The sequence below is a fragment of the Oncorhynchus kisutch genome, linkage group LG12, assembly GCF_002021735.2.
Source record: "Oncorhynchus kisutch isolate 150728-3 linkage group LG12, Okis_V2, whole genome shotgun sequence".
Taxonomy (NCBI): Eukaryota; Metazoa; Chordata; class Actinopteri; order Salmoniformes; family Salmonidae; genus Oncorhynchus; species Oncorhynchus kisutch.
The window spans coordinates 11,072,300-11,144,388 of NC_034185.2; the positions used below are offsets into that span (position 1 = coordinate 11,072,300).

Sequence of the window (72,089 nt, forward strand, 5' to 3'; positions counted from 1 at the left end):
CTGTAAACAGTCGTTGGAAAAATGACTTGTGTCATGAGCAAAGTAGATGTCCTAACCGACTTGCCAAAACTATAGTTTGTTAACAAGAAATTTGTGGAGTGGTTGAAAAACTAGTTTTAATGACTCCATAAGTGTATGCATTTCCATATGTCTGTGTTAGCTGCATGTGTGACATAACTCCGCCGGTCCTATTTATGATATAATTTACAAAAATATCGGAAAAATAAGGTTTTTATCAAATAGTATATTTTAGATTAACGACAATATTTGTTGTATTATTTGTTCTGTCTTTTCAGGTGGATTAAACTGAAATTGCAAACAACTTTCTAGGGCTTGTTTAAAAAATAACTATATTTTGGAGACAATTTTGTTTTCAAATAACTGAAAGTGAGCAGGTGTAATCTGAATAAAGGGAAAAAGGCCATTCTTGAACATGGGGTGAGACATTCTTAATAATTTACTAGCGAACCATTTTGGATTTAAGTATAACTTAGAAAGTTAGCAAAAATAGAAAAGATCTTGCTACCATTTGTGGAAAAATCACCATGATTAACTCTTTAGTCATATCACAGTTTACCTATTTGCTTAGTGACACCTAGTGACCTGCTTTTTAAATTTTATATAAAAATATAAAATTTGATTTGCAATGGCAAGCCAGACAAAATTAAAAGGGCCTATTTATATAACCAATATGAATATTAAATATTAAAGCATTAGACCTCTCACTAAAGGCATCAGTCATAATCATGGTGATTTTTCCATAAATAGACAGGTATTTTCCTTTCCATGGTAGCAAGATCTTATCTATTTTTGCTAACTTTCTATGAAAATGTATTGGAGTGAGAATTTCTTTCTATTGGGATTTGTACACCGAGTATGTCCACATCCCTGTCAGACCATTTTATTGGTAAATTACACGAGAATGTAAAAGTTTCATTTTTTAGTGATCCAATACGTACTATTGGACCCTTATTGGACACTTATCATAATTTGGTTTTAATCCGGAGAGGATAGCAAAAGTATCTAGATCCTCTATGAGGTCGTGGAGAGATTCTAATTGTGGTTTTAAAAGGAAACATGAATCATCAGTGTACAATGACACCTTAGTTTTTAAGTCACGGATTTTGAATCCATTAATATTATTGTTGGATCTCATTTTAACAGCTAACATTTTGATTGCAATAATAAATAGATATGCCGATAGTGGACAACCTTGTCTTATTTTCTATTTCTGAGATGTAGCCATTATTTACTATTTTACAGCTAGGGTTACTATACATAACTTTAACCCATTTTATAAGAGATTCTCCAAAATTGAAATATTCTAGGCATTTATATATAAACTCCAGTCGTACTTTATCAAAAGCCTTATTCAAAATCAGCTGTGAACACCAGGCCTGGTTTCCTCGATATTTCATAGTATTGTATTGTTTCCAGTACTTGTCTCCAAGTAAAAAAGAAAACCTGTCTAATTAGGATGAATAATATCTGACAATACCTTTTTAATTCTATGCGCCAAGCATTTTTCTAGAATTTTTGCATCACAACACTGAAGTGTACGAGACCTCCAATTTATTTAATGGGCTGTATCTTTATATATAACACTTGGATCCTGTTTCAGTAATAATGATATCAGACCTTCTTGTTGCATGTCCGGTAATCTAGTTTCTATGTAGGAGTGGTTAAAACATGCTAATAATGGTCCTCTGAGTATATCAAAAATGTTTGGTATACTTCCACTGGTATGACATCCAGCCCTGGAGTTTCCCATCCTTAAAGGCTTTAATTGCATCAAGAAGTTCCTCCTCTGTAATTTGGCCTTCACATGAGTCTTTCTGTACAGATGTTCATTTTGCATTATTAATGTGAAAACAATCCATACAATTACTTTCAGTTAGTGGAGATGGAGGAGCCTGAAATGAAAACATATTCTTAAAGTACTTTACTTCCTCTTTCAAAATATAATTTGGTGAATCATGCTTGACTCCATCTTTTGTAACAGGTTTCGATACATTTTTGGAGGGTTTTGGTAGCATTTCTATGTTGAAGATTGAAAAATACTTTTCGGCATTTTTGCCCATATTCCATCCAGTTCGCTTTATTTTTATAATATATTACACTGGATCTTTCTTGAAGAAGTTCCTCAATTTCTTTTTCTTTTCCTCTAACTTATTCTGTGCCTCTATGGTACAGCTTTTATTGCTATCTAACTGTACTGTTAGTCCTTCAATTTCCTTTGTTAATATGGACTCTTTTGATCTAAAGTCCTTTTGTTTTATAGAGTTGCATGACCTCTAATGGCACATTTTAAAGTGTCCGATAGAATAAGGGCATCTGCTGTTCCTATGTTATGTCAGAAAAAGTAGATTAAAAATGATTCTGTCCTAGTTATAAACCAGTTATCATTCAGTAGGCTTTGATTAAATGTCTAATGTCCTTGCCCACGTGGAAATTCTGTAAGAGTAATATATATGCCAATTATGTGATGATCCGACCGCATTCTGTCCCCTATCAACACTTTTAAAACTTTTGGTGCCAGAGAGAATGACATAAGAAAGTAGTCAATGCGACTAGCTTGATTAAGCCTCCCCCATGTATATCTCACTAGGTCAGGGTATTTAAGCCTCCATAAATCCACTAACCTCAATATATCCATGACATTCATGGTTTCCTTAAGTGCCTGAGGGTGATAGTTTGTAGTGTGATTTCCTTTACGGTCCATAGAGGTATTTTAAACCGTAGTCAAATCTCCCACCATAATAATAGAGTCTAGTGTTGCTTGTAGAGTTGATAAATTCTTATACATATGTTTAAAGAAGCTTGGATCATCATTATTCAGACCGTATAGGTTAATAAGCCATATCTGTTTATTGTCCAATAACATATTTAAAATAATCCATCTACATTGGGGGATCTGTTTGGACAATTTGCACATTTGGATATATACAGTGGGGCAAAAAAAGTATTTAGTCAGCCACCAATTGTGCAAGTTCTCCCACTTAAAAAGATGAGAGAGGCCTGTAATTTTCATCATAGGTACACTTTAACTATGACAGACTATGACAGACAAAAACTTACATTGTAGGATTTTTAATGAATTTATTTGCAAATTATGGTGGAAAATAAGTATTTTAATAATGTATTATTCCAGCCTAGGCGCAATCTAGATATTGGCCACTAGATCGCAGCAGTGTATGTGAAAAGTTTTAGTCTTATCCAATGCACCATTGCATTTCTGTTCAAAATATTGTCTTAAGACTGCCCAAATGTGCCTAATTTGTTTTCTTAATGTAATTATATTATTTCACTAGTGAAGTGAAGACTATCCATGTGAACCGATCCTCCTAACTGTACAGTCATATTGAGTTTCTGGGAAGATGCTCTAATATACATATGTTATGGTACTTGTTTATAATTATTAGGTTATTAATTGACCTGGGTCAAATATAGAATTTTGCTCAAGGTATTTCTATATTGAAACCAATAGGCCATTTATTATTTTGAATTGTGAATTAATACTTTTGTATTGATGTGCATACAGTATTTCTTTATTGTTATTTATCTTCGTATTCTTACTAAAGCTGGCTATATTCTATGACATTTATCCCTAGTGTCCTGCTCATTAATTTAACAGCATTTACTCTCGCATGCAATGCGAGCAAGAAAGGAGAAATTGTGAAATGCATAAATGATAAATCTGTTAGCATTTACAGTGCCTTGCGAAAGTATTCGGCCCCCTTGAACTTTGCGACCTTTTGCCACATTTCAGGCTTCAAACATAAAGATATAAAACTGTATTTTTTTGTGAAGAATCAACAACAAGTGGGACACAATCATGAAGTGGAACGACATTTATTGGATATTTCAAACTTTTTTAACAAATCAAAAACTGAAAAATTGGGCGTGCAAAATTATTCAGCCCCCTTAAGTTAATACTTTGTAGCGTCACCTTTTGCTGCGATTACAGCTGTAAGTCGCTTGGGGTATGTCTCTATCAGTTTTGCACATCGAGAGACTGAAATTTTTTCCCATTCCTCCTTGCAAAACAGCTCGAGCTCAGTGAGGTTGGATGGAGAGCATTTGTGAACAGCAGTTTTCAGTTCTTTCCACAGATTCTCGATTGGATTCAGGTCTGGACTTTGACTTGACCATTCTAACACCTGGATATGTTTATTTTTGAACCATTCCATTGTAGATTTTGCTTTATGTTTTGGATCATTGTCTTGTTGGAAGACAAATCTCCGTCCCAGTCTCAGGTCTTTTGCAGACTCCATCAGGTTTTCTTCCAGAATGGTCCTGTATTTGGCTCCATCCATCTTCCCATCAATTTTAACCATCTTCCCTGTCCCTGCTGAAGAAAAGCAGGCCCAAACCATGATGCTGCCACCACCATGTTTGACAGTGGGGATGGTGTGTTCAGGGTGATGAGCTGTGTTGCTTTTACGCCAAACATTACGTTTTGCATTGTTGCCAAAAAGTTCAATTTTGGTTTCATCTGACCAGAGCACCTTCTTCCACATGTTTGGTGTGTCTCCCAGGTGGCTTGTGGCAAACTTTAAACAACACTTTTTATGGATATCTTTAAGAAATGGCTTTCTTCTTGCCACTCTTCCATAAAGGCCAGATTTGTGCAATATACGACTGATTGTTGTCCTATGGACAGAGTCTCCCACCTCAGCTGTAGATCTCTGCAGTTCATCCAGAGTGATCATGGGCCTCTTGGCTGCATCTCTGATCAATCTTCTCCTTGTATGAGCTGAAAGTTTAGAGGGACGGCCAGGTCTTGGTAGATTTGCAGTGGTCTGATACTCCTTCCATTTCAATATTATCGCTTGCACAGTGCTCCTTGGGATGTTTAAAGCTTGGGAAATCTTTTTGTATCCAAATCCGGCTTTAAACTTCTTCACAACAGTATCTCGGACCTGCCTGGTGTGTTCCTTGTTCTTCATGATGCTCTCTGCGCTTTTAACAGACCTCTGAGACTATCACAGTGCAGGTGCATTTGATTTCACACAGGTGGATTGTATTTATCATCATTAGTCATTTAGGTCAACATTGGGTCATTCAGAGATCCTCACTGAACTTCTGGAGAGAGTTTGCTGCACTGAAAGTAAAGGGGCTGAATAATTTTGCACGCCCAATTTTTCAGTTTTTGATTTGTTAAAAAAGTTTGAAATATATAATAAATGTCGTTCCACTTCATGATTGTGTCCCACTTGTTGTTGATTCTTCACAAAAAATTACAGTTTTAATTACAGTTCAAGGGGGCCGAATACTTTCGCAAGGCACTGTATATTGCTTAATTCTAGCTTGGTGCTTTCACATGTTTTGAAATGTGGCTTATTTCAAGGAAATCCAAAGGGCCTCCAAATGTTCTGCAATGACTCACCCAATTGAATGCAAGAACATCAAAAGAATCATTTACTTTCATTTGAGAGAAAAGAGAAGTCAAACCACTGCATTGAATACGGCATTAGAGAGTGGATGCCCACACACATTTCTTTAATACTTTCCTTTATTTTCAACCTGGGAAAAAAAAGGTGTACAGCCATGTACAAACCGTACAAAATACAGCAAAGCGATACAGCCCACTCAACATGTGGCCTTGTACAGATCTGACTCTGGATGATGACCTCATCAAAGGGGAAAGGTCACGGTCAATGCCAATGCCAATAATAACCATGCACACATGAATAGCAATTATACTATACTGCAGGTAAGTACAATACATATTCAATGTCATTATTTATACAGTGTCCACACAATAAGCACTTTTCCACTGAGGCTGGTTTTCACAAACAAAATGGATGTTGTTGATTTGCTTTTTATAATAACACTACTGGCCCTATTCAATCACAACTAATATCAGATATAAATGTATAGAAAAGTCCCCAATTATTTCCCTGGCTATAAATAAGTTTGTCATGTTCTCTAGTACAATGAACCAAGTGGAATACACTTACATGAGTCTCCCTTATAACTGTATGATATTGTTCATATTGATGCAGATAAGGGTACTGCTACTGCAACTACTCTGTTACTCTGTCTCTGCCTGGCCGGTTCCCCTCTCTCCACTGGGATTTTCTGCCTCTAACCCTATTACAGGGTCTGAGTCACTGGCTTACTGGTGCTCTTCCATGCCGTCCCTAGGAGGGGTGCGTCACTTGAGTGGGTTGAATCACTGAAAATGGTCTTCCTGTCTGGGTTGGTGCCTCCCCCCTTGGGTTGTGCCATGGAGGAGATCTTTGTGGGCTATACTCGGCATTGTCTCAGGATGGTAAGTTGGTGGTTGAAGATGTCCCTCTAGTGGTGTGGGGTCTGTGCTTTGGCAAAGTGGGTGGGGTTATATCCTGCCTTCTCACTATCTTTCTTTCTTTCTCTCTCTCTCTCTCTCTCTCTCTCTCTCTCTCTCTCTCGGGGGACCTGAGTCCTAGGACCATGCCTCAGGACTACCTGGCATGATGACTCCTTGTTGTCCCCAGTCCACCTGGTCGTGCTGCTGCTCCGGTTTCAACTGTTCTGCCTGCGGCTATGGAACCTTGACCTGTTCACTGTGATTACTATTATTTGACCATGCTGGTAATTTATGAACATTTGAACATTTTTGGCCATGTTCTGTTATAATCTCCACCCGGCACAGCCAGAAGAGGACTGGCCACCCCTCATAGCCTGGTTCCTCTCTAGGTTTCTTCCTAGGTTTTGGATGTTGAACATTTCAGTGAAGACACTTGCCAGTTGGTCAGTGCATACTATTAAAAAGTATTCGGCCCCCTTGAACTTTGCGACCTTTTGCCACATTTCAGGCTTCAAACATAAAGATATAAAACTGTATTTTTTTGTGAAGAATCAACAACAAGTGGGACACAATCATGAAGTGGAACGACATTTATTGGATATTTCAAACTTTTTTAACAAATCAAAAACTGAAAAATTGGGCGTGCAAAATTATTCAACCCCCTTAAGTTAATACTTTGTAGCGGTGGATTGTATTTATCATCATTAGTCATCATCATTAGTCATTTAGGTCAACATTGGATCATTCAGAGATCCTCACTGAACTTCTGGAGAGAGTTTGCTGCACTGAAAGTAAAGGGGCTGAATAATTTTGCACGCCCAATTTTTCAGTTTTTGAATTGTTAAAAAAGTTTGAAATATATAATAAATGTCGTTCCACTTCATGATTGTGTCCCACTTGTTGTTGATTCTTCACAAAAAATTACAGTTTTAATTACAGTTCAAGGGGGCCGAATACTTTCGCAAGGCACTGTATATTGCTTAATTCTAGCTTGGTGCTTTCACATGTTTTGAAATGTGGCTTATTTCAAGGAAATCCAAAGGGCCTCCAAATGTTCTGCAATGACTCACCCAATTGAATGCAAGAACATCAAAAGAATCATTTACTTTCATTTGAGAGAGAAGAGAAGTCAAACCACTGCATTGAATACGGCATTAGAGAGTGGATGCCCACACACATTTCTTTAATACTTTCCTTTATTTTCAACCTGGGAAAAAAAAGGTGTACAGCCATGTACAAACCGTACAAAATACAGCAAAGCGATACAGCCCACTCAACATGTGGCCTTGTACAGATCTGACTCTGGATGATGACCTCATCAAAGGGGAAAGGTCACGGTCAATGCCAATGCCAATAATAACCATACATTTGAACATTTTTGGCCATGTTCTGTTATAATCTCCACCCGGCACAGCCAGAAGAGGACTGGCCACCCCTCATAGCCTGGTTCCTCTCTAGGTTTCTTCCTAGGTTTTGGATGTTGAACATTTCAGTGAAGACACTTGCCAGTTGGTCAGTGCATACTCTGAGTACACGTCCTGGTAATCCATCTGGCCCAGCGGCCTTGTGAATGTTGACCTGTTTTAAAGGTCTTACTCACATCGGCTGCGGAGAGCATGATCACAGTCATCTGGACCAGCTGATGCTCTCATGCATGTTTCATGCATCTACAACAGAGGTCCAAACCATAGATCTAGAGAGTTACGGGGTGTGCAGGTTCTTGTTCTAGCCGAGCCCTTCAGCTGATCAGGATCTTGAGTAATGGGTTGTCACCACAATGTGTACACATAGCTTTACAGCCTCAGGGGTGGTGATCCAATAGAAGATGTTCTCAAGAAATGAGGATCCACGTAGTCACCCAGCGAGCACATAACGTTCTGAGAACCATATGTTTCTTAGAGAATGGTGAGAGTGTGGTTGTCCTATGGTTATTTTGCATACAACCTTCCCACAACGTTCTGGGAATGGTGCAGGATAGTTGCTTGGCTTGGGAACGTTCTCAGCACATTTAAGGAACTTGACAAAATAATGTTATTTTCTTGGTATTTCATTACTTTAACAGAATGTTTCACAAAAGTTCAAACATGGTTACATTTAATTACATTTTTGGTAATGTTCTAGTAAAGATCTCCAACTGGTTTGACATTAGGAATGTTCTCAAATAGTTCAGAAAGTGTTAAGAAACAATGTTCTTCTGTGATATTCTAAATGCTTCAACATAACGTTTCCTACATGTTTCCTATTTAAAGTAATGTTCTCAGAACGTTCAGAAAATGTTAAGAAACAACGTTCTTCTGAGAGAATTTCAGTACTTCAGAATAATGTTTTCTTCAGGTTTCCTCCTTGATCTATTGAAAGTTATGTTCTCAGAACATTAAGAAAAGTTTCATAAAAACCACAAGTAAACATGAATGTTCAAAGACCATTCTAAGAATGTTATTGAAAAAGATATACATTCTGTTCTCAGTGTCAACAAAACCATCTCCATCCTATCTTGTTAAGTGTGTTCAGGTGTGTTAGCTGCGCCCCCCTGTCTAATTGGCCAACCTGATCTTAATGAGTGCTTCTGTTTGTCCTATCTGTGCTTGGAGTTCCAAACAGTTCATCCAAGCTAACAGTGTTATTAAAAGTCTTGCAACATTTTTAAAGTTGCACTATAGTACACAAATCGCTCTGGCATTTCCTTGTTGCTAAAACTCTAATAGTTAGCCTAATTTCAGTTTGTGACCAAATTAGCTAGTATAGTGTAGAGAATCATTTAACCACCTTAGCTGCTGTGAAATATCTTTTCCATAACCAAAATTATTGTTGTTTAAGCTGTTTAAAGCTGGTGCACGAAACCGAAAGTAAAATATGCAAAAACAAATCTCGAACCACAGTAGGACCCAAAAGTTATCAGTGAGTCCCGACCTACCATTGGGAAAACCCAACCTTTGCGAAACGCTGCATGAGGACATGCAGTCACCAGTTGTTCACACTCTCTCATGTCCATACTGCTGAATACTGTCCAGTAGTGTCCACTCAACTAGGGTCCTTGGTTTACAGCTCGCCATGTATCATTCTCTTTAGGGAAAGTAATTTTATAGCACTGAGTGTGATGATAAACTGTTGGGTGAGGCTGTGATGACACTGGAAGCCTTAGTCGAGTGAGTCATGGATTCTTGGCACCCACTCTACTCTTCTCTATACAAAGAGGGATGAACAAAAACTGACCTTGTGATGTGGGTAACATTTAGACTGTCCCACATACAGTGCCTAGTGGAACGTCTACCTACCCCTGGAACAGTGTTCACATTCTTCTGTCTTGAAATGAAATCTAACAAGGGATTAAATTGAAGATGTATTGATTGTGTATATCTTCACACCCCATATTTAATACTTGATTTAAGTGCCTTTGGCAGCTATTACTGATGTGAAAAATGTTGAATACGATTCTTCCAACCTTGCACCGCTCTTAGGGAAACATACAGTATATCCAAAATGAATTGCTCAAGCTCAGTAAATTTGGTTGGGTATCATTGATGGACAGCAATATTCAAACCTTGTCTTTGATTTTAAAGCAGATTTAAGTCAGGACTGAGACTAGACCATTCAGGAACACCCACCGCCTCTTGGATAGACATTCTGATGTGTCTTTGTCATAAAAATGTGTGCAATTGTCCCGCTGAAAAATAAAATTCTATCCTAGGGCTAGGTTTTCAGAAGACTAAGGAGAGTTCTCCTCTAACTTTTTAGCTGTGCTTTGCTCCTTCCATATTTATTTTGATCCTGACAAACTCTTCAGTCCCTGCCGATGACAAGCATACCCATAACATAATGCTGCCAACCACAATACTTGAAAATAATTATCATTTGTAACATTTTCTATCATTTTCTTTCACTTTGACAATGAGTAGGTTCTGTAGATCTACTTGAATCCATTTTTTTATTCAACTTTAAAAATGCAGTTGGGGATTTTAAGCACAACACTTTCGTAACATATTGTATGAATTGGATTCGTATCATACGAATTGCTCCCCCATACATTTTAGGGTCAGGAAGTAACATCATAATACGAAAGTCAATGATGTAGTACAGAACTGAATGACATACAGTAGTAGTACACTAAAAAACGGGACCTGTTTTGGTTTGTGAGCACCGTTTTCAAAACTACTGGCTGAAATTATACAAAAGTTCCGGAGTGTCACTTTAAGGCAGCAAAATGTGAATACTGTGCAAGGTGTGTGCAGATTTTCACTATCAATCTGCAAAATTGTAATTATTCGCCTACCTCCTCAGGCCTTTTTGCACACAATGTATATAAACTCCCCTTTTTTTCTACTGTGTTATTGACTTGTTAATTGTTTACTCCATGTGTAACTCTGTGTTGTCTGTTCACACTGCTATGCTTTATCTTGGCCAGGTCGCAGTTGCAAATGAGAACTTGTTCTCAACTAGCCTACCTGGTTAAATAAAGGTTAAATAAAAAATAAAAAAATAAAAAATAAAAGGTCACTGTATAATAGTGTCACTGTCCCTAGAGCAGCCATAGTGTAACGGCGTTCTTCGTTTGTTGAAAGAGAGTCGGACCGAAATGCAGCGTGGTGGTTACTCATGACTTTAATGGAAAAGTGACACATGAAATAACTATACAAAAAGACAAAACAACAAACGGAACGTGAAACCTAATTACAGCCTATCTGGTGAACCTACACAGAGACAGGAACAATCACCCACGAAATACAAAGTGAAACTCAGGCTACCTAAATACGGTTCCCAATCCGAGACAACGAGAATCACCTGACTCCGATCGAGAACCGCCTCAGGCAGCCAAGCCTACACTAGACACACCCCTAATCAACCACAATCCCAATGCCTACAAAACCCCCAATACGGCAACACAACAAACCCATGTCACACCCTGGCCTGAACAAATAATTAAAGACAACACAAAATACTAAGACCAAGGCGTGACAGAACCCCCCCCCCCCCAAGGTGCGGACTCCCGGACGCACCTCAAAACCATAGGGAGGGTCCGGGTGGGCGTCTTTCCATGGTGGCGGCTCCGGCTCGGGACGTGGACCCCACTTCATTAATGTCCTAGTTCCTCCCCTTCGCGTCCTGGGATAATCCACCCTCGCCGCCGACCATGGCCTAATAGTCCTCACCCAGAACCTCACAGAACTGAGGAGCAGCTCGTGACTGAGGGGCATCTCGGGACTGAGGGACAGCTCGGGACTGAGGGGCAGCTCGGGACTGAGGGGCAGCTCGGGACTGAGGGGCAGCTCGGGACTGAGGGGCAGCTAGGGACTGAGGGGCAGCCCGGAACTGAGGGGCAGCCCGGAACTGAGGGGCAGCCCGGAACTGAGGGGAAGCCCAGTACTGAGAGGAAGCCCAGTACTGAGAGGAAGCCCAGTACTGAGAGGAAGCCCAGTACTGAGATGAAGCTCAGGTAGGTAGTAGGCTCCAGGAGATCCTGGCTGGCGGATCTGGAAGATTCTGGTTGACTAGCAGATCTGGAAGATTCTGGTTGACTAGCAGATCTGGAAGATTCTGGTTGACAGGCTGATCTGGAAGAATCTGGTTGACTGGCAGATCTAGAAGATCATGGCTGACTGGCGAATCTAGCTGCTCTATGCAGACTGACATCTCTGGCTGCTTCATGCAGACTGACAGCTCTGACTGCTCCATGCAGGCTGACAGCACCCTGCAGACTGGCAGCTCCTTGCAGACTGACAGCTCCTTGCAGACTGACAGCTCCCTGCAGACTGGCAGCTCCTTGCAGACTGACAGCTCTGACTGCTCCATGCAGGCTGACAGCTCCTTGCAGACTGACAGCTCCTTGCAGACTGGCAGCTCTTTGCAGACTGACAGCTCTGGCTGCTTCATGCAGACTGACAGCTCTGACTGCTCCATGCAGGCTGACAGCACCCTGCAGACTGGCAGCTCCTTGCAGACTGACAGCTCCTTGCAGACTGACAGCTCTTTGCAGACTGACAGCTCTGACTGCTCCATGCAGGCTGACAGCTCCCTGCAGACTGACAGCTCCTTGCAGACTGACAGCTCTGACTGCTCCATGCAGGCTGACAGCTCCTTGCAGACTGACAGCTCCTTGCAGACTGGCAGCTCTGGCTGCTTCATGCAGACTGACAGCTCTGACTGCTCCATGCAGGCTGACAGCACCCTGCAGACTGGCAGCTCCTTGCAGACTGACAGCTCCTTGCAGACTGACAGCTCCCTGCAGACTGGCAGCTCCTTGCAGACTGGCAGCTCTGACTGATTCATGCAGACTGACAGCTCTGACTGCTCCTTGCAGACTGACAGCTCCCTGCAGACTGACAGCTCCCTGCAGACTGACAGCTCCCTGCAGACTGGCAGCTCAGGCTGCTTCATGCAGGCAGGAGGCTCCGGCAGCGCTGTAGAGGAGGAAGGCTCTGGAAGCGCTGAACAGGCGGGAGACTCCAACAGCGCAGGAGAGGAGAAAGGCTCTGGCTGCGCTAAACAGGCGGGAGACTCCAGCAGCGCAGGAGAGGAGAAAGGCTCTGGCTGCGCTAAACAGGCGGGAGACTCCAGCAGCGCAGGAGAGGAGGAAAGCGCTGGCTGCGCTGAACAGGCGGGAGACTCCGACAGCGCTAGAGAGAAGGATGGCTCTTGCTGTGATGAACAGACAGGAGACTCCGGTAGCGCAGGAGAGGAGAAAGGCTCCGACAGCGCTGGAGAGGCGAGGTGCACTGTAGGCCTGATGCGTGGTGCTGGCACTGGTGATACTGGAGCGAGGACACGCACAGGAAGCCTGGTGCGGGGAGCTGCTACCGGAGGACTGGTGTGTGGAGGTGGCTCTGGATAGACCGGACCGTGCAGGCGCACTGGAGCTCTTGAGCACCGAGCCTGCCCAAGCTTACCTGGCTCGATGCCCACTCTAGCCCGGCCAATACGAAGGGCTGGTATGAACCGTACCGGGCTATGCACCCGCACTGGAGACACCGTGCGCTCACTAGCATAACACGGTGCCTGCCCGGTCTCTTTAGCCCCCCGGTAAGCACAGGGAGTTTGCGCAGGTCTCCTACCTGGCATAGCCATACTCCCTGTAAGCCCCCCCCCCCCAATACATTTTTGGGGCCGACTCTCAGGCTTCCATCCGCGTCGCCGTGCTGCCTCTTCATACCAGCGCCTCTCCGCTTTAGCCGCCTCTAGTTCTTCCTTGGGACGGCGATATTCTCCAGGCTGAGCCCAGGGTCCTTTTCCGTCCAGTTCCTCCTCCCATGTCCAATTCTCCAAGTGATGCAGCCTCTCCCACTGCAACTGCTCTTCCCGATTAACAGGGAGAGTTGGCTCAGGTCTGACACCTGACTCATCCACTCTCCCTCTGAGCCCCCCCCCCAATACATTTTTGGGGGTGACTTTCGGGTTTTGCTCTGCGCCGCCGTGTCTGTTTCTCCAACTCCATTCGCCCATAGCCCTCTTCGCACTGCTCTAGCGAATCCCAGGCGGGCTCAGGCACTCTCTCTGGGTCGGCCGCCCACCTGTCTATTTCCTCCCACGTCGTATACTCCATGCTTCTGCTGTCCATAACTTCCTCATAACAGCATCTCGTAAGTACCTCCTTTCGCTCCTGCTGTCGCTGCCTGTTACCACGCCGCTCGGTCCGTGTGTGGTGGGTGATTCAGTAACGGCGTTCTTCGTTTGTTGAAAGAGAGTCGGACCGAAATGCAGCGTGGTGGTTACTCATGACTTTAATGGAAAAGTGACACATGAAATAACTATACAAAAAGACAAAACAACAAACGGAACGTGAAACCTAATTACAGCCTATCTGGTGAACCTACACAGAGACAGGAACCCACGAAATACAAAGTGAAACTCAGGCTACCTAAATACGGTTCCCAATCCGAGACAACGAGAATCACCTGACTCCGATCGAGAAGCCCCCAATACGACAACACAATAAACCCATGTCACACCCTGGCCTGAACAAATAATTAAAGAAAACACAAAATACTAAGACCAAGGCGTGACACATAGTCAATATGTGGACCACGGTCTGGATCCAGACCAAGAACAGAGTCAATATGGACCTCGTACTTACTGCTGTTGACATTTGTGATAGTAGAATGCACAAGGTGCAGTTTTTTTAAGCTGGTAGTGCATGGGCAATTTTCCTCTTTATAAACTGTCAGAAATGTCCAGTTGATCTACTACTAGCCCATGTTAGTTAGATAAGTTAGGCTAGTCAGCTATCTACATCTTGTAGTTATAATGGCTATATTGCGTGCCCAGGGGCCTCGACCCCCAGGGGGCCCCCATTGATTTTGTTGAGTCACTAGGGTATCATATGAACATCATCATATGTGTAAAATATTGAAGACTGTAAAAATAAAATACAAATTCACAGAGGAAGTGGGTGTGGTTGGACATGACCCGGTGGCAGTGTAACAGTATAGCTTCCATCCCTCTCCTCTCCTCGAACAAGGGACCCTCTGCACATGAGTGCTTCTGTTTGTCCTATCTGTGCTTGGAGTTCCAAAATATAAGCTTGTTTTTTACTCCAATGTTTGTAAACTGTAAACAAACATTGTGTATCTTTAAAACATGGTTCAAACTATCATTTTGATCTTATGTTGAGCTATGTCAATGAATCTGAGAATGGTAATGTTTCTCCAGCACCAACTGTTTACCAAAAAGTGGCAGGGTGGCTGCTTTCTGGTTGTTTGAATCCCAGATTGCCTCTTTAAGGTATATATTATTTTCCTTTTGGCAAAAGGTGAGGCAATTGCAGTGAGTGGAAAGCCGGGAAGCAAATTTAAGATAAGTAGAAACTGAAGGGGGAAATTACTTCCTCCAGAAAGACCCATGGTATCCCCCTACCATGCGCACAAAGAGAAACGCTCAGATCTGTGGGCAATCAATATAAACAGCGGACACAGTGGAGTTTTTCAGTCTTGAGTAGAGTGTGATATTGAAGAGCTGCTGCAAGCATTGTTCATTCGGCTATTCACAATGAAGTTTTCTGTTCTCCACGTACTGCCCAGAAGACCGAGGAAGACTAAAGGTAAGATAAATACATATAGCATAACACATATAAATAGCCTACAATATACAAAGGTTGTAATGTATTAATTGATATGAATAGCCTTTTGTTGATGCCCACTACTACTACGATATACAGCACATTCTAAATAATAGGATTTCATTTTTAGTGGTTGCAATAAACAGCATGTGATCATTTTACATTTGTCCAGTGATTTTGTAAGAGGTTAACTTTCATCACATTGGAAGATGAGATTGAAGAGTGGAGTGGGAAATGATGAGGGGAATATTAAAGGTGGTCTTTTCAATATTTGATGCAATTTTTGTGGGAGGGACAGTCCGAACAATAATAACAATGTTGTTAGTTTTAATAATGATTTAAATTTTATCTGCAAGTGTCAACATAAGAATGACATTCAAATGTATGTTTTCCTAATGATACATTAAGTTTTGTAAAGTATTGATGATGAATAGCAGTCGTCTGTCAAATGTAGTCTATCTACGCCAATGTCTCCGCCCTCTGGCCAGCAATTGTTTATACCAAAGCCTAGTCTACAGGTCTATCTGTCACTATTAGGTTACGAGTAGGTACCGAATGTTCTGAGAGCATGAAAGGTAGGGACATTTTTATTGGTCTTTGTGCACCTTTTTGGGCACGTTTTTAAATATTAAATAACAAAAAATATGTGTCTGCCTGTGTGGTTTTGTTTTGGCTAAGCAAGCTTCACTCAACTTCCGCTATAAGAGAGAGAACAGCAAAGATATTTTGCGCAAAATGCGCCTGCGGTGAAATAGTTTTAATAGAAACCGTGGGTTCAGTTATGCCTATGTTATAACGCGAACACACTATTGTAGCCTATAACATCGTATCCAGTTTGTTTGCCTGATTTTTACACGTGCCACAATGAAAAGTAAGCTGTGGTTTGATAATAAGTGCTATAAAAAAAATTGTGCAATGCCATGATAGGTTTTATGAAGAGAAAATACGACTGTATAACGTCACATTTTTTTCCACAGAGGAAATGGGTGCGGTCGGACACGACCCGGTGGAAGCGACTGTTCTATCACCTGTAATGGAGGGCAGTGCCAAAACAGTACATGGGAGGTTTAGGCATAAACTGAAGATGCCCCAAATACTAGGCTTTGTGCCAAGACCACGGAGCCCCAAACCCATAGTGGAGAGCAATCCACCTCAAACAGGTATATTTAGCTACAGTATTAAGTGGTCAGAAGTTGTATTCGGCGTTCTCTCTGGTGTTAGAATGTGTGTATAATTTATATAGGCTATATCCTACTTTAAGGTTAATCAATGTTTTGGATGTTTTGGACACACCTACTTATTCAAGGGTTTTTCTTCATTTTTACTATTTTCTACATTGTATAATAATAGTGAAGACATCAAAACTATGTAATAACACATATGGAATCATGTAGTAACCAAAAAAGTGTTAAACAAATCAAAATATAAATAACATCTAAATGTATTTGTCACATACACATGGTTAGCAGATGTTAATGGTCACATACACATGGTTAGCAGATGTTAATGGTCACATACACATGGTTAGCAGATGTTAATGGTCACATACACATGGTTAGCAGATGTTAATGGTCACATACACCTGGTTAGCAGATGTTAATGGTCACATACACATGGTTAGCAGATGTTAATGGTCACATACACATGGTTAGCAGATGTTAATGGTCACATACACCTGGTTAGCAGATGTTAATGGTCACATACACATGGTTAGCAGATGTTAATGGTCACATACACATGGTTAGCAGATGTTAATGGTCACATACACATGGTTAGCAGATGTTAATGGTCACATACACATGGTTAGCAGATGTTAATGGTCACATACACATGGTTAGCAGATGTTAATGGTCACATACACATGGTTAGCTGATGTTAATGGTCACATACACATGGTTAGCAGATGTTAATGGTCACATACACATGGTTAGCAGATGTTAATGGTCACATACACATGGTTAGCAGATGTTAATGGTCACATACACATGGTTAGCAGATGTTAATGGTCACATACACATGGTTAGCAGATGTTAATGGTCACATACACATGGTTAGCTGATGTTAATGGTCACATACACATGGTTAGCAGATGTTAATGGTCACATACACATGGTTAGCTGATGTTAATGGTCACATACACATGGTTAGCAGATGTTAATGGTCACATACACATGGTTAGCAGATGTTAATGGTCACATACACATGGTTAGCAGATGTTAATGGTCACATACACATGGTTAGCTGATGTTAATGGTCACATACACATGGTTAGCAGATGTTAATGGTCACATACACATGGTTAGCAGATGTTAATGGTCACATACACATGGTTAGCAGATGTTAATGGTCACATACACATGGTTAGCAGATGTTAATGGTCACATACACATGGTTAGCAGATGTTAATGGTCACATACACATGGTTAGCAGATGTTAATGGTCACATACACATGGTTAGCAGATGTTAATGGTCACATACACATGGTTAGCAGATGTTAATGCGAGTGTAGCGAAATGATTGTGCTTCTAGTTCCGACAATGCGGTAATAACCAACGAGTAATCTAACCTAACAATTCCACAACTACTACCTTATACACACAAGTGTAAAGGGATAAAGAATATGTACATAAAGATATATGAATGAGTGATGGTACAGAACGGCATAGGGAAGATGCAGTAGATGGTATTGAGTGCAGTATATACATATGAGATGAGTAATGTATGTTATGTAAACAAAGTGGCATAGTTTAAAGTGGCTAGTGATACATGTATTACATAAAGATGCAGTAGATGATATAGAGTACAGTATATACATATACATATGAGATGGGTAATGTAGGGTATGTAAACATTATATTAAGTGACATAGTTTAAAGTGGCTAGTGACACATTTTTTACATCAATTTCCATTATTAAAGTGGCTGGAGTTGAGTCAGTGTGTTGGCAGCAGCCACTCAATGTTAGTGGTGGCTGTTTAACAGTCTGATGGCCTTGAGATAGAAGCTGTTTTTCAGTCTCTCGGTCCCAGCTTTGATGCACCTGTACTGACCTCGCCTTCTGGATGATAGCGGGGTGAACAGGCAGTGGCTCAGGTGGTTGTTGTCCTTGATGATCTTTATGGCCTTCCTGTGACATTGGGTGGTGTAGGTGTCCTGGGGGGCAGGTAGTTTGCCACCTCACTACCCTCTGGAGAGCCTTACGGTTGTGGGCGGAGCAGTTGCCGTACCAGGCTGTGATACAGCCCGACAGGATGCTCTCGATTGTGCATCTGTAGAAGTTTGTGAGTGCGTTTGGTGACAAGCCAAATTTCTTCAGCCTCCTGAGGTTGAAGAGGCGCTGCTGCGCCTTCTTCACAACGCTGTCTGTGTGGGTGGACCAATTCAGTTTGTCCGTGATGTGTACGCCGAGGAACTTAAAACTTACTACCCTCTCCACTACTGTCCCGTCAATGTCGATGTGGATAGGGGGGTGCTCCCTCTGCTGTTTCCTGAAGTCCACAATCATCTTAATGCGTTTGAGACAGTCAGTTGGGACAAGATATGGGTGGTATACAGAAGATAGCTGTTACGGTTTTCTTCCGTTGAAGGAGAGTCGGACCAAAATGCAGCGTGGTTAATTCGATACATCTTTAATGAATGATGAAACGAACAATACAAAAACAACAAACGGAAATGTGAAAACCTATACAGTCTGTCTGGTGACAACTAACACAGAGACAGGAACAACCACCCCCAACCACCCCCAACCACCCCCAAACACCCCCAAACACACAGTGAAACCCAGGCTACCTAAATATGGTTCCCAATCAGAGACAACGAGAATCACCTGACTCTGATTGAGAACCGCCTCAGGCAGCCATAGACTCTGCTAGAAAACCCCACTAAGCCACAATCCCAAAACCTATGAAAAAACCCCATACAACAACACAACACAAAATAACCCCATGTCACACCCTGGCCTGACCAAATACATAAATAAACACAAAATACTAAGACCAGGGCGTGACAATAGCCCTATTTGGTAAAAGACCAAGTCTATATTATGCCAAGAACAGCTTAAATAAGCAAAGAGAAACAACAGTCATTACTTTAAGACATGATGGTCAGTCAATCTGGAAAATGTCAAGAATGCAGTCACAAAAACCATCAAGCGCTATGATGAAACTGGCTCTCATGAGGACCTCCACAGGAATGGAAGACCCAAAGTTACTCTCCTGCAGTGGATAAGTTCATTAGAGCTTCCATGGTCAAATTACTGTAAAGAAACCACTACTAAAGGACATCAATAACAAGACGAGACTGGGCCAAGAAACAAGAGCAATGGACATTAGACTGGTGGAAATGTTTCCTTTGGTCTGATGAGTCCAAATTTTAGATTTTTGTTTCCAACCAGCACGTCTTTGTGAGACACAGTGTAGGTGAACAGATGACCTCTGTATGTGTGGTTCCCACCGTGAAGCACGGAGGAGGAAGTGTGACGTGTGGGGGTGCTTTGCTGTCAGTGATTTATTAAGAATTCAAGGCACACTACAAAAGCATTCTGCAGCGATACGCCATCCCATCTGGTTTGCGCTTAGTGGGACTATCATTTCTTTTTCAACAGGATAATGACCTAACACACCTTCAGGCTGTGTAAGGGCTAATTGACCAAGAAGGAAAGTGATGGAGTGCTGCATCAGATGACCTGGCCTACACAATCACCCGACCTCAACCCAACTGAGATGGTTTGGGATGAGTTGGAACGCAGAGTGAAGGAAAGGCAGTCAACACGTGCTCAGCATATGTGAGAACTCCTTCAAGACTGTTGGAAAGGCATTCCTTATAAAGCTGGTTGAGAGAATGCCAAGAGTGTGCAAAGCTGTCATCAAGGCAAAGGGTGGCTACTTTGAAAAATCTTAAATATATTTTGATTTGCTGAACAATTGTAAAATTTTTGGTAACTACATGATTACATATGTGTTATTTCATAGTTTTGATGTCTTCACTATTCTACAATGTTGAAAATAGTAAAAATAAAGAAAAACCCTTGAATGAGTAGGTGTGTTCAAACTTTAGCCGGATACGATACATGCGCTATGATGTAGACTGTATGAAGTACTAGCCTACTACCTCAATATATTGATTTGCCAGATTTATCATCCTTAAAGGGGAACTCTAAATGAAAGAAATCAGTCATATTATATTTTCCTTCACCATGAGAAATGATTGCCACAATATATTTATGTCACCGTTCATTGTCACGTACAGACTGCACTAAAATAACTATTCAATTACTGTACTTCGTGGTCTGTGATTTGTAGTAACCATTCACCTGAATTCTACTTGTTTCTTTTCAGAGGTGGTTTTGGACTTTATGGAGAACCTGAAGGAAAATCGCTTAGTGGAGGCTTGCCAGCAGTTGCTTTTGCGAGAGGATCAGCTCTTTGGCCAAGAAACCATGACGATAGAGGGGTTGGTTCAGGTTTGCAACGAGGACGATAAAGACACGCTCCAAAAAGATTATGAAACCCTGCTGCTCCACTTATGGATGGCAGTTCACACCACCTTTAGTTCCACACCCTCAGGAGAACACCTAGAGATACTTCGGAGTGCGGTGGAAACCATAAGGCTGCTGGAAGAGAAGGACCAGCAATGGGAAGGGCGGCCCGAGGGCAGCAGCGAGGCCCCCGTGTGGCGGCCACACCAGTGCCGGCACACCCACGACAACCTGCTTGAAAAAATTGTGGATTCTCAAATGAGGAATGCGACAGTGGAGGAGGACAATATTAGCGTTAGCAGTGTGGACAACCTGTCAACGTCCATGAAAAGGGAGGTATGTAGGATGGGCAAGTGTCTGAAGGAGGACGTTCTCAGGGTGGCCAGGGACATAAGGGACTGCTACCCCCCAGACTTTGACGTGTGCAACTTGTATGTGAGACTTTACCATCAGAAGTTCTCAGCAAGGTTAACAGAACTGGCCCGCTCTGGGCTCGATGTGGATGACTGTAACTACCTCCTCTGCTGGGTGAACAATTACTATCCAAAGTAAGTGGGAAATGGGAGGGCAGTTGCCCTGGATTCTTGAAGGGCTTGTTAACAATCAGTGGAAGTGATAGGGGCAATTTTCTTTTTAAAATGTCCAAATCACATTTAAGTGATGTCAAACTGCATATGTAGTTGATTTGAGTTGATTGGGCCATTACATTTAGAAAATTGAACGCTTTCGCCTATCATTTCCAATGATTGTTAGCTAGCAGTGGCTAAAGTTAGCTGAAGTTTGTAGTGGCTGGAACCATCCCACTGGGCAAACACTGGTTGAATCAACGTGGAAAACTATTTGGATTTCCAAAAAGTCTTCAACTTAATGGAATTTTGTTTTCACCCAAATGTATACAAAATCCAATGACAGAGTGACATTTTTGGTTGATTTCACATTGAATTGACGGTAGTTGACAACTCAACCAAATGTAAATCAAAACCAGATGTTGAACTAACGTCTGTGCCCAGTGGGAAGCCACTACAGTTTGTGGCAGATGCTAAGATGCTCACTATTTTCAGGGTGAGGGAACATTTAAATTAAAATCCTGAACATCCTGAAAAAAAGGCTAGTTCACCCTTTAAAAAAAAAATTCTGCAAACTAAAATTCTGCATATTTGGCATAGCTGATTGCTCAAGGTTGCCTACATTATCGTCCTGCCTTGTACAGTCTTTGAGTGTTTCTGAGATGTCTCGTGGTGGTTGGTTTCTATCAATGACTTGATGTCATTTACAACATGTTTATATCTGTTTCAGTGACATCTTAAAACACAAAGACCTTGAGGGGCACATCAACATGGAGTCTTTGGGAACTCTTTTATCTGAGATGGATCTCACAACATTGGAGGAGCAGTATCTACTACAAAAAGAGGTAAACAGGATGCCAGAAACAGCTAAATCTAATGAACAGGCTAAATTCATGTGTATACTTCTAGACCATCCTTTCAGAGTAGCCTGGTCCCAGATCTATTTGTGCTGTCTTGCCAACTGCTATGGTGTGTTAATGACTACAGGGCTTGGCACGATAGCACAAACATATCTGGGACCAGGCTACTTTCAGAGTGCTTTAGAATTGAAAATAATGTATTATTTTATAATGTTGCATGGAATGTCTTTCAGAACCATAGTGTCAAACTTACAGAATTGTGATGATCTGTGCTATGTCGATTTCAGAGTAAAGTCAGGACCTGGTTCTCCAAGGCTCTCAGTAAGGAGGAGGAGGGTTGGCTCAGTGGAAAGAGTCCAGAACTCATTGATGGGTACTGCTTCTGTCCTCTGGCCATTGACATCATACAGGTTGAAACCTATTAGATTACTACTACTTCTTCTAGTACTTTTCTGTGTTCAGCCCTACTCTTTCTTTGACCTGAACATGTTCTTCTTCGTTTTCATACTACAGATATGTAGCTTTTTCTCCCGCATGGTTTTATATAAGCTTCATATTAACATGTCAACCTTGACATAATTCTATTTAAACTGACATTACCCTCCAAAACCAAAGTTTGTCTGATATTTTCAGACCTCAAAACAATGAGCACCATAAATCAGAAATATTTAATAAATGCACTGAATTTCATACGTTTCTACACTGAATTGAGTTGACATGGAATTAATCCCATCCCTGCTCTAAGCTATGTTGACTGTACAGGGTCAGGTTTTATGTGCTAATACTGTATGTTGTTCTGTTTACTAGGCTGTTGATGGGGCCATGAGAGAGGCCAGGACTATTCTGGGCAGTGAGGCTAAAGCCCAAAGAATCCTTTGTCAGCTGGACAGCTTCTTGATGAGGTAGTATACATAGTATATTCACAGCCACACAGACAAATTGCATAATTGTACACTGCCTTTTTCCTGGGAAAAGTTGATAATTCAACATTGGTGTTCTATCTACACTGTCTTGTTTCAGACTGACTTTGACCTTGTTTAGTATGCTACAATTAAGTGATAATGTCAGAGAATATGGAACGCCGTTTTGGGTCTTTGCATGTCAAAAAAGATACACGTCAAATAACAGTATTTGACGTGTCAAATAAGTTTGTTGACCAATCAGGACCTGAATATGACTGCACATCACATAATAATTTAACATGTTCATACATTTCTTTACGTAGTTATTACACATTGATTACACTATCACTCGTATTTCATATGTCATAACGATTCACCTGGTATAGTTTTGTCTCGCACACCCGCCACTGCTGCACGAGCGCAGACACACTTCCCCAAACTCTGGACAGTGCTGGTCATAAATAGAGCAGCTAGCTGATGGATACCAACAAAGTTCTTCCCCAAAAACATAGCAAAACTACATAATCTGTTTCAGTAGCTGTAGTTAGCAGACTAACTGTCTAATTCAAATCAAATCCAATCAAATTTGTCACATACACATGGTTAGCAGATTCTAGTGCGAGTGTAGCGAAATGCTTGTGCTTCTAGTTCCGACAATGCAGTAATAACCAACAAGTAATCTAGCTAACAATTCCAAAACTACTACCTTATAGACACAAGTGTAAGGGGATAAAGAATATGTACATAAAGATATATGAATGAGTGATGGTACAGAGCGGCATAGGCAAGATACAGTAGATGGTATTGAGTGCAGTATATACATATGAGATGAGTATGTAAACAAAGTGGCATAGTTAAAGTGGCTAGTGATACATGTATTACATAAGGATGCAGTAGATGATATAGAGTACAGTATATACATATACATATGAGATGAATAATGAAGGGTATGTAAACATTATATTAGGTAGCATTGTTTAAAGTGGCTAGTGATATATTTTACATCATTTCCCATCAATTCCCATTATTAAAGTGGCTGGAGTTGAGTCAGTGTGTTGGCAGCAGCCACTCAATGTTAGTGGTGGCTGTTTAACAGTCTGATGGCCTTGAGATAGAAGCTGTTTTTCAGTCTCTCGGTCCCAGCTTTGATGCACCTGTACTGACCTCGCCTTCTGGATGATAGTGGGGTGAACAGGCAGTGGCTCGGGTGGTTGTTGTCCTTGATGATCTTTATGGCCTTCCTGTGACATCGGGTGGTGTAGGTGTCCTGGAGGGCAGGTAGTTTGCCCCCGGTGATGCGTTGTGCAGACCTCACTACCCTCTGGAGAGCCTTACGGTTGTGGGCGGAGCAGTTGCCGTACCAGGCGGTGATACAGCCCGACAGGATGCTCTCGATTGTGCATCTGTAGAAGTTTGTGAGTGCTTTTGGTGACAAGCCGAATTTCTTCAGCCTCCTGAGGTTGAAGAGGCGCTGCTGCGCCTTCTTCACAATGCTGTCTGTGTGGGTGGACCTATTCAGTTTGTCTGTGATGTGTACGCCGAGGAACTTAAAACTTACTACCCTCTCCACTACTGTTCCATCGATGTGGATAGGGGGGTGTTCCCTCTGCTGTTTCCTGAAGTCCACAATCATCTCCTTAGTTTTGTTGACGTTGAGTGTGAGGTTATTTTCCTGACACCACACTCCGGGGGCCCTCACCTCCTCCCTGTAGGCCGTCTCGTCGTTGTTGGTAATCAAGCCTACCACTGTTGTGTCGTCCGCAAACTTGATGATTGAGTTGGAGGCGTGCGTCGCCACGCAGTTATGGGTGAACAGGGAGTACAGGAGAGGGCTCAGAACGCACCCTTGTGGGGCCCCAGTGTTGAGGATCAGCGGGGTGGAGATGTTGTTGCCTACCCTCACCACCTGGGGGCGGCCCGTCAGGAAGTCCAGTACCCAGTTGCACAGGGCAGGGTCAAGACCCAGGGTCTCAAGCTTGATGACGAGCTTGGAGGGCACTATGGTGTTAAATGCCGAGCTGTAGTCGATGAACAGCATTCTCACATAGGTATTCCTCTTGTCCAGATGGGTTAGGGCAGTGTGCAGTGTGCAGTGTGGTTGAGATTGCATCGTCTGTGGACCTATTTGGGCGGTAAGCAAATTGGAGTGGGTCTAGGGTGTCAGGTAGGGTGGTGGTGATATTGTCCTTGACTAGTCTCTCAAAGCACTTCATGATGACGGATGTGAGTGCTACGGGGCGGTAGTCGTTTAGCTCAGTTACCTTAGCTTTCTTGGGAACAGGAACAATGGTGGCCCTCTTGAAGCTTGTGGGCACAGCAGACTCGGATAGGGATTGATTGAATATGTCTGTAAACACACCAGCCAGCTGGTCTGCGCATGCTCTGAGGGTGCGGCTGGGGATGCCGTCTGGGCCTGCAGCCTCGCGAGGGTTGACACGTTTAAATGTTTTCCTCACGTCGGCTGCAGTGAAGGAGAGTCCGCATGTTTTAGTTGCGGGCAGTGTCAGTGGCACTGTATTGTCCTCAAAGCAGGCAAAAAAGTTATTTAGTCTGCCTGGGAGCAAGACATCCTGGTCCGTGACGGTGCTGGTTTTCTTTTTGTAATCCGTGATTGACTGTAGACCCTGCCACATACCTCTTGTGTCTGAGCCGTTGAATTGAGATTCTACTTTGTCTCTATACTGACGCTTAGCTTGTTTGATTGCCTTGCGGAGGGAATAGTTACACTGTTTGTATTCGGTCATGTTTCCAGTCACCTTGCCCTGATTAAAAGCAGTGGTTCGCGCTTTCAGTTTCACGCGAATGCTGCCATCAATCCACGGTTTCTGGTTTGGGAATGTTTTAATCGTTGCTATGGGAACGACATCTTCAACGCACGTTCTAATGAACTTGCACACCGAATCAGCGTATTCGTCAATGTTGTCGTCTGACGCAATACGGAACATATCCCAGTCCACGTGATGGAAGCAGTCTTGGAGTGTGGTATCAGATTGGTCGGACCAGCGTTGAACAGACCTCAGCGCGGGAGCTTCTTGTTTTAGTTTCTGTCTGTAGGCAGGGATCAACAAAATAGAGTCGTGGTCAGCTTTTCCGAAAGGAGGTCGGGGCAGGACCTTATATGCGTCGCGGAAGTTGGAATAGCAATGATCCAAGGTTTTTCCAGCCCTGGTTGCGCAATCGATATGCTGATAAAATTTAGGGAGTCTTGTTTTCAGATTAGCCTTGTTAAAATCCCCAGCTACAATGAATGCAGCCTCCGGATATATGGATTCCAGTTTGCAAAGAGTCAAATAAAGTTCGTTCAGAGACATCGATGTGTCTGCTTGGGGGGGAATATATACGGCTGTGATTATAATCGAAGAGAATTCCCTTGGTAGATAATGCGGTCTACATTCGATTGTGAGGAATAGTAAATCAGGTGAACAGAAGGACTTGAGTTCCTGTATGTTGTTGTGGCCACACCACGTCACGTTAACCATAAAGCATACGCCCCCGCCCCTCTTCTTACCAGAAAGATGTTTGTTTCTGTCGGCGCGATGCGTGGAGAAACCAGCTGGCTGCACCGTCTCCGATAGCGTCTCTCCAGTGAGCCATGTTTCCGTGAAGCAAAGAACGTTACAGTCTCTGATGTCCCTCTGGAATGCTACCCTTGCTCGGATTTCATCAACCTTGTTGTCAAGAGACTGGACATTGGCGAGGAGAATGCTAGGGAGTGGTGCACGATGTGCCCGTCTCCGGAGTCTGACCAGAAGACCGCTTCGTTTTCCCCTTTTTCAAAGTCGTTTTTTGGGGTCGCCGGCTGGGATCCATTCCGTTGTCCTGGGTGAAAGGCAGAACGCAGGATCCGCTTTGCGAAAATCATATTCTTGGTCGTACTGATGGTGAGTTGACGCTGCTCTTATGTTCAGTAGTTCTTCTCGACTGTATGTAATGAAACTTAAGATGACCTGGGGTACCAATGTAAGAAATAACACGTAAAAAAAACAAAAAACTGCATAGTTTCCTAGGAACGCGAAGCGAGGCGGCCATCTCTGTCGGCGCCGGTAGGTTTCATCATCTAAAATACCCCTAATTTATAATTTTGGTATTTTATTAGGATCCCCATTAGCTGTTGCAAAATATATATTTTATATATTATTTGATCAATGGTGGTCGGACCCACCGATATGAAGCTAGCCACAATAAGGATTAGCCACAATAGTGGAATTAGCAGTTCGCTAGTCTGTCATTGACAGTGATGCAAATGAATACAGATAGTAGAATTATTCCATAATTGAATAAACCATGCTAAACAAGGTTTTAATGTTGTTATATGAATTCAAAAAAATACAATAATTTGTTAATTTGACAAATCTGTTGAAATCACACTGGATGTATTATACTTTAGAATTGCATTGGGGGCATACTTATTTCACTGTACAGCCTTACCGGTGCATTGTGGATCAATGACATGGGGTATCAGACTACTCAGTGACATCCAGAGAACATTAGCATCGTAGCTCTTATTGCGGGACTCTGAAACCACTGAATTGAGCCACATTCATTGTACCAGTCAAGCTAGCTACCACTGAAGTTGCTAATAACGTCTGTATCAAAGATATTAGCAAAATCAGTTTGATCCTGATCAATTTGATCCTGATAGTATTTCAAATGCTCACACAGACGTTTTCCCCATTCGGTTGAAAAAATAATGCCTTATTACCAACACGGTATTGTAAACTCATCGTACTTGGCAGGTATGTCACTCTGTGTGCTTGTTTGCAGACTTATTTTTTGTACAGCTTTGACAGTGCTACTGATCGTAGTGGTGGAGCTTGGCTTGCACGTGAAAGTTCAGCACACACAACATTCTATAATAGATTGTGTTATTTGACGTGTATTGTTTTTGACACGCAAAGACCCAAACGGCGTTCCATATGAGAATCCAGTGTTTGGAGGGTATATTGACAAGGGTGTTGTTAGGCCTGAGATGTCGGCTTCGAAGGCATTATCACTTTTATACAACGGGTTACCAACATATTCAAATAACTTTATTTTTAATAATTTATTCATACTATTTCATCCTTCCACAAGATATAGTCCCAAAACAAATCTAGGGTTGCTACCCAAGCTGGCCAGTTGTTCATTCTATCGGTTTGGTTGCCAGAGACCCAGTTGTTCAGTCTTTTTGTTCTGTATCTATGGACGCGACCCAGTTGCTCAGTCTTTTTGTTCTGTATCTATGGACGCGACCCAGTTGCTCATTCTAAATTTTCCACTGCCATACTGGCTGGCAACGTTCTTATCCCTTGCTTGCTAGCTAGTCAACTACGGCTAACTTACAGGCACATCAAAAAGCCAGAATAACAGCAAAGTATCTATATTTGCATTTGTTTAAGCTGTTTTCTAGTGACATTTATTTGGATACATCCATAGCAATGAGCTAATGAGGCGCGATTTCACCTGGTATGGAAAATGTGTTCACTTGTCAGGACACAGTTGTTCAGAGGAGCTAGCCAACAACACAGCTAACACAATCACTGTTGTTCAGAGGAGCTAGCCAACAACACAGCTAACACAATCACTGTTGTTCAGAGGAGCTAGCCAACAACACAGCTAACACAATCACTGTTGTTCAGAGGAGCTAGCCAACAACACAGCTACAGTAACACAATCACTGTTGTTCAGAGGAGCTAGCCAACAACACAGCTAACACAATCACTGTTGTTCAGAGGAGCTAGCAAACAACACAGCTACAGTAACACAATCACTGTTGTTCAGAGGAGCTAGCCAACAACACAGCTAACACAATCACTGTTGTTCAGAGGAGCTAGCCAACAACACAGCTACAGTAACACAATCACTGTTGTTCAGAGGAGCTAGCCAACAACACAGCTACAGTAACACAATCACTTCAAACTGAAGCTGGAAAGACAGCAAACTAGCTGCACTTCGTTTCATTTGACCTTTTTTTCAATTGACATGATTTTCGACTGGCTATGAAACGTTGCCTGCCTGTCTGTCTCGTTCTGACTCGTTCATTACTATGGGACAGCTGAAGATCGAATTTGAATATTGAAACAATATTGCACATGTCAGCGAGACAGACAGCAAGGTTTATACAAATCTCTGCTGTTGAAAACGAAATGTTAGTCTAAAAGAAATGTGACATAATGTTTCCTTTTTATAGTTGCTTAGCTGGGCTGATGAGACAGTGGATTGCACAGTCAGATGGAACAGAGTAAATAGGAATTTTAACGTCATAGATTTCGCCGGTGGTAACTTGTGGAATAGACACCGGCTTGAATGCAGTTTTAACCAATCAGCATTCAGGATTAGACCCACCCGTTGCATAAATGAGGAATATGAACTGCAGTGTTACTATTCAAAATTTTACTGACATAATGAAAAAGAACCTGGAGAAACATGATGACATTTTGTACAATGTATATTTGCAGCTCTAAGAGATCTCTTGAAGAATTTGTGAAGACAAGACGGGAGAACACTCAGGCAGTCGTGAAAGCTAACTTGGTTAACATTGAACAATTCAGGTAGGCCAAAAACTGTTGTTCATTTCACCAAGTCATTTGTTTCATAAAATCACATTTTCTGTGTTAATTTGCTTGGTATTTGAAGGGTAGCTAGCTACACACGAGCTTCATAGCACATGTATAATCCTTACATAAAGCATTCATAAGCACTAAATAAGCATTTTATAAATGCTTTTTGTTTCTACTAATCCCCAATCTCATGAAACAGTCTTGATCTATATGCATGCCGTCTCTTAATCTGAAGTTGTATCATTTGTTCTACTTATCTAGCTACTTTTAGACACTCCAGGAAAGGGAAAGGTCAGTTGTAACTGAATGCATTCAACTGAAAATGTGTCTTCCGCATTTAACCCAACCCCTCTGAATCAGAGAGCTGCGAGGGGCTGCCTTAATCAAAATCCACGTCATTGGCACCCGGGGGAACAGTTCTGCCTTGCTCAGGGGCAGAATAACAGATTTTGTCAGCTCGATGATTGAAAGTACCTTTGAACTGCCATTGTCATTCTATCCCTCCAATCCTCCCAAGCTCTTATTTGACTTCATAAATCCAACATTGATGTAATGACATTGGATCCTCCTTTACAGAGACTTCATAGTGAGAAGAGAGGAGTCAATCCCAGAAGAGATCAGGACAAGCTGTATGTCCACATTGGCAGACCTGAGAGACTGTGGCTACGGATACTTCACCGGCCCCATACATGAGGAGCTCAGGGTAGGCTACATGTGACAGCAGAGACACCAAGCATAATAGTCTAGAAATACTCCAATGTACAATGAGAGAGGCGCATGACCAGAAAAGTAGCGTCAGTTTGTTTTCTTTTTGTATTGAACACAGATCATCGCGTCTTCAATTTGATCGATTATTAACGTTTAAAAAATACCTAAAGTTGTATTACAAAAGTAGTTTGAAAGGTTTTGGCAAAGTTTATAGGTTATTTTTTAGATATTTTGTAGTGACGTTGCAAAAAGTTGGAAGCTGTGTTTTTCTGTATCAAACGCGGCAAATAAATGGACATTTTGGATATATATTGACGGAATTAAACGAACAAAGGACCATTTGTGATGTTTATGGGACATATTGGAGTGCCAAAAAAATAAGTTTGTCAAAGGTAAGGCATGAATTATATTTGTATTTCTGCATTTTGTGTCGTGCCTGCAGGGTTGAAATATGCTACTCTTTTTGTTTACCGTTCTGCTATCATCAGATAATAGCATCTTATGCTTTCGCCGAAAAACCTTTTTGAAATCTGACATGTTGGATGGATTCACAATGAGTGTAGCTTTAATTTGGTATCTTACATGTGTGATTTAATGAAAGATTGATTTTTATAGTATTTTATTTGAATTTGGCGATTGAATTTGACGATTGCGTCCCACCTATCCCAGAGAGGTTTTAACTAGCCTCTCAAAGCACTTCCTGATGACAGAAGTGAGTGCTACAGGGCAATAGTCATTTAGTTCAGTTACCTTGACTTTCTTGGGTACAAGTGGGGACAGCAGACTGGGATAGGAAGAGATTGAATAAAGACTGTAAACACTCCAGCCAGGTGGTCTGCGCATGCTCGGAGGATGCGGCTTGGGATACCGTCTGGGCTGGCAGCCTTGCGAGGGTTAACATGCTCAAATGTCTTATTCACGTCGGCCACGGAGAAGGAGAGCCCACAGTCCTTGGTAGCGGGTCGTGTCGGTGGCACTGTGTTGTCCCCAAAGCAGGCGAGGAAGGTGTTTTGCTTGTCCCGAAGCAAGACATCAGTGTCCCCGATGTGATTGGTTTTCCCTTTTTAGTCCGTGATTGTCTGTAGTCTGAGCCGTTGAATTGCGACCACTTTGTCTCTGTTCTGGTGTTTTGCCTGTTTGTTTGCCTTACGGAGGGAATAACTACACTGTTTGTTTTCGGCCATATTCCCAGTCACCCTGCCATGGTTAAATGCGGTGGTTTGCGCTTTCAGTTTTGCACGAAGGCTGCTATCTATCCACGGTTTCAGGTTTGGGCAGATTTTAATAGTCACAGTGGGTACAACAGCTCCTATACACTTCCTGATGAACTCACTCACCGTATACGTGTATTCATCGATGTTATTCTCAGAGGCTACCTGGAACATATCCCAGTCCGTGTGATCAAAACAATTTTGAAGCATGGATTTCAATTGGTCAGACCAGCGTTGAATTGACCTTCACGGGTACTTCCTATTTGACTTTCTGCTTATAGGATGGGAGGAGCCAAATAGAGTCGTGATCAGATTTGTAGGCCTTGTAGGCATTTCCAAAAGTTGAATAGCAGTGGTCCAATGTTTTTTCAGAGCGAGTACTACAGTCAATGTGTTGGTAGAACTTCAGTAGCGTTTTCCTCAAATTTGCTTTGTTATCATTCCCAGCGACAATAAATGTGACCTCGGGGTGTGGTTTCCAGTTTGCATAAAGTCCAGTGTTGTTCTTTGAGGGCCGTAATGGTATCGGCTTGAGGGGGGAATATACACGGCTGTGACTATAACAGAAGAGAATTCTCTTGGGAGTTGATACGGTTGGCATTTGATTGTGAGGTATTCTAGGTCGGGTGAAGAAAAGGACTTAAGTTTCTGTATTTTATCACATTTACACCATGAGTAGTTAATCATGAAACATACATCTTCTTCCTTGAGAGTTCTTTATTCCTGTCTGCGCAATGTACTGAGAACCCAGCTGGCTGTATGGATGGGGATAGAATACCGTGAGAGAGCCATGTCTCCGTGAAACAGAGTATGTTACAATCCCTGATGTCTCTCTGGAAGGAGATCCTCGCCCTGAGCTCATCTACTTTATTAGCCAGAAACTGAACATTAGCGAGTAATATACTCGGAAGCGGTGGATGGTGTGCACACTTCCTGAGTCTGACTGACTACCTTTTCTCTGCCGTTGGTGTTTCGGAGCTGCCTCTGGAATAAGTTAAATTGCCCTGGAGGGTACGGCTGCAACACAAAAACAATTCAGGGCTAATAATGTAATAAATATCACACAAAAAAAAAGCTAGAAGCAGAGCTGCCATATCTGTCGGCGCCATCCAATCAAATTGTAGATACATCTCAAGCATGATCAATGGGAACACGATGCAACTGAGCTCAATTTCGAATCTCCTAGCAAAAGGTCTCAATACTTATGTAAATAAGGTATTTCAGTTTTAAATTTTTTATACATTTGCAAAAATGTTTTCATTTTCATTTTGTCATTGTGGGGTATTGTGTGTAGATTGATTAGGGTTTTTCTTTATGAATTTATTTTAGAATAAGAAGAAGTATGTCATATGCCTTGTTAGGGCTAGGCAGAATACTGCCCCCTTTGGATGAATTGCGTGCCCATAGTAAACTGAACAAAAATCTGTCCAAAATTGCTGATATATGCATATAATAATTATTATTGGATAGAAAACACTCTAAAGCTTCTAAACCCGTTTGAATTTTGTCTGTAAGTATAGCAGAACTCACAGGGCAGGCAATCTCCCAAACTATTTTTTGGGAGCCTGAAACTTGGGGCAACTTTGACGTCATCGCCCCCACCCTTCCCAACCAGCTATGGATCTGGAGACACTTTCTATGTCTTCCACTAGATGTCCTCATTGAGAGGGACGCCTCGCTTTAACTGGTTTTAACATAAAGTTGCGTTTAAATGAGGTGTTATTGAATGTGCAGAATTGTAGCACAGATTTACTTTATACATATATTTTTTAAAGGACATATTATAATACCAACAGCTTGCCAAAAAAACAACAACATTGAAATCAAATGGAAGAAAATAGAATTTGCCTTTATAACAGCTAGTTTTCTGTTTCAGAAGAGGAAAACAACAAAACAGGTATTTCGAGTCTGATCACTGGAATGTTTCCACTACCTTTGATTGGTTTGATTTTGACTCATTAGGGTCCCTATTAACCGACGCCAACGTCGACAGCTAGTATTACTGGGGTCCGACATATGATGAAAAATACATTGTAGACTAAATACTTTACAATTTAAATGCACACACTACATGTTCATGTTTTTAAATGTATCTATCAGTTACAGGTACAGTGAAATGTGAAAGTATCCAGAGCTCTTGTCATTTTCTACATTTTGTTACGTTACAGCCTTATTCTAAAATTGATTCAATTACATTTTCCCTCATCAATCTACACACAATTCCCCTTTGTGAAAAAGTGAAAAGAGGTTTTTAGAAATGTGTGCAAACTTGTAAAAACAGAAATACCTTATTGACATACGTTTTCAGAACCTTTGCTCTGAGACTCGAGATTGAGCTCAGGTGCATCCTGTTTTCATTGATCATCCTTGAGATGTTTCAACAACTTGATTGGAGTCCACCTGTGGTAAATTAAATTGATTGGACATCATTTGGGAAGGCACACAAATGTCTACAACTACATGAGTTGACAATCCAAAAACCAAGCCACGAGGTCCAAGGAATTATCTGTAGAGCTCTGAGACAGGATTGTGTCAAGGCACAGATCTGGGGAAGGGTACCAGTACATTTCTGCAGCATTGAAGGTCCCCAAGAACACATTGGCCTCCATAATTCTTAAATGGAAGAAGTTTAGAACCACAAAGAATATTCCTAGAGCTGGCTGCCTGGCCAAACTGAGCAATCGGGGGAGAAGGGCATTGGTCAGGGAGATGACCAAAGTCAGAATGGTCACTCTGACAGAGCTCCAGAGTTCCTCTGTGGATATGGGAGAATCTTCCAGAAGGATAACCATCTCTGCAGCACTCCACCAATCAGGCATTTATGGTAGTGGCCAGACGGTAGCCACTCCTCAGTAAAAGGCAAAAGGCAGCCCTCTTGGAGTTGCCAAAAGGCACCTAAAGACTCAACATTTTCACCTAAAGACTAAACAAGATTCTCTGGTCTGATGAAACCAAGATTGAGCTCTTTGGCCTGAATGCCAAGCGTCACGTCTGGAGGAAACCTGGCACCATCCCTACGCTGAAGCATGGTGGTGGCAGCAACATGTTGTGGGGATGTTTTTCCAGTGGCAGGGACTGGGAGACTAGTCAGGATCGAGGGAAAGATGAACGGTGCAAAGTACATTGAGCTCCTTGATGAAAACCTGCTCCAGAGCGCTCAGGGCCTCAAACTGGGGTGAAGATTCAGGAGCCAACAGGACAACGACCCTAAGCACACAGCCAAGACAATGCAGGAGTGGTTTCGGGACAATTCTCTGAATGTCCTTGAGTGTCCCAGCCACAGCCCGGACTTGAACCCGATCGAACATCTCTGGAAAGACCTGAAAATATCTCTGCAGCGACGCTTGAAAGGATCTGCAAAGAAAAATGTGAGAAACTCCCCAAATACAGGTGTGCCAAGCTTGTAGCATCATACCCAAGAATGCTTGAGCCTGTAATCGCCAAATGTGTTTCAACAAAGTGCTGAGTAAAGGGCCTGAATACTTACGTAAATGTGATATTTCAATTTTTTTTAAAGCAGTTTTTGCTTTGTCATTATGGGTAATTGTGTGTAGATTGATGAGGGGAAAATGATTGAATCCATTTTAGAATAAGGCTGTAACGTAACAAAATGTGGAAAAAGTCATGGGCTCTGAATACTTTCTGAATGCACTGTACATGTCCGTACATACACACAACAAGTAGGTCACATAGGGGACGAGGCATTGAGCTGGAGGTGGTTTATTTTTATTTTTTCTGTGAACCTTTGTTCTTTTTATCTAACCTAATGGTAGGAAGGAAGTAGAATACATATAAGCCTTCAGGAGAATTCCCTCCTAAATGGTTTCCAACCAACATTATCAAGGTCACAATGTTTGAAGTGCACAGTGTGACTGTAGGTTACAATGGTACAATGTGGTCATTCAAGTGACCACTCAAATCACATGGCCTTGGACCATCTTTGTGGGTTACAGATTGTCCATGTTATTCTCCATAATGTTTTTACTTTTGCAGTTGTGATGAAACAGTTGATGCATATTAGTAATAAAACACATTTTTTTAATTATAATTATTTATAAATTAGTGGAATAGAGAGGGAATTGATTTTAACTTGAACTATGAAGTTGTTATGGCAGTACAACTGCAACGTTTTCGCATCCGGGTCACCGACCATGTTCTGACCCACTGGTGTCCACTTCTTCAAGGTCAGATATTGACCTCTGCATGACTTCCTGTCTCCTCAGGTGCAGTACCATAGGCTGTGGACGCAGGCCTGGTTTACTGGGGGTCATATGGTACTGGATGAAGTTCTGGGGACACTGGACAGACACATGCAGCAATTCACAGACCTCAAACCCATCTGTGTGGAGGTAAGTTTACACTCACACACACACCAACAGATGTGTGAAAACAAAGACACGTGTACACACAAACACACACACACACACACACAGTGATATTTGTGTGTATGTGTGTGTGTAGGAGCTGCTGGGCCGGCTGCACATGGAGATGATGGTGGAGTATGTGAAGAGGATGATGAAGAGGAAGATGAGGCTGAAGGACAAGGAGCAGCAGGAGGCAGCAGCCAAGTTACTGGCTGAAGACAGCAGCAAACTGAGTACCTACTTTACTGAAGCAGTAAGCACTGAAGACGCACACACACACACACACCTCATATTGCAGTTAATATAGCTTGAGCGTGTGTGTACACAAACACATGAAAGTAATAGCATTATACACACAAAACCAACTCAAAACACACACTGCAAAACATTTATCCTAAGAATTGTTTTATTTCAAATGTTTATGATGTATAAAGAATAACAAAGAAATAAAGAATTTAAACAACAAATTAACCCCCTTCGAGTAACATAATCAAAAAAATCCACATCAAAATGTCAATTTAAGCTAGAGATGTACAATACCAGTCAAGAGTTTGGATACACCTACTCATTCCAGGGTTTGTCAACCTTTGAATGAGTAGGTGTGTCCAAACCTTTGACTGGTACTTTATACATAGTGTTCTTTTGGTTGTTAAGTTGTTCTCCCAAGTTAGACTAAGCCCACTGGAATGCATGAGAGCCTTTTCTGTAGCCAATCATGGAAAGATGTTGAAAACCACCACCACCTGGGTCATGTTATGACTTGGCAGACTCCAGGCCGAGCCCATGTATCATAAACTGCAGCTGTGGTCTGATTCCCCTAAACTTCTATTTATTTAGACACTCAATAGATATTAGTATCAAATTAAATCCAACTTTATTTAAAGTGAATGTAAACATCTCGATAGAGTAAAGTAGCCCTAACACAGTAAATGGAAAACATTAAATACTGTACATGAAAGTATGCATGATTTGACCTATCCACTGTCCACAGGGGTCCAAAATAAGCTGGCTGAGTGAGGTCCTCCCTAAAATGGCGGAGGTGGTCAGACTGCAGGACCCAGGAAGCATCCAGCTGGAGATCGTCACCCTGGCTAGGGACTTCCCAGACCTTAGGTGAGACAGACAGACAGACAGACAGATCCTCCACACAAGGCTAACGACATAGATGGAGAGTTTGCCTACAGTACATTCACATAATCACTTAACCTAGTACTACATTTACAGTATCCCAGTGACATAACCTGGTACTACTTTCACAGTACCTCAGTCACATGACGCAGGACTAACATAAAATGGGTCCTCAGATTAAATGTGGGGTTGGCCAGGTGTAAAAGGCATGTCTGCCTGTATATCTTTCATATTTCACATAAGCAGCGACGCCATTATAAAAGTTGTGTGGTCAAAGATCAACTTGGCCTTAATCCTGCTGAACAGCTGTTTGGGACACATTTGATCTCAACATCTCTGCTTGCACTTTCTTTGTCTAAACTCGTCCTTGCATGATGTTGTTCACACTCAAAAGAACACATAGGATTTAAATAGAACACAGAGAATGAACATAGAATGAAACTAGAACACAGAGAATGAAAATAGAATGAAACTAGAACACAGAGAATGAAAATAGAACACAGAATGAAATAAGAACACAGAGAATAAAAGTAGAAGACAGAAAATGGAAATAGAAGGCAGAGAAGGGAAATAGAAGACAGAATGGAAATAGAAGACAGAATGGAAATAGAAGACAGAATGGAAATAGAAGACAGAGAATGGAAATAGAAGACAGAGAATGGAAATAGAAGACAGAGAATGGAAATAGAAGACAGAGAATGGAAATAGAAGACAGAGAATTGAAATAGAAGACAGATAATGACTCCCTGGTAGCTGAGCCACACCTTTATAATTGTGAATATAAGCCAAATTGAAACAAAGGCTTTTTGATTTCTATTTGACAATGAATGCCTTGCTGATTTATAAATACAAGCCATAGCTGATCCTTAGTTATTTTGAGTCCCTTGAATTCAATTATCTCCTTATCTTCCCTCTAATCCTCTCACAATATCTTAAAATGAAACCCTATTGGGGGGGGGGGTTGTTGCAGTGAGGTAACTCTGGGCAAGTCAGGTATCACCGGGCGGTAACCTAGGTAACAAGGGCCTTCACTGCGGATCTCAGGTGTCTGGCTGACTACACAATATGAGGCATCTCTTCTGTCATGTACTAGTACAGAGATGGAGGGAGGGAGGGAGGGAGGGAGGGCGGGTGGGTGGGAGGGAGGGAGATACACAGAGAAGGGGTGTAATATGACTCCTGTCTGATGTCTAGAACCGGCCAGCGATCCCTGCTATCCCCAACAGGCCAGGGCTAGAGCATCCCAAATGGCACCCTATTCCCATTATAGTGCAACATTAGTGCACGATGTAGAGAATAGGGTGCCGTTTGAGACTATTCTACCCCTTTTTGGTTCCAGGTAGAACCAAAATGGTTCCACATGGAACCAAAATGTTTCTACATGGAACCAAAAAGGGTTCTACCTGGAACCAAAAAGGGTTATCCTATGGGGACAGCTGAAGAACCATTTTAGGCTCTAGATAGCACCTTCTTTTGTAATAGTGCATAGAGGCAGAGATGCCAGACACACCCAAGCAGTACTATTACTAAATGTTGCTACAACAGCTGCTATAGTGCTTTGCTATTTGTATTACTTCTTCCTCTATCACTATTACTGAACTAACACAACTACTGCCACTGATGGTACCGTTACTATTGCTACCGTTACTACTACTGCTGTAGTACTAACACAACTGCTGCCACTGATGGTACGGTTACTATTGCTACCGTTACTACTACTGCTGTAGTACTAACACAACTGCTGCCACTGATGGTACGGTTACTATTGCTACCGTTACTACTACTGCTGTAGTACTAACACAACTACTGCCACTGATGGTACTGTTACTATTGCTACCGTTACTACTACTGCTGTAGTACTAACACAACTACTGCCACTGATGGTACCGTTACTATTGCTACCGTTACTACTACTGCTGTAGTACTAACACAACTACTGCCACTGATGGTACCGTTACTATTGCTACCGTTACTACTACTGCTGTAGTACTAACACAACTACTGCCACTGATGGTACCGTTACTATTGCTACCGTTACTACTACTGCTGTAGTACTAACACAACTACTGCCACTGATGGTACTGTTACTATTGCTACCGTTACTACTACTGCTGTAGTACTAACACAACTACTGCCACTGATGGTACCGTTACTATTGCTACCGTTACTACTACTGCTGTAGTACTAACACAACTACTGCCACTGATGGTACCGTTACTATTGCTACCGTTACTACTACTGCTGTAGTACTAACACAACTACTGCCACTGATGGTACCGTTACCATTGCTACCGTTACTACTACTGCTGTAGTACTAACACAACTACTGCCACTGATGGTACGGTTACTATTGCTACCGTTACTACTACTGCTGTAGTACTGTCCTACTACAGTCAACAGTAATATTACCTCTGCTAGTGGGCTAGTCCAGTAGCCTTGCTACTTTTTCTACCACATTCTGCTCCTTTTTTTTAAACGAAAATGTCCTTCTGTTTATACTGTAAATTTGGTACATTCTGTTTATACACCCTGACCATAGTTTGCTTTGTATGTTCTATGTTTGGTTTGGTCAGGGTGTGATCTGAGTGGGCATTCTATGTTGGATGTCTTGTTTGTCTGTTTCTGTGTTTGGGCCTGATATGGTTCTCAATCAGAGGCAGGTGTTCGTCATTGTCTCTGATTGGGAGCCATATTTAGGTAGCCTGTTTTGTGTTGGGTTTTGTGGGTGATTGTTCCTGTCTTTGTGTTTGTTACACCAGATAAGGCTGTTTTTGGTTTTTCATGTTTCTTGTTTTTGTAGATTGGTCTATTTTCATCTTTATTAAAGATGTATCAAAAATAACCACGCTGCGTTTTGGTCCACCTCTCCTTCAACAGAAGAAAGCCGTGACACTGGCTTTTCTCTCAAGCTTAGCATGACTTAATGTAGACATTTGGAACTGTTTATTTTAATTTGGATTGTAAAACTGGCATAGTCAAAACATGTTGATGCAACATTATACATTTTGTATTATATTTAACCTTTATTTAACTAGGCAAATCAGTTAAGAACAAATTTTTATTTACAATGAAGGCCTACCCCAGACCAAACCCGGACGATGCTGGGCTAATTGTGCACCGCCCTATGGGACTCCCAATCACGGCCGGTTATGATACAGCCTGGAAACAAACCAGGGTCTGTAGTGACGTCTCTAGCACTGACATCCAGTGCCTTAGACCGCTGTGCCACTTCGGAGCCCAGTTGATTAATATAATGGACAAAAAATGACAGTTTTGAACTTTGTTGATGAACTTTTATTTTTTGCTCTTCCACCTTTCTCAGTTGGAGACATATTTCGGCTCTGCTTTCCCTCAAAGCCAACCTATCCACTGCTGATGTCCGCAGCATCAAAGAGAGCCTGGAAGTGAACCGTCCTTCAGTCACCTCCTCCAATACCAACCCACCATTCTTTTCCAAGGTTCCAGCAGGCAAATTTTGGCACATGCCATCTTAATTGTGTTATTTTCTTGTTGTAAACTGTTTTTCTGGTTGAGAAGACGTCATATATCCAGATTACAACTAACTGGTCTCTGTTATCAAATCAAATGTATTGGTCACACACATATTTAGCAGATGTTATTGCAGGTGTAGTGAAGACTAAAATACAGTAGAATAGAATACAGTATATATATATATATATATATATATATATATATATATATATATATATGAGATGAGTAAAGCATGTAAACATTATTAAAGTGACTATTGATTCGCAGTCTGTAGGGCAGTAAGTAGCCTCTTAGGTCCAGGGTTAAGTAGCCAGATGGTAGCCGGCTAGTGATGGCTATTTAACAGTCTGATGTCCTTTTTTTGGTTATGTTGGTTGTTATCTTATCATCTAACCAGATTATAAAGATGTCCTTTGCTTTTCTTAAAAGATGTTGTATTTAAAATGGTTTAAGAAAATGGTGTTTCACCTTAAAGGGAATGGGTCATGACATTTATAAAGCATGTGACAAATAACGTTTGATTTGAAATGCATTGGTCCAATACTTTTTTTATTTGTGATTATGCTGCTTTCCAATGCTTCATAAATTGATGTGCTCAGCAAATGTGGGAACTCCTTCAAGACTGTTAGAAAAGCATTCCTCATGAATCTGGTTGATGGAATGCCAAGAGTGTGCAAAGCTGTCATCAAGGCAATAGGGGGCTACTTTGAAGAATTTAAAATGTAAAATATGTTGATTTGTTTAACATATTTTTGGTTACTACATGATTGCATATGTGTTATTTCATAGTTTTGATGTCTTCACTATTATTCGATAATGTAGAAAATAGTACAAATACAGGGCCTTGCAAAAGTATTCACCCCCTTGATATTTTTTTTGCATTCCAACCTGTAATTTAAATGGATTTTTATTTGGATTTCATGTAATGGACATACACAAAATAGTCCAAATTGGTGAAGTGGAATGAAAAAAATTACTTGTTTCAACAACAAAATATTTTTAAAAAACAACAACAGAAAAGTGGTGCGTGCATGTGTATTGACCCCCTTTGATTTGAAGCCCCTAAATAAGACCTGGTGCAACCAATTACCTTCAGAAGTCACATAATTAGTTAGATTGCACAGGTGGACTTTATTTAAGTGTCACATGATCTATCACATGATCTCAGTATATTTTCACCTGTTCTGAAAGGCCCCAGGGTCTGCAACACCACTAAGCAAGGGGCACCACCAAGCAAGCGGCACCATGAAGACCAAGGAGCTCTCCAAACAGGTCAGAGAAGTACAGATTAGGGTTGGGTTATAAAGAAATATCAGAAACTTTGAACATCCCACGGGGCACCAATAAATCCATCATAAAATAATTGAAAGAATATGGCACCACAACAAACCTGCCAAGAGAGGGCCACCCACCAAAACTCACGGACCAGGCAAGGAAGGCATAAATCAGAGGCAAAAAAGAGACCCAAGATGACCCTGAAGGAGCTGCAAAGCTCCACAGCCGAAATTGGAGTATCTGTCCATAGGACCACTTTAAGCCGAACATTCCACAGAGCTGGGCTTTACGGAAGAGTGGCCAGAAAAAAGCAATTTCTTAAAGAAAAAATTTGCAAACACGTTTGGTGTTCACCGAAAGGCAGCTGGGAGACTCCCCAAACATTGAAGAAGATACTCTGGTCAGATGAGACTAAAATTGATATTTTTGGCCATCAAGGAAAACCCGATGTCTGGGGCGAACCAACCACCTATCATCACTCAGAGAACACAATCTCGACAGTGATGAATGGTGGTGGCAGCATCATGCTGTGGGGATGTTTTTCATCGGCAAGGACTGGGAAACTGGTCAGAATGGAAGGAATGATGGATGGCTCTAAATATGAGGAAATTCTTGAGGGAAAGCTGTTTCAGTCTTCCATAGATTTTAGACTGGGACAGAGGTTCACCTAACAGCAGGACAATGACCCTAAGCATACTGCTAAAGCAACACTTGAGTGGTTTAAGGGGAAACATTTAAACGTCTTGGAATGGCTTAGTCAAAGCCCAGACCTCAATCCAAAAGAAAATTTGTGGTATGACATAAAGATTTCTGTATACCAGTGGAACCCATCCAACTTGAAGGAGCTGGAGCAGTTTGGCCTTGAAGAATGGGCAAAAATCCCAGTGGCTAGATGTGCCAAGCTTATAGAGACATACCCCAAGAGACTGGTGGCTCTACCAAAGTATTGACTTTGGGGTGGGGGGGGGTGAACAGTTATGCACGCAAAATTTTTCTGTTTTTTTGTCTTATTTCTTGTTTGTTTCACAATAAAACATATTTTGCATTTTCAGAGTGGTAGGCATATTGTGTAAATCAAATGATACAAACCCCCCCAAAAATCTATTTTAATTCCAGGTAGTAAGGCAACAAAATAGGAAAAATGCCAAGAGGGGGTGAATACTTTCACAAGCCACTGTAAGTACAAGCCCTGGAATGAGTAGGCGTTTGCAAACTTTTGACTGGTACTGTATATCACATGTGGAATAAATTAAATTGTTTGAATGGATGACTCAGTCTGTCTCAGTTTGACTCATAACTCACATGTTTTCTAGTACAACAAAAACCCTGATGACATCATCTTAATTTAGAGTGTCAGCCCCTGGACATGTAAAATGAGAGGGTCCATTGTCATAGTACGTATGTGTGAATGCATTGCACCCTGTCCACAACACTTTCTCAAAATGACCTTATTGTTGTTTGAAGCAACAAGTAACTCCTCACACAACCCTCACATTAATCGATGCCTCAGCCAATCAACAGCGACTATGTCACCAGGGCACTGACAATAGCTACTCCCCCATGCTTCTTTATTACTCTAAATCTGCATCCCAAAATGGCACCCTATTCCCTACATAGTGCACTACTTGTGACCCTTTGAGCCCTGGTCAAATGTAGTGCACTAAATAGATAATAGTGGGCCGTTTGAGATGCAACCCATGTGATTTCCTCCCATACTCCCTTACAAAAGGCACTTTGTTAATGGACTCCCATGTTACACAACCACTCTCTGTCCTCCTCTCAGTTCTGTAAGTGACGTGGTAAATATCCCTCAAGTGTGAATTCATGAAAGGGAAAAACACATGTTGGGTGGGGGAGGGGTACAAGGAGAGGGGGTGGTGGCTGTGGGATTTTGAAGAGGTTAGGGGGTTTCAGATGTTTTCAGAAGTTGGACGGGGACTCTGTCCTAGCTTCAGGGGGAAGCTGGTTCCTCCATTTGGGTGCCAGGACAGAGAAGAGTTTTGACTGGGCTGAGAGGAACTGTCCTCCCGTAGGGGTGGGAGAGCCAAGAGACCTGAGTTGGGATACCAGAGTACTTGGTGTGTAGGGTTTGAGCATAGCCTGAAGATTGGGAGGGACTGTTCCTGTTGCTGCCCTGTAGGCAAGTACCATGGTCTTGTAGTGGATGCGAGCTACGACTGGAAGCCAGTGGAGTGTGCGGAGGAGAGGGGTGACATGGGAGAACTTTGGAAGTTTGAACGCCAAGCGGGCTGCGCTGTTCTGGATACGTTGCAGTGGTTTGATGGCAGAAGTGGGGAGCCCAGCCAACAGCGAGTGGTTGGGTGTCATCCACATACCAATGATATGATAGATTTTTATGTTACTCAATCTGGAAGAGTAGCAAAGGAATCCGAGTAGGTTGCTTGGAATGTTCTGCTACAGAAATGAGTGGATTCCTGGACTGGTATCTTGCAGATGTCTGAAATATGTGTGTGTGTGTGTGTGTGTGTTTGCAGGATATATTGTACAAGTGAGCTATTTTTTTGCTGAAGAAGATTGTCAAACAAAACTACACCCGTTGCCCCTGAGAACATTGAGATCCAGATAAACATTTTGCTGAAAAATTCAGAGAAGCATGAAACTGATTTACATCAAACTGAAGTGAGAAAATGTATGTTTACGTCATGCATTCAACACTCTTGTCCAGATCGAATGCATGCACTTTCATACTAGTTCCCAGTGGGAATCAAACCCATAACCCCACAAACGCCATGCTCTACCAATTGAGCCACAGGAAAAATGTTTCCACTGGAATTCATAAAATTGATTAACAGATTCATCCCAAAACATTTTTTATTCTAGTTTCTATCGTAGAATTGTTGTCTATTCTCCTGAATGTTGTCTCTGACTAAAATAGTTTCATATGAATTTAATCTTTTATGAGCAATAGCAGCTGGTCTCTCTGAGTCACATGTTGCAAATCCAACGAGGCAATTTTGTTCCGCATAAATTACTGTGTCATTTGGTTTTGAGCCTGGTCATGTCTGCCTGCTAAACTCACGCCTATTTGATGTATTGGTTTATGTACAAATTCAGTGAAAATGCACCTTATTGTCACTACTAGCCATTGTGCAGAGTGGAAAATGTGACATCACCCACATTCCATTGTACAGGCTTTAACTGCTAAGCTGTGGATTTGAACCCTGTCCCTGTCTGGATCCAAAGAACAAGAGAAGCACGTGCTCTCACAACAACAGTTTTGATATTCCACTGACTATGGGAGCATCAGTCCTACCTGCCACAAACAACCCAACCATGCTGGTGTAAGGGGTAACAGCCACTACTGTCTCCTGGGATATTGTGTATCACAGGAAATACGATGACAGTAGCGTTCTATGGTACAGGAGTGCTGAGACAAATGTTGCTTTGAGATAACTAGCCTGTAGTAATTAGCCTGTAGTAGCTAGCCTGTAGTAACTAGCCTGTAGTAACTAGCCTGTAGTAATTAGCCTGTAGTAACTAGCCTGTAGTAGCTAGCCTGTAGTAGCTAGCATGTAGTATGTAGTAACTAGCCTGTAGTATCAGTAGTAACTAACTAGCCTGTAGTATCAGTAGTAACTAGCTAGCCTGTAGTAACTAGCCTGTAGTATCAGTAGTAACTAGCCTGCAGTATCAGTAGTAACTAGCCTGTAGTATCAGTAGGAACTAGCCTGTAGTATCAGTAGTAACTAGCTAGCCTGTAGTAACTAGCCTGTAGTATCAGTAGTAACTAGCCTGTAGTATCAGTAGTAACTAGCCTGTAGTATCAGTAGTAACTAGCCTGCAGTATCAGTAGTAACTAGCCTGTAGTATCAGTAGGAACTAGCCTGTAGTAACTAGCCTGCAGTATCAGTAGTAACTAGCCTGTAGTATCAGTAGTAACTAGCCTGTAGTAACTAGCCTGTACTATCAGTAGTAACTAGCCTGTAGTATCAGTAGGAACTAGCCTGTAGTAACTAGCCTGTAGTATCAGTAGTAACTAGCCTGTAGTATCAGACAAAGGCAATCTGATAGTGCTGGAGACTTGTTGACACCAAGACACAACTAACATCTTCAATGCTCCAGCTGTGATCCTTTGAGATTTTTATGACCACAATCCTCCTTAATGTGCCTTGGGGGGACACGTCCTCTTCCATGTTGATTTTTAACATCTCCAGTTGTTTTAAAATTCTTAATTATTGCCCTGATCGTGGAAATGGAAATTTTCAACCGTTGAGATATTTTCTTGTAGCCATTTCCTGATTTGTGAAGCTCAACAACCTTCTGTTGTACATCATTACTGTATTCTCGGGTCTTTCCCATAGTGATGGATGACTAAGGAAACTTGGCCTGTGTGCCTCCTCATATTTATACCCCAGTGAAACAGGAAGTCATGGCTTACCACTTAAGTGTTGCTAATCACTTGGGTGAACTTAAAACATTAAATATGAATGAGAATATACTTCAGCTAGATTTTACTCATAAGAATTTCTAGGGGAGCCAATAATTGTGGCACACAAGTTTCAGAGAAAAATATTTCATAATTTTTATTAAAAGGCTCGATTTATGTGAATATTTTTGAATGAAGGACCAAGAGGATAAACAGCAAATAAAAAAATTCACAGCCTGTTTTGCTCGTATTTACCGAAGGTGTGAATATTAGTTGGAGGGCAATGTGCACTAGAAAACATGTTTAATGGAGAATGTCCTTTTAGAATGATTTTTAGTTCAGGACTAGAATTAATGTGTGTGAAACCAGCCCAAAATATTTATGTCTGTATTCTTACTTAACACATTTGAATTCTTTCCAGAAATGGCCAAAAGAGGTTTTCAAGCAGACAAAGCTGTGACGAAATTGAAAACAAGTGTTGAAAGTACATTCCATAAACCTTTGGCACTCATCATACTTACATCTCCCTCCAGCGTGAGTGATTACCATTATATAATAATCTAACTATGACGGCACAAGGCGAGACCCAGATGCAGACACGGGAGGCAGATGGTTTGAGTCTTTGATATTTAATACATCCAAAAAGGGTTAGGCAAGAGAATGGTTGTGGACAGGCAAAAGGTCAAAACCAGATCAGAGTCCAGGAGGTACAGAGTGGCAGACAGGCTCGAGGTCAGGGCAGGCAGAATGTTTAGGCAGGGTCAAGGTGTTACAGTTTTCTAGGTGTGAAGGAGAGTCGGACCAAAATGCAGCGTGTAGATTACGATTCATGTTTAATGACAAACACACTAAACACAAACACTACAAAAACAATAAATGTAACGAAAACAGCCTATACTTGTGAAAACTAACACAGAACAAGGACATCAGGACACTAAGGACAATCACCCACGACAAACTCAAAGAATATGGCTGCCTAAATATGGTTCCCAATCAGAGACAACGATAAACACCTGCCTCTGATTGAGAACCACTCCAGACAGCCATAGACTTTGCTAGATAACCCCAAGACAAAACACACCACAATACAAAAACCCCATGCCACACCCTGGCCTGACCTAATACATGAAGAAAAACACAAAATACTTAGACCAGGGCGTGACAGAACCTCCCCCCTAAGGTGCGGACTCCTGAACGCACCTCAAAACAATAGGGAGGGTCCGGGTGGGCGTCTGTCCATGGTGGCGGCTCCGGCGCGGGACGTGGAACCCACTCAGTCAATGTCTTAGTCCCCTCTCCTCGCGTCCCTGGATAGTCCACCCTCGCCGCCGACCATGGCCTAGTAGTCCTCACCCAGAACCCCACTGGACTGAGGAGCAGATCGGGAGTGAGGGGAAGCTCGGGAGTGAGAGAAAGCTCGGGAGTGAGAGAAAGCTCGGGAGTGAGAGAAAGCTCGGGCAGGTAGGTAGATCTACCATATCCTGGCTGGCTGGTGGTTTCAGCAGATCCTGGCTGACTGGCAGATCCTGGCTGACTGGCAGATCCTGGCGGATCTGGCGGATCCTGGCCGACTGGCGGATCCTGGCCGACTGGCAGTTCTGGCAGATCCCGGCTGACTGGCGGATCTGGCAGATCCCGGCTGACTGGCGGATCTGGAAGAGTCTGGCAGATCTGGAAGAGTCTGGCAGATCTGGAAGAGTCTGGCTGACTCATGCTGACTGGCGGCTCTGGCTGCTCCATGCTGACTGGCGGCTCTGGCTGCTCCATGTAGGCTGACAGCTCTGGCGGCTTCTTACAGACTGGCAGCTCCTTGCAGACTGGCAGCTCCTTGCAGACTGACAGCTCCTTGCAGACTGACAGCTCTGGCTGCTCCATGCAGACTGACATCTCTGGCTGCTCCATGCAGACAGACAGCTCTGGCGGCTTCTTGTAGACTGACAGCTCTTTGCAGACTGGCAGCTCTGGCTGCTCCATGCAGACTGACAGCTCTGGCTGCTCCATGCAGGCTGACAGCTCTGGCTGCTCCATGCAGGCTGACAGCTCTGGCTGCTCCATGCAGGCAGGCAGCTCTGGCTGCTCCGAACAGGCAGGCAGCTCTGGCTGCTCCGAACAGGCAGGCAGCTCTGGCTGCTCCGAACAGGCAGGCAGCTCTGGCTGCTCCGAACAGGCAGGCAGCTCTGGCTGCTCCGAACAGGCAGGAGACTCCAGCAGCGCTGTAGAGGAAGAAGGCTCTAGCTACGCTGAACAGGCGGGAGACTCCGGCAGCGCAGGAGAGGAGGAAGGCTCCGACAGCGCTGGAGAGGCGGGAGACTCCGACAGCGCAGGAGAGGCGAGGCGCACTGTAGGCCTGGTGCGTGGTGCTGGTACTGGTGGTACTGGACCGAGGACACGCACAGGAAGCCTGGTGCGGGGAGCTGCTACCGGAGGGCTGGGGTGTGGAGGTGGTACTGGATAGACCGGACCGTGCAGGCGCACTGGAGCTCTTGAGCACCGAGCCTGCCCAACCTTACCTGGCTCGATGCCCACTCTAGCCCGGCCAATAGGAGAAGCTGGAATATACCGCACCGGGCTATGCACCCGCACTGGGCGCACCGTGTGCCCGGTCTCTCTAGCCCCCCGGTAAGCACAGGGAGTTTGCGCAGGTCTCCTACCTGGCGTGGCCATACTCCCTGTGAGCCCCCCCCCAATAAATTTTGGGGCTGACTCCCGGGCTTCCTTGCCAACCGTGTTCCCTCGTATCGCCGGCTCCTCTCTCCGGCTGCCTCTGCTCTCCTAAGTGCCTCCACCTGTTCCCATGGTAGGCGATCCCTTCCCGCCAGGATCTCCTCCCATGTGTAGCAACCCTTGCCATCCAATATATCGTCCCATGTCCAATCTCCATTGCGCCGCTGTTGCTGCCTTTGTTGCCTCTCCTGTGGCTCCTGCCTGTTGACACGCTGCTTGGTCCGTTGGTGGTGGGTGATTCTGTTACGGTTTTCTAGGTGTGAAGGAGAGTCGGACCAAAATGCAGCGTGTAGATTACGATTCATGTTTAATGACAAACACACTAAACACAAACACTACAAAAACGTAATGAAAACCGAAACAGCCTATACTTGTGAAAACTAACACAGACCAAGGACATCAGGACACTAAGGACAATCACCCACGACAAACTCAAAGAATATGGCTGCCTAAATATGGTTCCCAATCAGAGACAACGATAAACACCTGCCTCTGATTGAGAACCACTCCAGACAGCCATAGACTTTGCTAGATAACCCCACTAGCTACAATCCCAATACATACACACCAAAACCCCAAGACAAAACACATCACAATACAAAAACCCCATGCCACACCCTGGCCTGACCTAATACATGAAGAAAAACACAAAATACTTAGACCAGGGCGTGACACAGGGCAGGCAGAGTGGTCAGGCAGGGTCAAGGTCAGGGCAGGCAGAGTGGTCAGGCAGGGTCAAGGTCAGGGCAGGCAGAGTGGTCAGGCAGGGTCAAGAACAGGGCAGGCAGAATGGTCAGGCAGGGTCAAAGTCAGGGCAGGCAGGGTCAAGGTCAGGGCAGGCAGAATGGTCAGGCAGGGTCAAGGTCAGGGCAGGCAGAATGGTCAGGCAGGGTCAAGGTCAGGGCAGGCAGGCAGGTACAGAGTCCAGAAAACAGGCAAGGGTCCAAACCGGGAGGACTAGTAAAAGATAATCGAAAACGCAGGCGCATGGGAAAACCCAGCTGGTTGACTTGGAACGTACAAGACGCACTGGCACAGAGAGACATGAAACACAGGGATATATACACCAGGGATAACAAGCGACACCTGGGGGGGGGGGGGTGGAGACAGTAACAAGGACAGGGGAAACTGATAAGGGTGTGACACTAACATTAGATTGAGACCACAGGTCTCTAAACATAGGTGCCAATGATCTGTTCTCACTGTGTCACACCTCAGGAAGAGGGTGGTGGTGTTTTGTGGTCAAGTCAAAATGCCATAGTGACTTTGTATCACAATATTTCAATACAATACATACCATTATAATAATGGGAAACACAGTACAGACCAATAGAAGAAATCTCCTTCCTCTGTGAAGTTGTTGGTCAATTCTGGGGATAAAAAGTATGTCTACTTATTTGATTTAATCAAAACTAGGAAATAGAAATGACAATAGGCCTATAAAAGAGAACTCACTCAACAGAATGGTTTCTCAGATGAGACTCTGGGGGGGAAATTAACATATTGTGAAAAAGGAAATGTGTTCTTGTAGTTGATGATGTTGAGGGAAATCCGTTCTTATGACTGTGCTGATTGCTTATAGAGGAGAAAGGACTGGCAGAATTATTTTCCTGATTTTGTAGAACAATGCTGACATTTCCATTACCTCAGCTCAAGCATTTCCAGACCAACCCTAATGAATAACATGTCAAGTTAGTATTTCGCTAAATGTTCATTAAAGGCTTTTGCTTGATAGATGGATTTAGCAACAGCAGATGATGGATTGTGACAGATATGTATAGAAAATGACTATATGAAAAAAAAAAGTCAAATTATAAGTTTAATTTACATTGCCTGGTTCCAGTGTGTCCTTGGTGAGCAGACCATTCCTAGACACATTCAAAAATGTAATATTTGAAACTATTTTATTTATTTTTATTTATTTATTTTACCTTTATTTAACCAGGTAGGCAAGTTGAGAACAAGTTCTCATTTACAATTGCGACCTGGCCAAGATAAAGCAAAGCAGTTCGACAGATAAAACGACACAGAGTTACACATGGAGTAAAAACAAACATACAGTCAATAATGCAGTATAAACAAGTCTATATACAATGTGAGCAAATGAGGTGAGAAGGGAGGTAAAGGCAAAAAAGGCCATGATGGCAAAGTAAATACAATATAGCAAGTAAAATACATACTATGCTGCCCCCTAGTGGATATTACTTGAAAAGGAGTAAGATTATATATATTTAATGTAATCATTTTACATTTCTTGTACAATTATACTACAAATAGCCTTCAATTCTATTGTGAACATGTCATGTATTTTTTGTTGTTCTTTTGGAATTTATTGGAACTATGATAAAAATGTCTATCTATTTATTATAATGATATAACATCCGAATGTCATCAAATTGTTTTGAGGGGCATTTATGAATCGATATAGACAGTGTTGCCCTGTCATCGGTCTTTGTGTTCCACTCTGCAGCTAAGCCACTGTATGTTGTCAACATGTTGTTTAGTCATCAGTCATTTTAGCAGACAGTCTTATTCAGAGTGACTTACAGTGCACTGGGTGAGACAACCACATATCAAGTGCATTTTGCCTCAATAGAGTAGTTATCAGCAAATGTGTGAAGTTCACTACATTTTTGTTCAGACCTACAGTACGAAATAGCTAAAAAATAAACGCTCACACTCCTGGTGTGTCACAGAGCTGGACTGTATACAGTCCTCTGTGGCTCACCACAGTGAAGGCTCTGCTTTCACACCCAGAACTTAACACGGATTGTAACAGCACAATTCCTTTGATTACGTCCCCTCTCTGTATTCTACTACCACAGCTTCATTGTGTATAGGGTCTGTCTCCTTCAGAGGACCAGGGTTTGGGGTGTCCCTGAAGACTTGAAGATCCATCGTATTGCAAACACTATTGCAGCCCAATGGAATAAGTTGCCAAAACAATCATTCTCTCCCTTGAAAACCACAATATAACACAGATACTTACCCTGACTAAATCAAACTGGATTTTCAACATTGTTTTGGGTATTACAATGCAGAGACAAAGATAATAGAGAAATAATAGAAGAATAAAAACACAGAATAATGAAAGTGATACATGATTAACCATAACTTGGCTACATAGACAGGGTATCAGTACCAAGTCGATATGCAGGGTACGAGGTGATTGAGGTAGGAATGTACAAATAACTAGAAATAAAGTGACTTGGCAACAGGATAGATAATAAACAGTTGCAGCAGCATTTGTGATGAGTCAAAAAAAGTGCAATGGTACCGCTTGCCGTGCGGTAGCAGAGAGAAGAGTCTATGACTTAGGTGACTTTAGACAATTTATAAGGCCTTCCTCTGACACCGCCTGGTATAGAGGTCCTGGATGGCAGGGAGCACGGCCCCAGTGATGCACTGGGACGTCGGCAGTACCCTCTATATGGGCCTTGAGGTCGGATGCCAAGCTGTGATGCAGCCAGTCAAGATGTTCTCAATGATGTAGCTGTAGAACGTTGTGAGGATCTGAGGGCCCATGCCAAATCTTTTCAGCCTACTGAGGGGGAAGAGGCAATGTCGTGCCCGTTGTTAGATTCTGGGTTAAACTTGGAACATTGTTATACTCAGAAGTATAGTATCTGAGGAGTTATAAAGACAGTTTTTTATTTTATTTTGTAAAAAAAAAATTGGGCCATTTTTTCTCCCCAATTTCGTGGTATCCAATTGTTTTAGTAGCTACTATCTTGTCTCATCGCTACAACTCCCGTACTATGTCAGATGTTACTATGGAATACTGAAGTATAATTACAAGCATTTCATAAGTGTCAAAGGCTTTTATTGACAATTGCATGAAGTTGATGCAAAGAGTCAATATTTGCAGTGTTGACCCTTCTTTTTCAAGACCTCTGCAATCCGCCCTGGCATGCTGTCAATTAACTTCTGGGCCACATCCTGACTGATGGCAGCCCATTCTTGCATGATCAATGCTTGGAGTTTGTGGGTTTTTGTTTGTCCACCTGCCTCTTGAGGATTGACCACAAGTTCTCAATGGGATTAGGGTCTGGGGAGTTTCCTGGCCATGGACCCAAAATATCGATGTTTTGTTCCCGGAGCCACTTAGTTATCACATTTGCCTTATGGCAAGGTGCTGTGAAGCCCTTTTTGTGCAAAGCAATGATGACAGCACGTGTTTCCTTGCAGGTGACCATGATTGACAGAGGAAGAACAATGATTCCAAGAACCACTCTCCTTTTGAAGCTTCCAGTCTGTTATTCAAACTCAATCAACATGACAGAATGATCTCCAGCCTTGTCCTCGTCAACACTCACATCTGTGTTAACGAGATAATCACTGACATGATGGCAGCTGGTCCTTTTGTGTCAGGGCTGAAATGCAGTGGAAATGTTTTTTGGGGATTCAGTTCATTTGCATGGCAAAGAGGGACTTTGCAATTATTTGCAGTTCATCATGATCACTCTTCATAACATTCTGGAGTATATGCAAATTGCCATCATACAAACTGAGGCAGCAGACTTTGTGAAAATTAATATTTGTGTCATTCTCAAAACTTTTGGCCACGACTGTACACCTCCTATTCCACCAAGTACACATAGGTGCCGTAAATTGTCCTCAGTTATTAAAGTCCATAAACTCTGTTCGATTTCATCCAACAACGTTTCCTCTCTCAACTCATATTGTCCTACTCACGTGGCAACAACGTCAAAGCAGGCAATGGAGAAAAAAAATCTGTCTGCTGGTTTGCCCGTTAACATTAACTAGCTAGCTACTCTCCCAGTGTCTCTTGTCTGTTCAAGGAATATGGGCCGGTGCTCACATCGAAATAAATCTCAGCGGAGCCACCACATTTTTAAAACCGTTTCTATGAGCTTATAATACACACTCCAAAGCGAAAGTTACTGTTTACTTGACTTTTTAATCATGTCAACATGATGTAACAGCAATTTACAGCATTTTTGTTCTTTTTTTCCCCCTCCCTCTAACAGACTTATTTCCCATGGACTTCACCCGAGTGCCCCCTATGGCTAGAATACCACTGTATTAAGTCCCTTACACCCACACAAACTTCCCTTAACTATATGACTTATGTGTTTGGCTCCATGATCACCTCTTTCAACAACAATTCTGAGGACTCTGTAGGTTCACAATTCCCAGGAACCACCAAGTCTGACAACAAGGAAAGCTCTGGTCCTTCCCAGCTCAAAGGTGTGCTTACTGCACCCTGTGTTGCGTGGCCACGTCTCCTCGAAGTTGTAGTATATCAGTGGTGGCACTTCAGCATACAATGACATTCTAATTGATTCTGTGTGTCCAACTTTGTGGCAACAGTTTGGGGAAGGCCGTTTCCTGTTTCAGCATGCACCGTGCAGAGTCCATACAGAAATGGTTTGTTGAGATCGGTGTGGAAGAACTTGACTGGCTTGCACAGAGCCCTGACCTCAACCCCATCAATCACCTTTGGGATGAATTGGAACACCGACTGCCAGGCCTAACATCGGTGCCTGACCTCAACAATGCTCTTGTGGCTGAATGAAAGGCCCCGCAGCAACATCTAGTGGAAAGCCTTCCCAGAAGAAGGCCTTGCCATTATAGCAGCAAAGGGGGGACTGCTATAAATGTGGAGGCCTCCACATTTATAGCAGCAAAGGGGGGACCGACTCCACATTAATGCCGATGATTTTGGAATGAGATATTCGACGAGTCCACATATGGGGTCAGTCCTGGATGACAGTGTGGAGGAAGACCTGACCCAGGAGGAGGCAGAGAAGAAGGAGATGGAGTAAGTAGTCTCTGCCACCCTAGTCTGCTGTAGTAGTCTGTATCTCATTTGTCACAACCCCAGCTGAAGTAACACTAATCTAGGATATAGGACTCTTGCAGTATCCACACTACAAAAACCATCTTTCACATTTTCTAGATTCATAACTTATGAATCATTGATTATTTGTAGCAATGTGATATAGCGTGAGATGCCTATACTTTTACCTCAGTAGTCACTATGTAAACATTTTCTGCAATTGACCTATGGCAAAAGGCTACAGTCAAAATAATACTAGGTGATCCAATACTATTGGGGAACAAGCCATATGGTCAGTTCCATATGTTGCACTTTTCTCAGACATAGCAGGGAGAGCCTACAATCTATCGCCCCTATCAAACACCCTCTCTCCCTCTAAAACACACAGGCCTACTCATGTTTCATAGTCATAAAAACCTGTGTTTACAACTTCTCAGCATAAAACATGCCCATCCCATTTTTCATGGTCTCAAATGGATAAACAAATGCATCACTTTCAGCATCTGACATTTCCCAGCACTACCCGGCCACCATTGGTTAGTTTAGACATACCCCCTAGGCTCTCTCCTGATTTTTGGTAATATGTTGAGATGGAACCAACTTATCTGTTTCTGTCTTCATTTTATTTTATTTTTATTTATTTTATTTTACCCCCTTCTTCTACCCAATTTCGTAGTATCCATTCTAGCAGTTGTCTCATCGCTACAACTCCCGTACGGACTCGGGAGAGACGAAGGTCGAAAGCCATGAGTCCTCCGAAACACAACCCAACCAAGCCGCACTTCTTCTTAACACAGCGCGCATCCAACCTGGAAGCCAGCCGCACCAATGTGTCAGAGAAAACACAGTGCACCTGGCGACCTTGGTTAGCGTGCACTGTGCCCGGCACGCCACAGGAGTCGCTGGTGCGCGATGAGACACTGTGCCCGGCCAAACACTCCCTAACCCGGACGACGCTAGTTGGCCTAGCCCCACAGACCTCCCAGTCGCGGCTGGCTGCGACAGAGCCTGGGCGCAAACCCAGAGTCTCTGGTGGCACAGCTAGCCTTGCGATGCAGTGCCCTAGACCATTGCGCCACCTGGGAGGCCTGTCGTCATTACATTTTAAATAGGATAGATGGCCTATATGGGTTGAATGAGATAGTCTGCGTATAACCAGCCTGAATAGGCCTGTAACGCCATTAGGTTGAATGTGATAGTCTGACTATAACCAGCCTGAGTAGGCCTATCACTCCATTAGGTTGAATATAATAGTCTGCCTATAACCAGCATGAGTAGGCCTATAACTCCGTTAGGTTGAATGTGATTGTCTGACTATAACCAGCCTGAGTAGGCCTATCACTCCATTCCTATTCTATTCAGAGTTTAGAGAAACTAATCTAATTGGAAATTAGCTGTTATCAGGCTGGTTAATGTGTATTTGGGATGCTGAATTTGGGAAAATCCACCCACGCTCAGCCCCGCCCCTCCTACTCAGCCTGACAGAAGCTGCTACTGTTTTGTAGTTGTGGCATACTACATACTTTTTACTAAACGTTACGTGCTTAATAGTATGTGACGATGAGTATATAGTATGCAGTTGTAGTACGCTAGTATGGGTATTCGGACATGACCCATGGTTCTCAGAACATTATGTGCTAGCTGGATTCCTTCTTCTCGAGTCTGAATAGAAAGTTGGACCAGGAAATGGCAATGATTTATCTGCTGTGACAGGGTAGTACTATGAAAGGCTCCAGCTATAACCAACCCTAGGTTTCCAGAATATTCCTTGTATTGGCTAAAATAGCATTTTCCGAACATTTATTTCGTCCAGTTTTGAGGAAATTCTGAATATGTTACATGCGACTTCTGCTATCAGCCTACGAAGATGGCATTGAAAAGACAGGAGATGCCTGACCACCTCAGAAGGTAGTCAGGGATGCATTGTGTGCGCATTTCTCCTCAGTCTGGATGCAATCAGGCTACCGAAAGTGCATACAGTGGGCGACATCATCAGCACTAATCCCACATGTCTCCAGAAAACCTGTGTTTTGAGACCTGTAGGCACATTTTCATTATAATGTTGAAGGAAATATGTTCCTAGCATGTGATAAACGTGTTTGCTGGCTTCATAAATGCTAGCAAGCTAGCTAATATTTAGAAAAACATTTTTTTTGTTTGGCTAGAGTTATGCTAACCCATTTGCAATTCCTTTACCATTGCTTTGCGAGGTTAGCTGGCTAGTTAGCTACTGGCATCAGTTGTTGTTGTGTTACTATCATATTTGGCCTATTCCACCATTTGTAGAATGCATACTGACATTTGAATATAGCACTGGAAAATATCATTCAGACACACTGTGGATATGGTAGACGCATCTAAATGTCGGTGTAGATGCATGATGCGTTCGGAATACCATGATCAGAATCCTAAAGCTGCATGAACTGTCAAGCCTAGACATAGCCCGTTAGAGCGGAAACAGGCAGCATATTACACTGCCTGCTGTGTGTAAAACAGGACTGTGGTGATAAGGACTGAATAGAGGAGGCGTGTGTGCTGCAAGGGACAGTCAGGCTAGGGAGGTGAACACATCACGGATTAGCAGACAACACTATAGTAACCTGTATAATTTGGGAATAGAGTGTGTATTGTCAAGGACACAGGAATAGGAAGGAGGGTGTGTGTATGTACCCCCCCCCTTCACACACACATACTCGCTTCCACCTCCAATTAATAATTCAGAGGCCTGCAGCGGAAAGTGCACAGTCACCGATGGGGCCACTCACCTCACACAACCCCTCCCCCACCGCCCACATAATAACCCAGCACTTAATCTCTACTGAGAAATACACATCTAATCTGAATTGAGAAACATGCAAACAATCATATACAGTCACCCAGAAATACACATGAATACAAATTCACAAATGCTCTCCATCCAACCTCACTGAGCTCGAGCTGTTTTGCAAGGAGGAATGGGAAAAAAATTCAGTCTCTCGATGTGCAAAACTGATAGAGACATACCCCAAGCGACTTGCAGCTGTAATCGCAGCAAAAGGTGGCGCTACAAAGTATTAACTTAAGGGGGCTGAATAATTTTGCACGCCCAATTTTTCAGTTTTTGATTTGTTAAAAAAGTTTGAAATATCCAATAAATGTCGTTCCACTTCATGATTGTGTCCCACTTGTTGTTGATTCTTCACAAAAAAATACAGTTTTATATCTTTATGTTTGAAGCCTGAAATGTGGCAAAAGGTCGCAAAGTTCAAGGGGGCCGAATACTTTCGCAAGGCACTGTACATACAGTCACACACACTTAAATACAGAAACACAAGCAAAGACATACAAACAAGAATACTGGGTAGTTGATATATGAAAAGCTCTCTCAGCTCTCTGATGGCTGCGGCTGTGTCACGCCTTGGTCTTAGTATTTTGTGTTTTCTTTAATTATTTGGACAGGCCAGGGTGTGACATGGGTTATTGTGGTGTGTTTTTGTCTTAGGGGTTTTGTGGGGTGTCTACGTAGTCTATGGCTGCCTGAGGCGGTTCTCAATCAGAGTCAGGTGATTATCGTTGTCTCTGATTGGGAACCATATTTAGGCAGCCATATTCTGTGAGTGTTTTTGTGGGTGATTGTTCCTGTCTTTGTGTTTGCACCAGATAGGGCTGTTTCGGTTTTCGTTATTTCATTTAGTTATTTTTGTAGTTTCTGCTTGTATAGGGTTTTCCTTCATTTAAATAAATCATGAATCATCATCACGCTGCATTTTGGTCCGATCCTTGTTCTACCTCTTCGTCAGAGGAGGAGATAGAAGGGAGCCGTTACAGGCTGCAAAAACAAGACCCAATCAGTGAGCATCTTAGAATCTGACAAACAGTAGTGGCTTATGTGTACAGGCTTCAACAACAACAGCAGCACCAACCAAGAGATTAGGAGAGATCAAATAAGGCCTTTTCTAATTATACTGAACAAACAAAACAAAGCCATGAGTCCTCCGAAACACAACCCAACCAAGCCGCACTTCTTCTTAACACAGCGCGCATCCAACCTGGAAGCCAGCCGCACCAATGTGTCAGAGAAAACACAGTGCACCTGGCGACCTTGGTTAGCGTGCACTGTGCCCGGCACGCCACAGGAGTCGCTGGTGCGCGATGAGACACTGTGCCCGGCCAAACACTCCCTAACCCGGACGACGCTAGTTGGCCTAGCCCCACAGACCTCCCAGTCGCGGCTGGCTGCGACAGAGCCTGGGCGCAAACCCAGAGTCTCTGGTGGCACAGCTAGCCATGCGATGCAGTGCCCTAGACCATTGCGCCACCTGGGAGGCCTGTCGTCATTACATTTTAAATAGGATAGATGGCCTATATGGGTTGAATGAGATAGTCTGCGTATAACCAGCCTGAATAGGCCTGTAACGCCATTAGGTTGAATGTGATAGTCTGACTATAACCAGCCTGAGTAGGCCTATCACTCCATTAGGTTGAATATAATAGTCTGCCTATAACCAGCATGAGTAGGCCTATAACTCCGTTAGGTTGAATGTGATTGTCTGACTATAACCAGCCTGAGTAGGCCTATCACTCCATTCCTATTCTATTCAGAGTTTAGAGAAACTAATCTAATTGGAAATTAGCTGTTATCAGGCTGGTTAATGTGTATTTGGGATGCTGAATTTGGGAAAATCCACCCACGCTCAGCCCCGCCCCTCCTACTCAGCCTGACAGAAGCTGCTACTGTTTTGTAGTTGTGGCATACTACATACTTTTTACTAAACGTTACGTGCTTAATAGTATGTGACGATGAGTATATAGTATGCAGTTGTAGTACGCTAGTATGGGTATTCGGACATGACCCATGGTTCTCAGAACATTATGTGCTAGCTGGATTCCTTCTTCTCGAGTCTGAATAGAAAGTTGGACCAGGAAATGGCAATGATTTATCTGCTGTGACAGGGTAGTACTATGAAAGGCTCCAGCTATAACCAACCCTAGGTTTCCAGAATATTCCTTGTATTGGCTAAAATAGCATTTTCCGAACATTTATTTCGTCCAGTTTTGAGGAAATTCTGAATATGTTACATGCGACTTCTGCTATCAGCCTACGAAGATGGCATTGAAAAGACAGGAGATGCCTGACCACCTCAGAAGGTAGTCAGGGATGCATTGTGTGCGCATTTCTCCTCAGTCTGGATGCAATCAGGCTACCGAAAGTGCATACAGTGGGCGACATCATCAGCACTAATCCCACATGTCTCCAGAAAACCTGTGTTTTGAGACCTGTAGGCACATTTTCATTATAATGTTGAAGGAAATATGTTCCTAGCATGTGATAAACGTGTTTGCTGGCTTCATAAATGCTAGCAAGCTAGCTAATATTTAGAAAAACATTTTTTTTGTTTGGCTAGAGTTATGCTAACCCATTTGCAATTCCTTTACCATTGCTTTGCGAGGTTAGCTGGCTAGTTAGCTACTGGCATCAGTTGTTGTTGTGTTACTATCATATTTGGCCTATTCCACCATTTGTAGAATGCATACTGACATTTGAATATAGCACTGGAAAATATCATTCAGACACACTGTGGATATGGTAGACGCATCTAAATGTCGGTGTAGATGCATGATGCGTTCGGAATACCATGATCAGAATCCTAAAGCTGCATGAACTGTCAAGCCTAGACATAGCCCGTTAGAGCGGAAACAGGCAGCATATTACACTGCCTGCTGTGTGTAAAACAGGACTGTGGTGATAAGGACTGAATAGAGGAGGCGTGTGTGCTGCAAGGGACAGTCAGGCTAGGGAGGTGAACACATCACGGATTAGCAGACAACACTATAGTAACCTGTATAATTTGGGAATAGAGTGTGTATTGTCAAGGACACAGGAATAGGAAGGAGGGTGTGTGTATGTACCCCCCCCCTTCACACACACATACTCGCTTCCACCTCCAATTAATAATTCAGAGGCCTGCAGCGGAAAGTGCACAGTCACCGATGGGGCCACTCACCTCACACAACCCCTCCCCCACCGCCCACATAATAACCCAGCACTTAATCTCTACTGAGAAATACACATCTAATCTGAATTGAGAAACATGCAAACAATCATATACAGTCACCCAGAAATACACATGAATACAAATTCACAAATGCTCTCCATCCAACCTCACTGAGCTCGAGCTGTTTTGCAAGGAGGAATGGGAAAAAAATTCGGTCTCTCGATGTGCAAAACTGATAGAGACATACCCCAAGCGACTTGCAGCTGTAATCGCAGCAAAAGGTGGCGCTACAAAGTATTAACTTAAGGGGGCTGAATAATTTTGCACGCCCAATTTTTCAGTTTTTGATTTGTTAAAAAAGTTTGAAATATCCAATAAATGTCTTTCCACTTCATGATTGTGTCCCACTTGTTGTTGATTCTTCACAAAAAAATACAGTTTTATATCTTTATGTTTGAAGCCTGAAATGTGGCAAAAGGTCGCAAAGTTCAAGGGGGCCGAATACTTTCGCAAGGCACTGTACATACAGTCACACACACTTAAATACAGAAACACAAGCAAAGACATACAAACAAGAATACTGGGTAGTTGATATATGAAAAGCTCTCTCAGCTCTCTGATGGCTGCGGCTGTGTCACGCCTTGGTCTTAGTATTTTGTGTTTTCTTTAATTATTTGGACAGGCCAGGGTGTGACATGGGTTATTGTGGTGTGTTTTTGTCTTAGGGGTTTTGTGGGGTGTCTACGTAGTCTATGGCTGCCTGAGGCGGTTCTCAATCAGAGTCAGGTGATTATCGTTGTCTCTGATTGGGAACCATATTTAGGCAGCCATATTCTGTGAGTGTTTTTGTGGGTGATTGTTCCTGTCTTTGTGTTTGCACCAGATAGGGCTGTTTCGGTTTTCGTTATTTCATTTAGTTATTTTTGTAGTTTCTGCTTGTATAGGGTTTTCCTTCATTTAAATAAATCATGAATCATCATCACGCTGCATTTTGGTCCGATCCTTGTTCTACCTCTTCGTCAGAGGAGGAGATAGAAGGGAGCCGTTACAGGCTGCAAAAACAAGACCCAATCAGTGAGCATCTTAGAATCTGACAAACAGTAGTGGCTTATGTGTACAGGCTTCAACAACAACAGCAGCACCAACCAAGAGATTAGGAGAGATCAAATAAGGCCTTTTCTAATTATACTGAACAAATATATAAAACACAAACATGCAACAATTTCAACGATTTTACTGAGTTAGAATTCATATAAGGAAATCTGTCAATTGAAATAAATTCATTAGGCCCTAATCTATGGATTTCACATGACTGGGAAGTGGCGTAGCCATGGGTGGGCCTGGGGGGGGGGCATAGGCCCACCCAGCTGGGAGCAAGGTCCACCCACTGGGGAGCCAGGCACCACCAATCAGAATGAGTTTTTCCTCACAAAAGGGCTTTATTACAGACAGAAATACTCCTCAGTTTCATCTGCAGGTGAAGTGGTCCTGGGATGGCGTGGTTGGCGTGGTTACTCGTTTCATAGTCATAAAAACCTGTGTTTACAACTTCTCAGCATAAAACATGCCCATCCCATTTTTCATGGTCTCAAATGGATAAACAAATGCATCACTTTCAGCATCTGACATTTCCCAGCACTACCCGGCCACCATTGGTTAGTTTAGACATACCCCCTAGGCTCTCTCCTGATTTTTGGTAATATGTTGAGATGGAACCAACTTATCTGTTTCTGTCTTCATTTTATTTTATTTTTATTTATTTTATTTTACCCCCTTCTTCTACCCAATTTCGTAGTATCCATTCTAGCAGTTGTCTCATCGCTACAACTCCCGTACGGACTCGGGAGAGACGAAGGTCGAAAGCCATGAGTCCTCCGAAACACAACCCAACCAAGCCGCACTTCTTCTTAACACAGCGCGCATCCAACCTGGAAGCCAGCCGCACCAATGTGTCAGAGAAAACACAGTGCACCTGGCGACCTTGGTTAGCGTGCACTGTGCCCGGCACGCCACAGGAGTCGCTGGTGCGCGATGAGACACTGTGCCCGGCCAAACACTCCCTAACCCGGACGACGCTAGTTGGCCTAGCCCCACAGACCTCCCAGTCGCGGCTGGCTGCGACAGAGCCTGGGCGCAAACCCAGAGTCTCTGGTGGCACAGCTAGCCATGCGATGCAGTGCCCTAGACCATTGCGCCACCTGGGAGGCCTGTCGTCATTACATTTTAAATAGGATAGATGGCCTATATGGGTTGAATGAGATAGTCTGCGTATAACCAGCCTGAATAGGCCTGTAACGCCATTAGGTTGAATGTGATAGTCTGACTATAACCAGCCTGAGTAGGCCTATCACTCCATTAGGTTGAATATAATAGTCTGCCTATAACCAGCATGAGTAGGCCTATAACTCCGTTAGGTTGAATGTGATTGTCTGACTATAACCAGCCTGAGTAGGCCTATCACTCCATTCCTATTCTATTCAGAGTTTAGAGAAACTAATCTAATTGGAAATTAGCTGTTATCAGGCTGGTTAATGTGTATTTGGGATGCTGAATTTGGGAAAATCCACCCACGCTCAGCCCCGCCCCTCCTACTCAGCCTGACAGAAGCTGCTACTGTTTTGTAGTTGTGGCATACTACATACTTTTTACTAAACGTTACGTGCTTAATAGTATGTGACGATGAGTATATAGTATGCAGTTGTAGTACGCTAGTATGGGTATTCGGACATGACCCATGGTTCTCAGAACATTATGTGCTAGCTGGATTCCTTCTTCTCGAGTCTGAATAGAAAGTTGGACCAGGAAATGGCAATGATTTATCTGCTGTGACAGGGTAGTACTATGAAAGGCTCCAGCTATAACCAACCCTAGGTTTCCAGAATATTCCTTGTATTGGCTAAAATAGCATTTTCCGAACATTTATTTCGTCCAGTTTTGAGGAAATTCTGAATATGTTACATGCGACTTCTGCTATCAGCCTACGAAGATGGCATTGAAAAGACAGGAGATGCCTGACCACCTCAGAAGGTAGTCAGGGATGCATTGTGTGCGCATTTCTCCTCAGTCTGGATGCAATCAGGCTACCGAAAGTGCATACAGTGGGCGACATCATCAGCACTAATCCCACATGTCTCCAGAAAACCTGTGTTTTGAGACCTGTAGGCACATTTTCATTATAATGTTGAAGGAAATATGTTCCTAGCATGTGATAAACGTGTTTGCTGGCTTCATAAATGCTAGCAAGCTAGCTAATATTTAGAAAAACATTTTTTTTGTTTGGCTAGAGTTATGCTAACCCATTTGCAATTCCTTTACCATTGCTTTGCGAGGTTAGCTGGCTAGTTAGCTACTGGCATCAGTTGTTGTTGTGTTACTATCATATTTGGCCTATTCCACCATTTGTAGAATGCATACTGACATTTGAATATAGCACTGGAAAATATCATTCAGACACACTGTGGATATGGTAGACGCATCTAAATGTCGGTGTAGATGCATGATGCGTTCGGAATACCATGATCAGAATCCTAAAGCTGCATGAACTGTCAAGCCTAGACATGGCCCGTTAGAGCGGAAACAGGCAGCATATTACACTGCCTGCTGTGTGTAAAACAGGACTGTGGTGATAAGGACTGAATAGAGGAGGCGTGTGTGCTGCAAGGGACAGTCAGGCTAGGGAGGTGAACACATCACGGATTAGCAGACAACACTATAGTAACCTGTATAATTTGGGAATAGAGTGTGTATTGTCAAGGACACAGGAATAGGAAGGAGGGTGTGTGTATGTACCCCCCCCCTTCACACACACATACTCGCTTCCACCTCCAATTAATAATTCAGAGGCCTGCAGCGGAAAGTGCACAGTCACCGATGGGGCCACTCACCTCACACAACCCCTCCCCCACCGCCCACATAATAACCCAGCACTTAATCTCTACTGAGAAATACACATCTAATCTGAATTGAGAAACATGCAAACAATCATATACAGTCACCCAGAAATACACATGAATACAAATTCACAAATGCTCTCCATCCAACCTCACTGAGCTCGAGCTGTTTTGCAAGGAGGAATGGGAAAAAAATTCAGTCTCTCGATGTGCAAAACTGATAGAGACATACCCCAAGCGACTTGCAGCTGTAATCGCAGCAAAAGGTGGCGCTACAAAGTATTAACTTAAGGGGGCTGAATAATTTTGCACGCCCAATTTTTCAGTTTTTGATTTGTTAAAAAAGTTTGAAATATCCAATAAATGTCTTTCCACTTCATGATTGTGTCCCACTTGTTGTTGATTCTTCACAAAAAAATACAGTTTTATATCTTTATGTTTGAAGCCTGAAATGTGGCAAAAGGTCGCAAAGTTCAAGGGGGCCGAATACTTTCGCAAGGCACTGTACATACAGTCACACACACTTAAATACAGAAACACAAGCAAAGACATACAAACAAGAATACTGGGTAGTTGATATATGAAAAGCTCTCTCAGCTCTCTGATGGCTGCGGCTGTGTCACGCCTTGGTCTTAGTATTTTGTGTTTTCTTTAATTATTTGGACAGGCCAGGGTGTGACATGGGTTATTGTGGTGTGTTTTTGTCTTAGGGGTTTTGTGGGGTGTCTACGTAGTCTATGGCTGCCTGAGGCGGTTCTCAATCAGAGTCAGGTGATTATCGTTGTCTCTGATTGGGAACCATATTTAGGCAGCCATATTCTGTGAGTGTTTTTGTGGGTGATTGTTCCTGTCTTTGTGTTTGCACCAGATAGGGCTGTTTCGGTTTTCGTTATTTCATTTAGTTATTTTTGTAGTTTCTGCTTGTATAGGGTTTTCCTTCATTTAAATAAATCATGAATCATCATCACGCTGCATTTTGGTCCGATCCTTGTTCTACCTCTTCGTCAGAGGAGGAGATAGAAGGGAGCCGTTACAGGCTGCAAAAACAAGACCCAATCAGTGAGCATCTTAGAATCTGACAAACAGTAGTGGCTTATGTGTACAGGCTTCAACAACAACAGCAGCACCAACCAAGAGATTAGGAGAGATCAAATAAGGCCTTTTCTAATTATACTCAACAAATATATAAAACACAAACATGCAACAATTTCAACGATTTTACTGAGTTAGAATTCATATAAGGAAATCTGTCAATTGAAATAAATTCATTAGGCCCTAATCTATGGATTTCACATGACTGGGAAGTGGCGTAGCCATGGGTGGGCCTGGGGGGGGGGGCATAGGCCCACCCAGCTGGGAGCAAGGTCCACCCACTGGGGAGCCAGGCACCACCAATCAGAATGAGTTTTTCCTCACAAAAGGGCTTTATTACAGACAGAAATACTCCTCAGTTTCATCTGCAGGTGAAGTGGTCCTGGGATGGCGTGGTTGGCGTGGTTACTCGTGGCCTGTGGTTGTGACTGCCAAATTCTCTAAAATGGCATTGGAGGCAGTTTATGGTAGAGAAATCAACATCAATTCTCTGGCAACAGCTCTGGTGCACCTGTGTAATGATCATGGAGTTTTATCAGCTTCTGTCAGGTGGGTGGATTATCTTGGCAAAGGAGAAATGCTCACTAACAGGGATGTAAACAAATGTGTGCCCAACATTTTAGAGAAATAAGCTTTCTCTGCATATAGGATATTTTATTTCACCTCGTAAAACCTGGGACCAACACTTTACATGCTGCGTTTATATTGTTGTCCATTATATATCAATAGGGCATCCTCCATTCCGTTAGCTTTGTTTAAGCTGACAGGTAAACACAGATGTGCTTACGTCAGCATTATAGTATTGTAGTCAGTTGAATGATGCAAAACAACAACCATTATGGAACTACTGATGTGTATACACTGTATTCTACTGTATTTCAGTCATTATCACTCCTACATTGCTTGTCCTAACATTTACATATTTTTTAATTCCATTCCTTTAAATTTACGTGTATTTTTTTACCTTTACTTAACCAGACAAGTCAGTTAAGAACAAATTCTTATTTTCAATGACGGTGGGTTTAACTGCCTTGTTCAGGGGCAGAACGACAGATTTGCACCTTGTCAGCTCAGGGGTTTGAACTTGCAACCTTCCGGTTACTAGTCCAACGCTCTAACCACTAGGCTGCCAATACTAATGCACTGTTGTAGCTAGGAACACAAGCATTTTTCTACACGCGCAATAACAAATCTGCTAAATATATGTATGTGACCAATAAAATTAGATTTGATGTTAAGGTAGGATTGCATTCAGTCATATGCATGGTTCATCTGTTTGGCCATTTAGTTGGACATGCTATTCCAGGCTAGCACATTTGGTTCCTTGGAAGTTGTGGGAACGTATGTTTTTGTTTCCCATTGGTTCTGGGAACTAAGCCATACGTTTCCCAGTGGAGGCGTCTGAGGGGCGGACGACTCATAAGAATGTCAGGAACGGTGTAAATGGACTGGCATCAAACAAACAAACAAACACCGCATTTTCAGAGCTGATTTGATTGGTCAAAAGATCAATTAGTAAAAAAAATATCACAATTGGGATGACATGTAAATTCATATGATTATGCATTAATCATGCAAACAAATGTATTTTTAATTGCGGCATGGCGTCAATGAGATTCAAACTTATGATCATCTGATCTGTATCCTTGGAATTAGTCCAATGGGCCACCAGGATGGCGTTACAATGCCATGTTTTTTTTTAACTCATAAAACTGCAAATACATTGATAAAAGTCACCCTGTCCTTGAGTGATTCACACAGTTATCAAGCCTACACAAAACACAGTCCTTGTTTTAAGTGTTTCTAAAATCCCCTATGAAAAAAATGAATGGTGGAAAAACGATTGGAACCATTTCCTTGTTTGACTGCTAGGTGTTATGGGTAGTTATGACTCTCATACTGATACTATGATTTTGTGATTATCTTTGGGAGGGATGTGTAACCTGAAAACTAGCTGTTATTGGTAGAGAGGGAGACAAACTGTCTTTGTTATTGGCTTATTCACTTTTTACAAAAACCCCACCCAGCCAAACAAGCTGAAATGTCAGGCGGCCTTTTAAAACAGCTCTTAAACCAAAAGTGCATTATCATAATTTCACAGTATTATTCCAATCGTGTGGATATATATAAAACATAGGGAAATCACGTTTTTTACTTCACTGCCCCTTTAAAATGTAATCTCAAACGAGCCACACAAAATCACTAACTGGAATATGAAATCAATAAGATACTTAATGTCATCATCAAGAACAACATCTCCCCTGAAATAACCTGACATTTTAACCTAGGTACGTATAGGCTACCTGAAGCAGATTTGACCATTATGAACACGTTTGACATTGCTACCTGAGCAAGGCTGTGTTGGTTGTTCACTAAGGTAAAGAAAGTTTCAGGTTGGATATTCAAAGGATTTTCACGCTTTCAAACCTCAATAGCTTTCAAACCTCTTGAGCCACAGACTCCAAATAAGTGTCATGATGTTGGAAAAATTGCACACAACATTGCACAGGTCTTATTTACACAATTTGGACATTAATTTGCTTTCCAAAGCTAATAAACATGTGGAAATGTGAGCAGCATTTTGTATTCCAAGTTGAATTAGTTAGGGAGTGTAAACAAAGTACCAACTTTTTTTACATTCGAATTTCAATAGCTCCTTGGTCATTTCGTCCTCTCGTGTACTTTTGTATTTTTTCATCTTTTTTGTATATATTTCAATTTTATTTTCAATCTCTTCTCCATTATAGTTCAATTATAGCTTCCGGTAACCTGCCTCGCCCAATGTGATACGGAACCACTATTATTTTTAATTTTAAACCTTATAGCAAGAACCTCCTAGCCTTCAGAAGCTAACCAGCTACAAGCTATTTAGCCACTGCTAGCGGCCTTTACCTTCTGCACAGGTACCAGCCCTTTTTTAGCTTGGATAATACTCGCCAGCCTACCAGTAACAGACTGTTTCTCCACTACAATGCCGGATTCCTGCCGTAATCCCTGGACCATTCTCCTGATCTTCACAGCTAGCTAGCACCCACCGAGTTACCCAGTACCGAAGCTATCCCTGAGGCCCACCTCCCGGCCTACTCAGTTGTTCACCCGGATTCAACAAACTCCTCCTCCGGATCCTTGCCGTAAGCTTTGGACCTTGGTACCAGATCACCGCTGCTACCGAGTGGCTATAGTGGCTAATGCCCCTGCCCCGAAGCTAGCACCAGTTAGCCGTGAGACAGGCGCATCTCCCGGATAGAAAACTAAATTACTACAACTACAATGCCTCTTTCGCCATCTGGCTTGGATCCTTAGTCGACACGGCGCCCCGCCGCTAGACCACGACAGGTCTGCAGACGAATACTCCATCCGCTGTGCCTTCAACTGGCCTCCGTCGGACGTCGGGCCGACTCTTTTCTCTGTATATATCAAAGATGTCGCACTTGATGTGGGCGATTCCCTGATCCACCTCTACGTAGACGACACCATTCTGTATACTTCTGGCCCTTCCTTGGACATTGTGCTAACTAACCTCCAAATGAGCTTCAATGCCATACAACACTCCTTCTGTGGCCTCCAACTGCTCTTAAATGCTAGTAAAACCAAATGCATGCTTTTCAACCGTTCGCTGCCTGCACCCGCACGCCCGACTAGCATCACCACCCTGGATGGTTCCAACCTAGAATATGTGTACAACTATAAATACCTAGGTGTCTGGCTAGACTGTGAACTCTCCTTCCAGACTCATATTAAACATCTCCAATCAAAAATAAAATCTAGAATCGGCTTCCTATTTCGCAACAAAGCCTCCTTCACTCACTCCGCCAAACTTAGCCTAGTAAAACTGACTATCCTACCGATCCTCGACTTCGGCGATGTCATCTACAAAATAGCTTCCAACACTCTACTCAGCAAACTGAATGCAGTCTAACACAGTGCCATCCGTTTTGTTACCAAATCACCTTATACCACCCACCACTGCAACCTGTATGCTCTAGTCGCCAGACCCACTGGCTCCAGGTCATCTATAAGTCTATGCTAGGTAAAGCTCCGCCTTATCTCAGTTCTCTGGTCACAATAACAACATCCACCCGTAGCACACGTTCCAGCAGTGTATCTCACTGATCATAACCAAAGCCAACACCTCATTTGACCGCCTTTCCTTCCAATTCTCTGCTGCCAGTGACTGGAACGAATTGCAAAAATCGCTGAACTTGGAAACTTATTTCCCTCACCAACTTTAAACATCAACTATCTGAGCAGCTAACCGATCGCTGCAGCTGTACATAGTTCATCTGTAAATAGCCCACCCAATCTATCTACCTCATCCCCATACTGTTTTTATTTTATTTACTTTTCTGCTCTTTTGCACACCAGTATCTCTACCTGCACATGTTCATCTGATCATTTATCACTCCACTGTTAATCTGCTAAATTGTAACTATTCGCTCCTATGGCCTATTTCTTGCCAACCTCCTCATGCCTTTTGCACACACTGTATATAGACTTTATTTTTTTCTACTGTGTCATTGATTTGTTTATTGTGTTATTGGCTTGTTTATAGTTTACTCCATGTGTAACTCTGTGTTGTTGTCTGTGTCACACTGCTTTGCTTTATCTTGGCCAGGTCGCAGTTGCAAATGAGAACTTGTTCTCAACTAGCCTACCTGGTTAAATAAAGGTGGGAAAAAAATGTTACCTACTGGACTCAAACAAGGTTCAGAATGTCCACTGACTACCCTTCTATATTGCACACCCTTTAGTTTGTTCATTTTCATCTCAGCCTTTAGTGTGTCCCTTTTCATCTCACATGATTTTACACATATTTTGTAAACTTGATCATTTCAATAGCTCCTTGGTCATGTCATACTGACCTCAAGCAAGGTTCAGAATGTACAATCAGTGGGCCTACACATTGCACACCCTCTAGTTTGTCCATTTACAACTGAACGAAACCCTGGTCTGGTTGAGAGTGACTACCTCAGATAGATTAAGACAGGGGAGGTATGGGAAGATGGCAAAGTCAGATCCATAACTTCAGGATAAATAGTACCATTGCCCTTGGAGGGCTCTTCCAACCCTTACTGTGTGTGTCACCTGTTTGAGGGAGTCTCTCCAACGGCTAGGAGACAAACTGTCTCTGGCATGTTAGTACAGGGGGGGTAAGGGAGACAACGGGGTAGCCCTCTAGCAGGGCTCTTCCAATCTCTCCCTGTATGTCACCTGTTTTCAGGTGTCGCTAATGGTACAAACCAAACGGGAGATACCTGCAGATGGTGATGGCTGTTGATCGTTTACGGAAGGTGGCAGTCGGTTCTGGAATATGGAGCTTTCAGTCAAGCATGGAAATGTGAGGGTGGTTCCACCAGACTCAATTATTTGCTGCGGGGCTCTTGTAAACCTGACCTTAACAGGAAGCCAATCTGAGAATGACGGCTCAAAGTCCTGGGAGACGGCTGATGAAAGGGTACTACTGGCATCAGTCTGATCACAGAGCGGCTGTGGTGAAACGTACAAACACGCGTCCCCCGTACACTTAGCTAACTCTAAACCGAAAAGGTTTGAATCGAACGCTGGCTTCGGCTGGACCCGCTAACAGTGGAGCTCTAAATGGAGATGGAATGTAGTTAGCGGTTATGGACACTGCCAGGTCTCAGGTCCGCCTGGTTGCGGGACTCTACACATTCTATGTGGGAGCTCTCCTCCACGCTCCTGGGAGCATGTAGTGGAGATGGCATGTGCCTTACCATTAGCTGACACTACCAGGCTTCAGGTTTGCCTGAGTGTGGGACACCACACATTGTAGGTGGTGATGGAATCCTCCACGCTCACTAGACTCGAGGCGGAGACTAAACCCATTGGCCCTGCAGTGATAGGGCATTGCTTAGATCTGTATCATGCCCTACGAAGTGGGGAGAGGTATCTCCAGCTTGTCTGGGGAGGGAGGCCTATAGTACCATTCATGCCCATTGATTTGCTGCGGACCCATAAAATGGATGGAAGAAGCCTAGGTTCCCACTGGGCACGGATCACTGAATGTCAACTTGATGAAATTCAAAGGAGCGTACCCAGCTTTCGTAATCCTGCTCAGTACGAGAGGAACCACAGGTTCAGACATTTGGTGTATGTGCTTGGTTGAGGAGCCAATGGTGCGAAGCTACCTTCTGTGGGACTATGACTGAACGCCTCTAAATCAGAATCCCCTCTAAACGTAACGATACAGTAGTGCAGCAGATATTTGGTTGGCCCGGGATAGCCTGCCTCTTTTGGCAGGTGAGTAGAGCCGTTCGTAATGGGGTTGGGTGCGGCCAGATGAGTTGCCGCCCCTCTCCTAATGCGCACCGCATGTTTGTGGGGAACCTGGTGCT

The 72,089-nt window shown here is 42.8% G+C and overlaps 1 protein-coding gene across 3 annotated transcripts; it reads left to right on the plus strand.

Moving 5' to 3' along the window:
• The first annotated feature begins 15,208 nt into the window (after positions 1-15,208).
• Positions 15,209-43,129, plus strand: tnfaip2a (tumor necrosis factor, alpha-induced protein 2a). 3 transcript variants are annotated; one of them, XM_031836856.1, is made up of 12 exons: positions 15,209-15,323; positions 16,319-16,501; positions 20,678-21,365; positions 22,114-22,228; positions 22,531-22,653; positions 23,051-23,145; positions 29,583-29,675; positions 30,261-30,387; positions 35,827-35,952; positions 36,065-36,220; positions 36,959-37,080; positions 40,418-43,129. In XM_031836856.1, the coding sequence occupies exons 1-12, from the start codon at positions 15,272-15,274 to the stop codon at positions 40,587-40,589; spliced, it is 2,052 nt and encodes a 683-aa protein (XP_031692716.1). In that variant the 5' UTR covers positions 15,209-15,271; the 3' UTR covers positions 40,590-43,129. The 3 variants fall into 3 exon arrangements, with proteins under 3 accessions (XP_031692716.1, XP_031692717.1, XP_031692718.1); XM_031836857.1 differs by lacking the exon at positions 15,209-15,323 and adding an exon at positions 15,792-15,916 and having other exon boundaries at positions 40,418-41,115; XM_031836858.1 differs by lacking the exon at positions 15,209-15,323 and adding an exon at positions 16,089-16,212 and having other exon boundaries at positions 40,418-41,115.
• Positions 43,130-72,089: the final 28,960 nt, after the last annotated feature.

Bases quoted from the DNA above. Each gene is read 5' to 3' on its own strand.
- tnfaip2a (XM_031836856.1), top strand. From the start codon at position 15,272: ATGAAGTTTTCTGTTCTCCACGTACTGCCCAGAAGACCGAGGAAGACT. The intron at 15,324-16,318 runs GTAAGATAAATA...TTTTTTCCACAG, and splicing joins AAGACCGAGGAAGACTAAAG to AGGAAATGGGTGCGGTCGGA. The intron at 23,146-29,582 runs GTAGTATACATA...GTATATTTGCAG, and splicing joins CTGGACAGCTTCTTGATGAG to CTCTAAGAGATCTCTTGAAG.